This window comes from Pezoporus flaviventris, unplaced genomic scaffold (assembly GCF_033815535.1).
Source record: "Pezoporus flaviventris isolate CSIRO_AGI_PZ_B2104156 unplaced genomic scaffold, CSIRO_AGI_Pfla_v1 ptg000072l, whole genome shotgun sequence".
NCBI classification, from domain to species: domain Eukaryota; kingdom Metazoa; phylum Chordata; class Aves; order Psittaciformes; family Psittacidae; genus Pezoporus; species Pezoporus flaviventris.
This window is the reverse complement of record NW_026892620.1, coordinates 1,118,102-1,190,190: the sequence shown is the minus strand read 5'-3', so window position 1 is coordinate 1,190,190 and position 72,089 is coordinate 1,118,102. Positions and strand designations below refer to the sequence as shown.

Sequence of the window (72,089 nt, the reverse complement as noted above, 5' to 3'; positions counted from 1 at the left end):
TTAGTCACCTCCTAATTCCAACCTACCCCAAATTAAGATGTTGACTCAAGCTCCTGCCTATAAACATGCCTTACCTTGCTACCATGTCTTCTTTCTTGTAGTCCTGTTGGTGTGTGTCAGACCTCTGTGTCTGTGCTTATATCACAAATAATTTGAATCAGTGACTAATTCTTCATTCATACCTTTGAAGGCCATAGGTTAGTGTTTATTCAACTGTATGAGACATTGTCAGGCAATGTGTAACACAACTGAAGCAATAATTGTAAAAAGCTTTATGCTTTTCCGTACATAGAAACTTGCATGCAAGTAAGCTAGCAAATGTAGGTAACGTGCAAAATTAAACAAAACCAAGTCTGATTTCCTTTTGGTTGTAAATAAAAGCTACAGAGACAGCACAGCATAAGCTGGCCTACGCAATTTTCATAAAGACCAGTGGTCCTAATTAAAAGAGATTGAGAAGCCCTGTGCCAGGTGATACTTGGAAAATCAGGATGAGTAAATCAGTTCTGTTGATATAATTTATATTCTCAGTTAATGTAATTGCCTATGAAATCTCCATAGTGTGTTTTTTAAGACATGGTGTTTGCATAGGCTTTTGTTGCAAAAAGATGTCCAGCCATTACAGCTGTGAGTAGAAGCTGAAGCAGTGGGAACAATGCAAGTGGCAGAATGAGAAGACTTTTGAGGATTCCAGCTTCAGAGGAAGACGTGCTGTATTTTGATTATTATGCAAAGTTTATTAAAATAAGAGAAGAAGAATAAGAAGGCAGAAGCCTTCTGTACTGCAAATGAACAGCACCTATGGAGAGAACTGAGGAGCTTGCGTTTTCAGCATGTGCTGGTTTGATCCAGGTATTTTTGTGTTCAGTATGAATAAGCTTGCCCTGAAACATCAGTTCCCAGGTCAACAGATCATTATAAATGCTCTGAAACACTTGTGGCTCACTGGAGAAGAACTGACAGGTTGCTACGTTGCACTGCTCAGTATACATTATTAGCAGTCCTTGGACTACAACCAGTCATCCTCTGATCACAGTTTAGCCACTGCTGCTGCTCACTTTTCAGTTGGAGACTAGAGAAAATTTTAGGTTAAATGAATGTTTTGGATGTAACCACACACACAAGGGCTAAAGGCAATGTTTTATCAACAGGTGTAGAGATTTGCTCTATCAGTTGCAGAGTTAGAGGGTATGGATTGTGTTTATGGGTTTATAACTACCTGATGGTAGTCATGAAACTGAGGTGCTCAGTGCATTCAGACAGGGTGAGAATGTCCTCTTCCCTTCATATGTTTCTTGTTTTAAGAAAACAGATACTTATTTCATTGAGATTGACTTCAGAAGTTTTGATTCTTAACAAAAAGATCAAGAATTAAGAAGTTAATTAAATAGTTTCTTGTAAGAAGCTTAGCAATCAAAAGATAACATTCCAAATACAGAACACTTGTTTACATCATCAGCCACGTAATTCCCTCTCAGAAGTCTGAACTGGAGTGGATATAAATAATGACTTGCTGCGGATACCTTGATGAACAATCAATAGCAATTTTTTACAGGAAGCAAAATCTTCAGAGCACAAAAAAATCGTCACATTCAGTTCTGTTATTGTTACCATCATTATCATTACAAATCCTGTTTCAGTTGAAGAAGTGAAAGAAAAGTGAAGAGTAAACAGAAGACAAGAAAATAAAGAACACTCCAGAAATCATCCCTAAGGAATGAAAAAGGAGAAATGGAGGAAAAGTGACAGTTCTGTTATTATTTAGGATAACAGGTTCTGGGAATTCCACTTTAACTGTGAACCAGAAGTGGATAAAGACTAGGCATTGCAGTTCTCAGGATGTAAGAAAAGCTGAAGGAAAATAAAGGCAAATCTAAAGTCAGGCATATATATATGTATATGTCATGTAATTTATGTGTATGTAGACCAAAGATGTCTGTGAAAACTAGCTCCAAACACATGAAGCCAAATCAGGTAAACAACTGGTCAGATGCAAAAACCATATAACCTGTGTGTACACCTACACTTATATGTCTTCTCATACTCACGTTAACTCAAAGATTTACTTGCTTAGTCTGGACCCATGTAATCTCAAATCATACCCAAAAAGGTATGAAATAACGTATGAAGGAAAACATGCAGCTCCACTCAAAAATCAGCCCAATGTATGCTTACTAAGGTGTAACTGGAAATCTGCAATGACTGATGCAAAAAATGTAGACACTAAAGATTGTAAGAAACATCTTGCTGGTAGTGCAAATGTGAAAATGACCAGCTGATTTTGGAAGATTTAAATGGAATAGTGTGCAAAACATGCTACCTAGTATTACAAAACAGAACAGTATTAAGGTAAGGTAGTAGAAATAGGATAGAAGAAGAAAGTATTATGGATGGTTCAGATAAGACTTGGGAAGATCACTTAGCTGTGGTCTCGCTGCCTCTGTTATCATCTGTTAAGCAGTAAAATAAAACCTCTTGTGTTTTACTTGGCTATTTAGATTATCTTTAGCTTTTTGTTACCGTGGATTTGTACAAGACTAGCTGCTGTTAGCTGTGCTAGTACCCAGTGCAGCTCTATCTCCAGCCCACGTGGTGGTCTCTCAGTAATCCTGAACTTCACCTACTGCACGATTCCTTATTATGTCACTTCTTAACTTCAACTTCCTGTACAACAGATCACTTCCTGTGTTGAAGTTTTTATGTCCAGTGAGAGCCCAAAATGGCAAAAGCAGAAAACATCCAGCTAAAGGAAAATATGCTTGTTTTTTTTTGCCATTTAGGCCTCAGCCCATTTGCTGACAGAGTCTTGCTCCCTCGTCTAACAGGACAGTGCCTTCACCATCTGAGAGCAGCAAATTCTGTTCCTCATGTTCACTGGAGTCACACTGTAACACAAAACTGCAATATGCATATATTATACAAACAAGGTACATCAGCTATAATCACAGACACAAAACCATAATTTAAGTACAGAATAAGGCCTCGTAGAAGCATAGGTCTTCTGTTCAAGACCATTAACTCTAATGAAAACGCACATTTTTCATTAGGCTCTAATAGCCTGCTGCAAAGTAGGACAACTACTGTGCAGTGTTTGTAGAAACAAATTGCTAATCAGTCAATAAGGACCTTTACTGTGCACTCTGCTACAGCTAGCTTTTAAGCATTTTCAGCTACATTGAATTATTTTAACTCATTGAATTGTTACTTAGTGAAAATGAAAATATGCTTTATTTATAGTGTATTTAACATGGCAATGCAGAGTGAATTTTGCATGTTGACTCCATTTTGTTACCATTTATATAAGAGATTTATTATCACTTGGATTTGCCTCATGACTTCTTTCCTAGGGTTCGGAAAATTTTTATTTTATACTGAAAGCTGGTAATGAATTGAATCAATCATTCTTTTACAAATAGATTTTATAATTCCATTACAAATGCCCCATGCACCCTAAATCTTAATGACAGGAGCTGTTGTTACTGGAGCACAAAAGCCTGATGATCACTGTTGAGTGAATTTTTCACACAGAAGAAAATTGCAGGACTAGGATCGTACATATAGGATTGTGGGCATACATATATGCGTGGGCATATATACATAACTATGTATGAAATCACATAATTAATCTGGGTTTTTTTACTGTGGGTTTTTTACTGTTAAGAAATCAACTTTGATTGTTTACTTTCTACATCTGATCAGATTAACTCATGTGATGCTAGACACAGAAAACAGGACTCAATTGTACTTTCCCAATCTAAAATGTGCAATAGTTGCTGCATTTCTTTTAGCAAGAAATTAGAACAACTATAGCAGTCCTTGATGGGTATGAATTGATGAAGCCCCACCATTTTATGACAAGTGAGAATATGATATAAGAGTTGGGGTTCTATGAACAGAATGTGAAGAAATTCCATATTTCTATAACTAGTGATAATATTAATGTCAGCAGTGACATTTTGGAGCTAAATACAGAGAGTATTTTAAAGGAGATGAAATTTTTAGCTGGGGACAAGAAGTATTGAATTTGAGGGAAAGCCAGAGAGTTAAATATTGGTAACTTGGAAAATAATGCTGGGACCTGGAGAAATATGATGATTGTCTGCAAACATTTGAATGTATCAGGATTAAGGATTAGTATTATTTTTAATGCATTATATAATTGTATATATAATAATAAGTTAATATATATTATTTCTATATATTTTATGTTATATATTATACTTATATAATATAAAATATAGATATTTATAAATATATATAATTAATAATAAGTTTAATCTTCAGATAAGCTTACATGACAGACAAATTACTAGTAGGAAATGGGGTAAATCATTAAATATGAAAAATACCCTTTTAAGATGAATGCAAGAAATCTTTAGACGTCTTTATTTTCAAGCAACATTCCCAGCTGGATATCTCAGATATGTTTCATACTAAGGAGGAAGAATAGCCTTATGAATATTTGTGAGTCACATATTTGTTTATGAAATAATTTCACTATTATGACTGCATAGCAACCTGAATGATTAACTTGAGAAATATATGATTCTCGACATTATGTTGTCATATGTTGATGTCACGTATTGGATTAGACTATTTATTACAAGGCAATGTTCTACATAGTTATCAATAAAAGAGGGTGTAAACCTTTGTGTGAAACAAATGGAAACCAGATTGCAAAAGCTAAAGGTAAAATGCTTTTATGCATTTTTTTCCTTGTGAGTTGTAACTGTTTTGTAAAGTAATTTGGGAGCTTTGTGTTACAGCATGATAAATGGCATTATTACATTGGCTGGATGGATACTATCAAATTAGTGTATCTAATATCTTCTGCTCAATCTGGCAGAGCTATGGGATGCATGCAAACCCCATTTCAGTAAAGGTGGCTCATATGATAGGCCTTTGGAAAAGCATTTAATTTTTAAGCACTGACAAGTTAATCCTAGTATTCTGAGAAGCACACATGCTAAGAGGAATTGTGAAATAACTCCTTGTTTTGAAGTGAAGGATACAAGCAGGCTACTTAATGATTCAGGGTTTTAGAAGGGGGATAACAAGATGACATGAAAGCCTGATAGTTGGCACCTTGTTATATTAAGGAGTCTGGAAAAGAATTATTAACATATGGCTTTTATAAACTATCCGCTTTTCCTTTCATTCCTTCATACTCTTATACGTATTCAAGAGTGGACCCAGCAAAAGGAAATCAGTCCAAGGAGCAACAAATCAAAGATTACTTTGACTCTTGCTGTGCCCTATTTAATACATTTAAAAGCAGCATCTGAAGCACTGCTGGACCTGCTTAGATCTGTATTCCTTTTGCTCAGCCATGTGTGTCCATGGCAATGGCACTGCCCATTAGTTCTGTAAATGAATTTAGTGTGATGAACTGCAGATAGCACATGTCAGGGTGGTAGTAACCATAATCCATTAAACCAAGTGCACTTGTTCCAGTGTAAGTATTCCCACTGGCTTGTCGCAGTTGAATCATTCTATACTCTTAAATATGTTTGCTATACTTTAAACACTCAGTTTTACCATAGTGTTCTCTTTGTAAACATTGATTTTTCACTTTAGCTTTTCCATTCTCTAGGGGTTTTACTCTAAGCTGATGATTCTGAGGAGGTTGCACTGCATCCATGTGATGAATAATGTCCAACAGAATGAACCAGAAAGAGAATAACATCTGGAGTTCCAGCCTTTAGGAGATGAGCTTTTGTGAGTTCAGATCAACACTCATAAGAACAGCCTCACCCTCAACTGGATTTGAAAGAAACCCAAGGGACTAGATATAAGGAAGAAATTTTTGACTATGAAGGTGTTGAAACACTGGAACAGATTGCTCAGAAAGGTGGTGGATGCCACATCCCTGGAAACATTCAAGATCAGGTTGGATAGGGCTCTGAGCAACCTGACCTAATCGAACATGTGACTGCTTATTGTGTGTGGGGTTGGACTAGATGACCTTTAAAGGTGCCTTCTAACCCAAGCTATTCTATCATTTTGTATTTCTATGACCTGACTGGTATGGCTACATCTCACACCTCAGTATTGCAGAGAGACACTTGGAGATGTTGTGAAATTTATTTTTTCCAACTAGTCATATTGTCCTTGCCTTCTTGCTATCCACAGTCTTCCTTCTTGGGTAACAGCCCTTGCTTTAGCTCTGGGGATAACAGAAGGAGATTAAATTTAGAGGTAGCTGAAAGCAACCTTGCCCCAGCAAAAGATTTCATTAGCTTAGGCAGTGAACTGTGCAGCTACATCTAGATTGCTTCTGTTACTGTACCCATTTTTTTAGGCTATCTGAACTATTTCTACATAACATTGCATTGTGCAAAATAGGCTTATTTAAAGCAACAGGTGTTGGTGAAGCTTCGTTAGAGCTCTGAATGCATGAAGATGATCTCATTTTCCCAACAATACAGTACAAATGAAGAGCTATTGCCAGACCTATGTCTCGACTTCCCCTTGGGAGTGAAGCCAATGGGTTGGAAGGCAGATGAATACAAAAATTTTGCTGAAGAATATAATACTGTTTGAGACAGACTAAGACGTTCTAATGGTCTCTTAACTCGTGACTACCTGACAAACAGAAATCCAACCATTGAAATGCAAGTAAAAGAGAGAGCAACAATTCTATACCTCATTTTTCTCAGGTATCTCATCAAGGGGTGCCTTTCTCAGAGCTAATTCTATTAGTCCCTGGGAGCTGAGGCAAAACATGTTCCTGCTCTAATGACACTGCTGTTCTTTGGAAACCTGTTGTGGTCAGTGCAACATCCATCACTTTTTCTGGTTGTCTAGGATGAATTATTGGGATGCTTCTCTTCTCTGGAGATTCTGCATGATCTCACACTCACCCTAAGACACCCAGGGCAGCATTTAGATCATAACAGTACAGAAGTTATGTTGGTGTCTCTCACTTTGAAAAAGCTCTGGCTCACCCCTCTTTCCCCTTCACAGTGGAAAAAACCCAGTTTTTCTAAGCTGCTCTCTTCATGCATGCAGAGCCTCTCTGGAGCTCTGTACCACAGAGACCCAAACGTTGGATCCCTCTCTTCCCCTCAGCTGTCTTATCTTCTGCAGGACAGGTAATATGGACAACAGACTCATGTCTTTTGAAGAGCACTATATAATTCTAAAACAGACTTGGGCCTATTTAATTGCAAAAATTATACATAAGCACTCAGAGAGAAATTTGTCAGCTTCTGCTGACAGGCCCTGTACTGTGACTAAATACTGTCCATTGTTCGGTTTGACATGCCTAACAGAAACCAGAGCAGCCCCTCAGTATCACTAGGCTCAAGCCACACCTGCAAATTTGCAGGAAAATACTTGCAAGTGGGCAGAGTTCCAGATATCTAGAAGGATATTTAATCCAGAAGCGAGGTTTTATATACTTCCATGTGAAATGCACAGATAAACTGTTAAACCAACTAGTGAACACTCAGTAGAATGCATTAGATCTTTTTTTACTTTTTTTTTTGGTAGAAAACAGATTTTGTATTGGTAACTCTGGATTCCAGCTGCTGGGCAGCTGTGTCCCACTATTCTGGAGAACAACATGCCAGTGCTCTGCTGCTCACCACACTGCCTGATTAGTTGGAAAACTATGGGGTAGTCTGTTATGAAGTGAAACTCATGACTATGATGGTCAAGGAGCCATGTCTGGCAGGGGGACAAGCCAGACAAATGCAATTAATGCTCATTTATTCTTTAGTTTGCTGAGAGAGGTATTGCTAAGACCTGAAAGACTAAGACTTACTGGAGATACTTGGCACTTTCTGTAAGATAGTTCAGTAAAGAGAAACAATTTAAAGAAGACGGAAGGCCTGGCACACCACCAGCTGGCTCTCCAAATCCTTTGGGCAGCTGTCAAATGGCCACAGGTTCTTACAGAAGCCAAATTCCCCAGCCTTTAAAGGACATATTGTTTAAGGATGTGCTGTTTGGGTCAGAGCCAACAAGCAGATCCTTTTTCTCACCACAACTGAGTGGTAACTATGCACTCAAATACCTCTCAGGGTTCTGGGTCCTCAGCTGTCTGAAATGGGACTAGGAAAAGAGTATGTCATGGCAACCACCTATTGAGCAATTTGCCTCTCTGTCTGTAGAAACAGTGCATGGTGGAGTGGAAGAAGGCTGTGTGCCTGCCTTGCTCATAGATATGCAGCAGTTGATAAGGGCAAAAGCAGCAGCGCACAGATGTTTGAAAGCATTCCCAAGCCCATCAGGTGAAACACAGCCAAAGGGAGCAGAAGATTAAATAATAAGTATAATATGCTTTAATGGCTTATTCAACTAGTATTTCTACATAGGAAAACATAAAACAAAACCATAAATTCAAGATACAACCTTTTATGGTGAATACTATTTACGGGGGGGGAAAATGAATAAGAGGGATGAACACAGTGAAATAATGCTATCCAGATGCTGTCTCCCTAGGCACAGCAATGAGCTCAGTGCTGGATTTTTGTTGAAAATACACATACATACTTTCATCCCAAGGGAACCTCTAACCCAATGAAAATACAGATTATTGCTTCTCTCCCAATTTCTAGTGCTTTGAGCAGTAAAGATTGCTAATAAAGCCTTTGGCTCTTTCAGTCTGACCTTGGCATTGAGAGCCAGTAAAATTTTAGGTGCTAGCTTTTGCATTTTTATTTCAAGCAGGCAAGTCATCAACTTTACTGTCTCCCATACAGTTTACGGCTGAAGTAGTTTTTGCTGTCAGGGAAAGAAAACATCCAGACCACGCAGCATAAGATCAGAACTCCTTTACTTAATTGAGTAGCACAGAGAAGAACTGAAGTGATTCACTGCAACAGAACACTGTAAATGTATCAGGATGTAATTTCCCATCTCCCCAGATCAGAGAGGTATCTAAAGTGTTACAGATCCAGTTTATCTCTGCTGTCCCTTGTTCTAGCTCTTGCATTAGACAAGCAGACAGCACCTAACTCTTCACTTGGACATAATCACAAATTAATACAAAGTCTTACTTCTGGTTTGATCTTCCAGCACCTGGGAATGTGAAAGCTCGCTATACAGTAGCGACCTGTGGGATTCCTTATTCAAAGCCAGCTTTAGCAAACTCCATCATTTATGTTTTAGGTCTGCTGCTCAGACCTCCTCTTTCTGTGGTATTGCTCAAAGCTGCTCAGCATTCTTCTGCAACATGAAGATACCCCAAGACCCTGGCCTCTGTGCCTAAAATGACATCTCTCCAAAAGAAGAGCATGGTGGGAAAGGGTAAATCCATAGTTTTATTCCTGTTTCCATGGTGACCACTAGTAGTGGTTGAGGTACTGCTTGCTCCACCTGATGAGATTTTACTCTTCCTGGTGACTTCACTAGTAGAGAACAAACAGGAACATATTAAGCCACCCTGAGCAGACCCATTTGAGTTTTAGGGGTATCTCATTTGAGTTTTTTATTCTTTTTTTCCTTTCCTTTCCTTTCCTTTCCTTTCCTTTCCTTTCCTTTCCTTTCCTTCCCTTTCCTTTCCTTTTTTCTTTTCCTTTTCTTCCCATCAGTGTTTCTTAAGGTTTAGGGTCTTTTTTCCAGGCTAAAATATATATAGATACATATATATACATGTACAAACATATGCACATACACACACACATGCAGAGCACTTAAAGGCAGATGCGTTTCTGGCAGCAGTGAGCAGCAGACCAATGAATATTGATATGAAAGAGGCAAAGAGATCCTTTCCGTGTTGGAATCTGTCTACACCACAATTAGGGGTGTAGGGACTTTCTGAAGTGGAGGCTACATTCAGATTTCGTTTTCTTATTTTCCCTTCATGTCCTCCTTAGGAATAGTGAATTTCCACCTTACCATCAGACTGATCAGGCAACGTTTAAGCTATACACACTGATGACTTACTCTGGTAAGTAACACTGTCATTCATCTGCTTCAGTGTTTGCCCCAGGTCCATTTTAGAAACTAATTTGAGATACGCTGTCTTCAACAGTTAATTAAATCTGAGAGGCCATGCAATTTGCCCAGCAATATTTTAGGAAGGTCTGTTAGCACTGGTCGTTGAGGGAATAGGCATCTTTATAGTACATAAAGCAGAGATGAAGTCAGAAGTAATCCAAGGTCCCTGGTGTGCTACAACACAGTTTATTGGATCAGCAAACAGATATCAATAACTCATTCTGCAAAAGATAGCTGGGTAATGATCACATTTTTTTCAAAATTGAGAGGGGGATGTGTACCTTTGCCTGAGTAACAGAACTGTTTTCTCTGTACCAGAAACACAAAACAGGGGGGGAAGCAAGGCAACTGTAAGGTTCATTTCATGGACTCACTTTGAGAAACTGGGTTTTCTCTCCCACTACAGTCCTGCTGATTTCTTTATTTCAATGGTCATTGTCATATCCTTCCAAAGAAATACAGAAGATGAGAGAGGGAAAATAATGCTTTCTTTTCAGAGTTACCTGCTGCTTATGCTTCTTGCACAACTTCCTACTGAAATTAGATGAAACTCGCAGATTGATGGAGACTGTCAGTAGCAGCAGAGGTCTCTGTGCTGGGAGGATGTGCTTTTTTGACAGCTGTGATTCCCCCTTCTTCGCAACCAGGACTTCTGTCTTTAAAGGGTCACTTTGCCAAATTGTTGAGAAAGATCTTCAGATGTAACCTTGTCCAGAACTTTCAAAACTGGTAAAAGAGTGGGTTTCTCTTCTTGTGTGTGGACAATCTTCATTATAACAATGAGCTGATGCATGAGATACTTTCAAATCAAACACCTTTAGTAAAAGAAATCTAAGCTAATTTTGAACTCTCAGACACACTTTTTCCCTAACACTTGTGAGACATGGATGTCATTTGTACATGCCATACTTGGGGAAAAAGTCTTCACTAGCACTCTTCCACTATGATTTTAGAAAAATGATTTAAAAAAAAACCTTGAATAAAAATTGCCACTTTAAATCGGATACTCACTGGTAAACAAATTAAATAAATCAAAATAAATGCAAAAATGAAATGAAACCTTTCTGTTTGGTAGGAATAAAAAATACCCTACAAATATTTTTGCACATACGAACAGGGAAAGTGTTGTATTTGATTGATACAAAAGAAAACACATCACCAGTTTGCAGCATGCAGAAAGCTGAACCATTATAGCTGAACCACTTGAGAGAATCTCACATATTCAGCATAGTGGCTCAGCAAGATATGTTGCTAGTCCTACCTTGAAAGACAGCTCTATGAAGCCAAGAGTTGCTTAATCTCCTTTCTCAGAAGTCCATCACATTACAAGGTTTCAAGAAGGTCTTTCATGCTGTTCTTCAGCCAGCATCAGTGTACTTGGCATCTATATAGTGGGATTTTTGTCTCTGGGCATAGACAAGAGAGAAGGAGAACATAAGCTCCCCTGTAGCTTTCTAGACCTAATTTGTGAAAATATGAAGATGTAAGAAAGTACATTTTCAAATCAAATATCCAGGTTTGACACTTGGCTATTCCTGTGTCCCAGCCCTGATAACACAGCAGGAATATTAATGTTTCCTTAGACTATGAATTGCTGTGCCTGATTTTAGAGACCTGGACTTGGATGCTTTCTCTGGGGACGCTATCTATGTATTTGCACCTTATGTGCTGTGAAATATATTATTTAAGCAGTTTATGTAGGAAGTGCTATTATTAAGGAATATAGTCTTTCATCAGAATTTTAATATTCAACAAAATAGATAACATGTACGCATCCTTGTTAGTCCTATTCCACCACCAGGAAAGCAAAACAGATATTCATATTTAGGAAAAAGCTGACCCTGAATATTCACTTGAATGTCCAAGTATGAACACTGATAGCTCTGTATCCACAGTGCTCTTCTGTATTTCCCTTTTATCTTTATTGATATTGGTGTTAAATGGGTGGTTTGGGGATACTGATACTACAGAACTGATTCATTACAGTGACTTCGTACCTCAGGCAGCAGCAGCTTGAATTTAAGGCTGCTCTCCCTTCCTCCGAAGCAAAATGCATACGTGAAATCAGATCAATGTCCACCTCTCCCATTTACGATAATTCATTTAGTTACATTAATAAGAGCTATCTATTTGATTTGTCAAATTGCATTACAGAGACTGCAGGAGCTGACAGGAATTATCTTGTCTCCTGCCCTAGTGCCTGGCTGCCAAATCAGGGGAGTGGAGGTTAACATCAGTTTTGCCATGGCTCATTTACTCCTGCTGTGCTGGTTTATTCCATTTAGCTCTAAGTAGGATGAAGGGGGATAAACTGCATCCAATTTGCTCTGTACTTGGTATAGTCTTCAGCCCTGTAATGACTTAAGAGCTACAGGTACAAGCAGCAGAGCCACAGTGAGCTCCTTCAGGTCACGAACTCAGTCCGAATAACTACATCTAAGTTGTATGCTGGACTTTTGCCTAGTTTATGTGAAAACAGCTCTCACGGTTGTTAGTCAGTGATAGGTCTCCAGCTGGAGCACATGATTGAAATGGTCATAAAATGAGTTTGAAAGCTAAAAAAGTAGGAAACACTGGTGTGAAAAAAATAAGAATACATCTACATGCAATGTTGCTGGCAATTTAAGAAGTCACAGAGAAATCAGCTGGAGGAACAGAGACAGCAGCACTACTGTAAAACAACACTTTTGTTCTCTTGGTACTTTTTCTCTCTGACATGCATGTTTGTGCCCACAGTGGTATTCACATGCCCGTTTGGTAGATTGCCCACACCCATGTTTTGTTTTGGGTTTTTATCTCTCTTTTTTTTTTTTTATTAATCTGACTTGGTTCTCTTTGTAGACAGAGCAAACTTAGAAATTATGCCATACAAGCCACAGCAGTATTGTGAAAATTACAGTATGTTTTAGCTCTCTGCAAGACACTTGACCATACCTGTGGACTGTAGCCTAGGCATTTCTACAGTGTCACTGCATCACCTAGCATAAAACTGGGGAGCCAGGGACTATCTGCTTGCTTCTATGTGCCTGCAGTGCCTGTGAGATGCTGACTGTATGGAGATCTAGCAAGGGGATGAGACACCTGCTTTTTTGGCTGATGGCAGACCCCAAGGAAGGTAGGTATCAAGCAGCGAGGCTGAGCAATGGTGAGATGCCGAGCTGAGGCTTTACTGTGATAAAAGACCAGCAGACAGCAGGACAATGCATACCATGAAATAAAAGGAAAAGGATTCTGATCTCTGAATACTGAGCTGTGGGTCTGTTCTCTATCTATAGATAAGGGATGCTGAAGAAAAAAAAGAGCCAGGCATATACTTAGGCTACAGTTTCATAGACATATTCTGTTCAGTTCATGTTTCCTTAAGGCATAGCAGCTTGGGCAAACACAACCCCCCTTTCTTGCCCTGGCCTAAAGGCTACAGCTGGGATTTTGCATTGAAGCCCCACAACCATTACTTGTTTTCTGTAGGAGGCAGTCTTCCCTTTCCGAAGGCCAGTTAATAGATAAAAAAAGATTCCTTCCCCCACATCTCAATTTAAAAATTACTGATGTTTAATGCACCACCCTGAACATCTAATGGAGCAAGTGAATCATCAAGTCTCTGGACTGCTGAGTAGAAACGAAAAAGAAAACAAAACCAACTCACATCATACAGGCTAAACTGACCCTTGGAGGAACTACTGTCCATATTGAAAGACATTTAGCAGGATGCTCACAGAACAAGCTTTTAAACATATCTCATTTGTGAGGATAACTGGATTTGTAAAGAACTTGAAATATTCCAGATTAACAGTTTTTGTCACAAACATATACTGAGTTGATTAACAGAGAGGCACACATGCAGATTTTTAGCATTATGTGTTCAAGGGTTTATAAATACTTCCCAGAAGCCAATTAAAAAACATAAATCTGTGTTTAATATGTTTTTTTTTTCCACAGAAAGAATTAAGGTCCAAGATGATAATATTGTGCATTTATAGAGTTTGAGAGGTAACAAAAAGTCAGTGGTTTAGTGGATGTTGTATTTCTGACCAGGCATGATTAAATTTTACAAACCAAACACTACTCACTTCCTTAGCTGCTGCAGAAACATCCAAGGTTTCTAAAAGTCATATTTGCAGCTGAAGACTAAGTGGGATAAACAACTGCAAAAGAAGCAGAAAACCTACTTTGTTTGAAGAGTTTGCATTCTCAACTTTTACAGGAATGACTAGAAAACAAAATGTTGCTTTAGGTTAATATAACCCCTGCCTTGCTCAGTCTTGCCTTGGTGCATTTTGCATTGTGTGATATCAAACATATGATGAGCTTAGCTGGATGCTAAGCCTGAACAGAAACATAACCGGGTGATTCCTCTGCCATTCACGTTGTCTGTCCCCAGGCAGGTATTCCGGTTTTAGAAGAGATGAGCTCATTAAGATTTCTGCTTCTTAAAAGCCCCTCAGGGAGACATTTGTCTGTTTCCCCTTCTGTATTTAAAGTCTGTAGCTGCAAAAATGCGTTGCGATGTCCCCATTCAGCTATCAGCATAGTATCAATATCTTGGATATATAACACACATATCTCCCCATGGGTCGTTAATGTTGGTTAATGAATCATCTTTGGAAAACAAACAAATAATTACAGATCTTCTAACAATAAAACCACTTATGGTTGCATGGCAGTTTATTTGCTTTAACAAAATTGCTCTTTTAGTTGTTTATTGGTAAAATTTGTTTGCAAGCCAAGGTCTTGCTGAGTCTACTGCTTGCATGTGCAGATCACCCATGAACAGCAGTTGTAAGGAGTGTTGGAGAGTGGTTTAGAAAAATGGATCCATGAGAATAAAATAACCAAAATCAGAAACCATCCTGGAAAATGCCTTCAACACAAGCATTTGGCAATAAACTTTGCAGGAGAAAAAAAAAAAAAAAAGCTTTAGGTCTCAATAGAAGCTCTGGACACAATTCTGCTATCGTTTTAAAATAGTGCACAAAACATATAAATGCCAAGCATATTTGTCTCATGGTATTGCACTTTGATAATTAAACTACTTGATTAGTGCAGTCTCCTGTGTCAAGATGATATTTTCAGGTGGAGAATATATATTTTCCTAAGAAATGTAAACAGAAAACTAACTTGAGAAAAACCCCAACTTTATACAAGAAGCATTCCAATCTCCCTATTATTAATAGCACAGTATATGTTCAGGACTTTCAGTATTAAGGAATTTGAAAGCAGAAAAAAGGGATGTGAAAGCATCCTACCATGGACTTGGAACAGAACAGCTATTTAAAATGAGCAATAAATCCAGGCTTGTAGAGAGCAAGATGCAGATACACGAACCTGCAAGAAAGAAGGTTGTAAGTGTGTAACTTTCCCCTGGCTGTGAGTGAAGCACTTAGCTAGCATTAAAATGGCCATCTCAAAGTTTTAGGCATTTTACCTTTGCTCTCTACAGTACTGGCCCGTGGGAAGGTACCTCTAGTAATATCCATTGATGGGGAAACATAAGATGCAGTATTTACATGAACAGAAGACAAAGGCCTCAAGTATGTGTGACAAATAATAACTTTTTTATGCAACATGACAACCCACATCTAAAACTCAATTCCTGATGCCACAGGTTCTCAGTACTATGATTTGCAGTTCTGGAAGTGCCCTTCAGAGCATCTCCTTCGTCAATCTTTCTAACAGTTTGCTTTTGCAGCTCTGCCTAAGGTGAGCTGATGAATTCATTTCATCCCATTTTGCATGATAAATAGGTTTTTTGAAACAAAGCTGTACTGTTCATATTGCACTCTCTCCAATTTCAGCGACTCAGAAGCCTTTTTTCAGATCTGTGAAGAATCTCTGTAAGAGCTGTCTAAATGGCAGAGTATATAAAGTAGGATGGACCTATAAATTGCTTTATTTCTTCTGTGTAGTGATGTCAGGCATTGTCTCAACAACTTGCAGGGTCTTGCTAGTGCCTTAAGAAAATCAGATTTTAAATATCCGTCCAACTTGAGCTAACAATCCATTTGTGTTGCCTGCTGAGAAATAGACTTGCTTGTGTGTAAGTGGTGTAGCAGGCCGCTGACTGTTTCCCATTGGACTCTGGGTGCTTCATTCTGCTGCTTACCCCTGTTTTCCAGCTCAGGGGGCTGAGTACCTGTAGAACCACTTGTCTGACTATTAAAGACTGAGGCATTGAAGAAGGCATTGAGTACCTCATCCTTTTACTCATCCTTTGTCACTATGTTTCCCCCACATCCAGTAAAGGATGGAGATTCTCCTTAGCCTTCCTTTTGTTGATAATGTATTTAGAGAAACATTTTTGATTGTCTTTTATGACAGCAACCTGATTAAGCTCTAGTTGGGTTTTGTCCCTTCTAATTTTCTGCCTGCATAACCTCATGACATCCTCGTAGTCCTCCTGAGTGGCCTGCCCCTTCTTATGAAGGTCATAAACTTTCCTTCTTCCCTGAGTTCCAGCCAAAGCTCTCTGTTCAGCCAGGCCAGTCTTCCCCACCGGCTCATCTTTCTGCACATGGGGACAGTGACAGCCTGCTGCTGTGCCTTTGAGATTTCCTTCTTGGAGAATGTCCAGCCATCCTGGACTCCTTTGCCCTTCAGGACTGCTTCTCAAGGGACATTGCCAATCAGTCTCCTAAACAGGCCAATGTCTGCCTTCTGAAGTTTTGCTGACTCTCTCCTTTCTTCAGTGTCAATTTCAAGTGCCCCTGATTTGCTCAGAATTATTTTGGAATTGTTTTACAGAAACAAAATTAACTTAGACCTGCCTGAGATGTTAGGGTTTGTCAGAGCTCATTAATATTAATATGGTCAGGCAAAAGCACTACAGAAACTAAACTAACCCTCCTCAAATGCTTTTATGAACTGTGGGTGGTGGCAGTGTGTAATTTGCCAATCAGTTCATGTAATTGCCAACTGGGACCAATCTGCATCAGGATGTTTTATTTATTGGAAGCAAGACCTTCAGCATCTAATATTTTTCATTTTCCCCTGCACTGACCTTGCATTGCAGATTTTGACTGCGACAAGTTCAGAATTGATGTTGGTGATTTGCACTTCATTCTCCCTCTTGATTTCACTTTGATATCTATACAAAATGATTGACTTACTTGCAAAGCATTTCTTCTTCAGTTGGGTCTTGGAGAGTGAAGACAAATAATCACTCTCTGGTATGTTTTGAACTAAGTTTTTGTTGTAACAGCTTTTCTCTGAAGAGAATATCTGTGTATCATCCATATTATTTTGGAGGAAAAGAATTGCAGTAATGTAACAAAATATTTTAATTGTGTGTATATTTACACACAATATGCTTACTATGGAATTCCTGATAGTTGTTGGGAAGGTATTGCTGATATTTCACTTACACTTATTGCTCTTTGGATAATTTAAAAAATTCTGCAAGACATGGAACTACGGCATGAGAAGTCTATGAATTTGTGAAGTTCTTGAAGTTTATGAATTTTTGTTCTGTTATTATGAGCCAATATATTTCAAATATTCTATGTTTCAAGTCTTTTAAAAATACCTTAAAATATATGTGGGTTCACAATGTTCTAATTAAGTTCTTTATCTATGTATCTACAAGCTTATGTGTAAGTATGCCATTTACCACTGCATTGTTCTCAGAACTGTTTCAGTGTTCTAGACAGCCATCCATGTGCAAAACTCAAGCCAAGGTCTACAAAGAGAAGACGTTCAGTCTTAGCCAGTTGGGTAACTAATCTGGGAACCATGTGAAAAATGCTATTGTATTTGGGGGTTGAGTTTTGTTTTGTTTTCCTGTTTGGTTAATTACATGCATATGAAAAACCCTATTAACATTAAAGTTATGCACTACAAAAGGCAAGGAAAGGTTGTTTTCTAACACTGGATTAGTATTAACTTATGGTACTGGCAGCATATGTTTGACAGGCTGACTAGGACTTGTGTTGTTACTTCAAGGTTTCTTTAATAATTGGTTTCAAAGAGACATCTCAGTATTTGCAATTCTTTATTTTGAAAGTGCCAGCAATGGAACTCAAATATCTACCAGATCAGGTGTACACAGTAAACCCCTGAGTCTCAGATAATGAAAACACAGATAAATTATAAAAGCAATAGCACAGACCTTAAAAACAACCTGGAGAAACTAACAACTACAAAGTTCATTACCTGCTAATCCCACAGGTTTCACATTTCATTAAAGAAGGGATCATTTCAGGAATTGAGCCAGAGCACTGAATTTGTAAGCTTCTAAGATGTTTCTAATTTCCCTGTCAAACACAGGAATGCTGGAAAAAGGAAGCTCATGTGAAATGAAATGCCTCTCTAAGCAATAATATTATCATAACAAATTAACAATTGCCAATTTAGTGGCCAACATGGTGCGAAATACAGCGTTTGGAAGAAAGTGTCTTTGCACAGCAACATGACAGCTTTATGAATCCTCTACTACAGGAAATACTTCTGCACGTTGAATTGTAAACACCACATTGCATTCACAAGCTTATATAAAACCTGCCAGACATTACTCAGAACAAGCAATAGCCAAAGAACAGCCAGCTTTCAAATTAATATTGCTATTAGTATTGTAATAGGGAAATGGCGGTCAAAGCAGAAGGTTACGGATATATCTATTACTTCTATTATTATTTATATTACAGCAGTATGTAGGTATTCCATACAAATTTAGATATCCTTAGGCACATTGCAGACACACAGGAAGAGATGTTGTCTTAGAGAGCTTAGATCAAAACAAGATAGATAAGATGAAGAAAAGCAAAGAGAGATGCATTGACATACTTATGGCCAGGCAACAAGTGGGTGATTGGAGGACAAAGGAGGTCTATTCCACTTGCTTTCCACCACCTTCACTTGCTCCTGCTCTGGCTGCTTGCCCAGCTGTCCTGAACCAGAACAATATTATCAAAGCTCCATTTTGTATAAGTGCCCAAGGTAGTCTAAGACACCCAATAGACAATTTTTGACTGATCTGCCACCTGTCCTGTCCCCTGGTGCAGGAAACAATGATATCCCTTTCCTTGTTCCGCTGTTCTTGTTAGGTCTATAAGACAGGGTAATTAAGAGGCCTAAGTTGGCATTTATTATTGTATTTTTAAAAGCAGAAATATAAGCTGAACCTCAGAAGTTGTGTGCTTAGCTTGCCTGTAAGAATGCTTGCCATTGTCTTGCTGTTTTATCCCTTATACCTTTGCATATGTTCTCTTTGTTGGGTGCATGTGAATAACTCTCCAGAACAGGGTCTATGTGTCCCTACATATTTGTGCTAGCTCTTCAGCACAATGAAACTGCAGCCATTTGGCCTTTGCAATAACTGTAAAAAACAACACAAAATCATAAGGAGAAATTATATAAGGACAATGAGACAAAAACATTAGAACAATTGCCTGGGGCCAGTCTTAGCTATAGCAGAACAAATAAATACACATGATACAAACCTTTTCATTATGACCTGTCCTTAGTGACAGCTTAGGAGGCCAAATATGGACAGAAAAGGTGTGAAGACTTGAAAGAAGTTGTATGCTTTCAAGGCCTGCAGCAGCCTGCTATAATGCATCTTCTTATGCAATCCACATGATACCACCAATGTGAGCGCTCTTCCTTGTCACAGAACCTCTGTTTCAGCTGCATATATATAACCTGGTGGACCTGTATTTAGAAAAGCAACTTCTTGATGCCTTAATGACTGTAAATTACAAGTACTCTGCTACCTATCTAGAAGTTTAGTACTCATCCATACAAAATATTTATATGTAAGCCACTGCTGGCTACTGCATAGGTGAGATAGGATGCAGGCCAAACAAATGTAATGTATCCATTCCCATCTTTATTTGTAGGAAGTGCCTTGATTTAGAAATGAAAGTTAGCTCATTATTAATGGTTATCATTACCCTTGCTCAAGGTCTCCACATATACATATAGTTCAGTAAGGCACAATACTTTTTGTTTGGTCTTGGTATAGGCATTCATTACCCTACAATGTTCTGCGTGACTGAAAACCATCCCAGATCATGCATTTCAAATGGGTTGGTAAATTAAATGTTTTGCACTGATAGTATCTGTCACAATGGCTTATTGTGTGATTAACAAGAATCTATTATTAATGTGACTTTTATTTTTGAATATTCAATTACAGTTTGTATCTCTTTAACTGCATACCCAGTATTTGTTTCCAGGACTACTCTGGCATACAGTGACAGCAGACAGGACCATTAGCTTTCATTACTAAACTGAGTAATGGAAACATTCAGTATTGTCCCGGTATTGCTATTCAGTGTCATATTGCCAAATGCCTGTTTTTTCCTGACACTTTTGCTCATAACTGCAGATAGTGTAATTGCTATGAGACCTCTGCATATTTTTGTGTGCTTATTTATAAATGAAAATGCTGTGACATAAATCTGTTTATTAACAGTTTCTCTAGTCTCATTAGAAACCTTTTCAGTATTCCTTAGGTTGGAAAACAACATAAATCTGCAGGAGATTTTGAGAGGGAAATGGGTGAGAGATGCAACTGTAAATGCTTTGCGAGGTTAAGGAGAACGGAATGACATAAGAAATCCCTCAGACAAAGCCTTTCTTTCTGAACATAGGAGCTACGAGACTTCTCTCATTTTTGGTTTTGCCTTGCTAATGGTGCATGTATTTTTCTCACAGTGTATCTGAATAGAAACAGCTTATGAATGAAAATTAGTTATAAAAAGGCAGTGCAAATATCCCAAGTTTTGAGGCAAGCATTCATGCAAGATGAGTTAAACATACATTGTAGTCAGTTCATTGGGCATAGGGCTGAATTGTTTGCATAGCCCAGATTCTCTCAAGTTTTTATTTCTGCTTTGAAATAGCTTAGGCAGATTTAGTATTCAAGGAACTAATGTTCAACTCTTTTTAAAAATGAGGTCTCCTTAAAATGGTAGCATTGAAATCCTGTGAGAGGTCCTGTTCAGGAATGAGTGCTCCAATTTTCCTTTTAGGAAAATAAGCTCCTTATGAAAACATATCTTATTTATTTTCTTATTCAACTATTATGCTGCTAAAAAGACATTTCCATTATGTTATAAGCAATTTTGATCAAGTGAAATCCTTGAGGACATCAGAGGGAAAAATAATTGATTTTTGACTGATGGAAAATATAAAGTTATTTTTCAAACTGAAAACTGGGTAACTGTTGGACAATATGGACTTGCTTACTACGTGGAGAGCTGCTATAGTGAGTCCATAAATATCAGACACTGTGCAAATATCATACTAATTTATGCAGTAGAGGAATACCAATCAGCCTTTGGCAGTAACCACTACAAAATCTCTGGGTGATTAGATTTTTAACTCGTAGGGTTCAAATTTTTCTTCCTTTCCCTCCTGAGGAAAGTGTTTCTACAACTTTTGTCTCTACATGGACAGCTGATGCTGCTCGACAGTGTGTTTCACATGTGTGATACCAGGAAGGTATCATCATGGTCTCATGGCTACAATTCAGAGGCTCTATAAGACGGCTTTCCAGATATTTGCATTTTTATTGGCAGTCGTCTGACAATACTTGGAGAGAAAAAAATGTCTCCTATCTGAATTAGGACCCACAGTTATTTTTCTGTCTTGTTGCCAAGCCAGAACCTGATGTTCTCTGTAGCTTTATGCAGGTGGAATAATTCATTTTAATAGCCTACCATAAAACTTTAGGAATAGAAGCTGTCCTTTGTAGGTTGGCTGTCTTATCTAGTTACTGAAATTTATCACTAATCTGCAATTAGTATGTGGTTTTGAGAAAATAATTAAAGTGTACATTTAACAATATCCCACAGAACTGATAATTCATATAAAAACCATCATCTCATTACTTTCCTGATGGGCACAAAACAAGAATGAAGCAAAACTTGCTAGTTTGTTGCTTTGCTGGAACATAATATTTTCTCACAGTCACATAGAATAATAAAGTTTACACAGCTCTCTGGTATGCTAGCCCTGAATAATTATATTACCTCTAGTACTTAGTTCACTTCTCTGTTATATTTCTATCACCTCATCTTTGTGTGTAAGAAACAAACTGTAGAGGCTAGAAATCTTTTTTATTGCTAACTACTTGTATTCTTCTTACATGTTGAGCACCTATGCTTGCACTTTGTGTGATGACAACAGTAGCTGTTGATCACTACTGAAGTGGGAAAACTACACTGTGGGGGAAGGCAAAATAAAGTACTTTGGATTTCAGAGGTGTTGGTATATGTGAGAGAAAAAAGGGAAACCTTAAAATTTGTTAAAAGGATGGCTTGTGGAACTGCTCAGTATAGCATGCAATTGAACCCAGCAGAATTTCACTGCTTTTTCTGAGATTCTTTGGGATGATATGATATTTTAAAGGTGTTTCTCTCCTATTATTGACAGACTGTTGTTTTGTAGGCTATATGCAAGCTCATATGCAGACAACCCACTGTGGTGCTGAGGACAGACTTAATCAGTATGCTTGACCATAGACCAAAACAATGGAAGTGCCAAAGGAGGGAGAGGCAAAGGCAAGATCTAGAGGATGGTGGGCACCTTTTCATTTGTCTCACCATGGCAATGATCCTACCCATCCTCAAAGAAGGACAAGCTTTTCACAGACATGGCTCTGCAGCCAGGTTATTCACATAGCTAACATAAAGTGGGCATCTCTGTCATCAGTATATCATCAATGAAAGATAATCTGTGGTTTATGTAATCACAAGGTAACTGGAGCTGCCCCATTGCTTGGATGGCATGCCCTCAGTGACCCATCAGTTTGGGAGCATCTTTCCCTTTGAGTCCTTCTGAAAATTATTTCCAATGCTTTGATGGATGTGAACTGCTGAGTAACACAAAGCACAGCAATCTACTCTCTGCTATTGATATGTTGACAATAATTATATTCCATTAGTAAATTGGCAGGATATATTCAATTCCTTTTGCTTGCAGTGAAATTCATTAGTAGCTTGGCAAAAAAACGGCCTTGTCATTTCCAAATTTCATAAAAGAATTCTAGCGCGTGAGTCATAATCACAGAAAACTCTCACTTGGAAGAGTTAACAAGTGGCTAAGAATTTATTACTGTCATTTTACATTAAAGGATACCACTTAAACTTACTTCAAGTGTGCTTAGGCTTCTAGGATGATGCGCTTTAGGATAAGGAGCAACATGAGGTGTTGGACTACAACACACCCTACAACATGTTCTTTTATTCACAGGATCTGTTTTAGCACAATTTTTGCTTTTTGTCAACAATATTCGAACTATTTCAGAAATTCAATCATGTGATGAGGAATTTACTTTTAATTCCCATTCCAAATCTCACCTTACAGTTTTTCCTACATCAGTTAAATATAGTCAACCTCATGAAATCTTTAATCCACAGAAGTATTTTCTTTTTATCCCCTACTACCCTATTCTCCAACATAGTCTTATGCCTGACTACAACCTCATTTACATTGGTTTCCTCCTGATATTTATTAACACCAATTATGGAGATAGTATGTGTCTCTCCCAGTCACAACACATGCCTTGCAGCCTAGATTGATGTTTTCCTTTATCTGTTTTTGTAGTCTTGGTCATAGAAGGTCAGTGCCGCAGACAGTCAGGTGCAAACGCTCCTCTGAGAACTGAGTTCCTTTGAACGCTTTCTTCAGTTTAAATGTCCTGAAGTCCACGTCCTATCACTAATCCCTCAGCTGTGGGCTTGCTGTGATCATATTTATGGCTTTAACTTCCTTCATAAAGGACAACAGAAATGAGGGGCCATATCTCACCAGTGTTTAAGTATCTTTTTTTTTTTTTTTTTAGGGTGGTGAGGCACTAACACAGGTTCCCCAGAGAAGCTGTGGCTGCCCCATCCCTGGCAGTGTTCAAGGCCAGGTTGGACGGGGCCTTGAGCAACCTAGTCTAATGGAAGGTGTCCCTGCCCATGGCAGGGGGTTGGAACTAGATAAGCTTTAAGGTCGCTTCCCACACAAACCATTCTGTGATCAAACTCCCAAATCCCAAGAGAGATCTAAGTGTTACTGCCTCAAGGAAATGTCTATGCTATCTGATATTATTTGAAATCCCAGCTTGTGTTTCACTCCATGAGTGAGCACCTCAGTGAGTGCGCTAGAAAACAAGCCAGTGTGTCTTGTTTTCCCCTTAATGTCAGCGGAAAGTATTGTCCAGGTCTGTAGCCATGGTGTCCCCACTGATCCCCTGAGTGAAGACCAGCTCCCTCTCTGCTAAGGCCATCTCATCTCTGTGGGGCTATGCCTGCAACACAAAACTTTAGGTGATGCTGAGTGGTAATAAAATAAACATCTTTATTTTTAATAGATGGACAAAACAGACCCAAAACTAGACAGTTGTTTTTTTGGTTGGTTTTTCTTTTTCTGAATTGTATGGGCACTACTGAATACAATACAAATGAAGTTAAACCATATATATCTCTATTATGTTTCCTATCTGTTTTGTTAGGTATAATCTTAATATAACATTTCTGACACAGACAAAAATATACTTTTGTATTTTTTTTTTTTAACAACAGCACAAATACTGCCCTGATTAATAGCAGACTTACAATAACTTACTGCACATGGAACTTGATCAAATACGCTTGAAGGGCAGAAGGAAAAATGAATAACAGGTTTTTTTTTCCTATGATACTTACATTTGAAATTCTAAATTGTTGTACTATATGAAAATAAAAGACTAAATATGACTTTTACTTCATTTGATCCACTTAATGTTTACATTCATTTCAGGTTCACAAAAGTATGTTTTATTTATAATACATATAGCATCCCTTTTGGACAAATATAATGAAATCTTAACTTTTTTTGACATCTCAGCTATGTTCTTAAGCTTGATTTTATGAACACATCTCATGCAAAGGAGTTAAAAAACCCTGTCAAATAAGTGCTATTCACAAATGTTAAAATACAAAAGTAAAATGTATGATCATGACATGAATATTTTATCTAGAAATTGTAGGCTCAGAAACAATAACCTCAGTGTCTGAAGTGTTTACTTCACTGACTATAGATCCAATTTATGGCACAGTACTACTGTCTACAAATTGCACAAGTGGAGAAGGAGCATCTGATGATTCCCATGACAATAAAGTCTATTTGAAGAATTACATCCTGTTGGCATTTTTACTTCTGTGTCCTTTTTTTGCCTTTCTTTTTCCCCAGCTATCAATCATAGATATGGCCTTTAGTTACATGAACAGCTTTGTATAAATTTAATGGAAGTATAGGTGAACTAAGGCAATTCTAAATAGACTTTGCACTGGGCTGTTCAGTTTGGCTTTTGGAGTCAACTTCTCCACTACATAACCACAGCAGGCATTGCTGGATCTCATGCAAAGACACACACAAAGGTGGTATGTGGAAAGCAGAGTTTATGGTCATACAATGAACAGTATTCAGTGTCACTCCTCTCCTTTGCATGATAAAGCTTCTTTCATGGTGTGCTAAGTGCAAAAGTACTATAACCTTTCCACCTTCTCAGTCAAGAATGTAAAACTTTGTTGCAACCATTTTAAGTCAAAGAATGCATAGATCTATCTAAATAGGAATAGTTTCTAAAATCACAGGAATTTCACAAAAATATATGTTAGGATAAACAGTATAAAATATTCTGATAATGTTGAAAGCATCTGTCTTGGAATTTTTGGATTAAACCATTTTCTACTTTTGAGAATTTGAAAAGCCTTTACATTTTTATGGTAACAAGGGAATAAAATATAAAGGGAAAGTTTTTTATTTTTCAGTCAGATTTTCTTAAATGATTCCAGATGAATCTCCTTCTCCTTTCCTTCTCCTCCCACTAATGGACATTTTGCAATAAATAACACCAAAATGCTGCTGTATTCAAGGTATATGGCCACTATGCAGCATCTCATAGTGAAAATCTGGGAATTCCTTGACAAAACTGAGGTAAGGGAAAATTTTTTAGGAAGACCTTCAGGTGGCTGTAAAATGGGATCCTCTAACAATTAGGAACTGCAGCATAAGGCATGGGCTTTGTAAGGAAGCAAAACCATGGCTTGATATTTTCTCATAAGAAGGGATTCAGGCTAGTGGATTTCGGTCAGAAATGGATAATAATTCAGCAGTGGTTCTGTTTTCCCCTCTTTTTCTTCCAGATAATCTCTTTCCTCTTCTCTTTTCCATAGTTCATAGGTTAAAGAGTAGTGCTGGGCTCGTATCCAGTTTGTGAGATCCTCAGCACCCTGAATTTCATCAGTGGCTTGTTCAGTCACCCAGCAGGAATTTTTCCTTTCTTAGCTCTATTGTCTCTTGTGGGTTTTAGTGCAGATCCTGATTTTGATTCCCTCCATTCAGAAGACACTCAGTATTTGTTAGCACAGTAGTATGATTCCATTCACAATCATATTCAGAACTGAGATGCAGTGTTATTTTAAAATGTAATGTATGGAGAAAAAAAAAAGTAAAAACCTCTAAAATTAATTTCCTCTATGTATAAAATATATATATGCTGTTGAAACTCCACAAAAGGAGCAAAAACATATCTAAGGATTCAACCTTGTGAATGTTTATGTTTACATTGAATGCACAAGTTGATGGCTTCTTCCTTTAGCAGCAAAACCTATTCTTACATCTCCTATCCTCCAGTGTAATTCCTCATGCTGTGAACATTAAAGAAAAATATTCACTAGTGATCAGCAACAGGAAGATACGTGGATTTCAGCTGAACATTTTGTGTCATGAGTAGATATTAGAAAGAATTATTGGGGCATAACTCTTAATTGTTCAGAAATCTAGCTATTGGATCACCTGCTGTGAAAGGCACATACCGATGGGTACAGACACAATCATCTTGGCCTTGGGCAAATGGAAACAACATTGTATGTTTCCTGCTGGCCAGGGCAAAGTTGGAAGAGGTTTCACCTCCCTGCTTTGCTGTTTCTGGCCAGTGATGCCATTCATGAGTAAAGTCTCATCTGTGCCTGGCCTCTGCTGGTGCTCTGCAGAGTCACTATGAGGGCCCAGGAAGATGACTGTAAATGAAGGAGTTCAGCATTTAGTGGAAGACATCACTGTGCCTTTCACTATGCTTGTGGGTTTGTCGTTCAGTTCCCCTCCAAGATACTACTGCTTTTGGAGATGGACACTTACAGACATGGAAATCTGTCCAGCAAGCCTGTTTTTCACATGGGAAATCAAATTTTTTGAGAAAATGTGATTTTCCATGGAAGATCTACACTTTCTAGAGCAATCTCAGCAGGACCAACCCAAAAGGTTTTTTAATGTCTTTAAGAATACTTACTTTTGTTAAATTAAACTTAGGAATTTTCCCCATGTAAACCCCAATTACCCTCATTTTCAAGCCTTCTTGACTCTACTTGCTTTCCAATATTTGTTCCATTGCTGCAGTTTCTTGGTGTCAGACTGCTTTGCTCAGTGTTCATTTTTGATAAGTCAACATAAGGCTTCTTTTCTCAACACTGAAAAGTTCTATTTAGCTTATATGAGTTCAGTTATTTTTTCACAACTGAGTTTCAGTTCTCATTATTGCTTTAAAAATTTTGTTATCTTCCATTGGTGACAGCCACTAAGCACAGGAAGAAAAGAACACCTACAGTAACATACTTTGCTTAATGTTGGCTTGCATTAAGTATAAGATAAGATTTGTATTATATGGATTTCTTCATAAGGAAAAAAATGACCAGACGAAAACCCCAGGGAGGTTATTGATCTGTCTTTGCTCAAGCAGCTAGTACTTTAGTAATAAATCACTTATAACTCTGACAATATATTTTCACTTAATGCCAAAAAATATTGTGACTGATAGTATTTCAGAGTGACTGTATTATAATCTCTTCACACTATGTCCTAGCTATATAACTTGCCCTTTTTCTGCTACATATATTTTCAATTGTAAATTTTTTTTATTTTTTTTATTTTTTTTAATTACACAGTATATAATTCTGGGTGGAAAGAATGGGTCTGAGTATATCTTTTGGTAAAAACTCTATGCTCTAATCCAACATGTTAGATGATAGCAGAAAAAGGTTCCTCCCATGGGATGGTCCTGCTCCTAGAAACAACTTAAAGAATTGTGCAGTGGCATTTTAGTACCAGTTCTTGCTTTTCTTCTGATAAAGTGTCTCTTACTATTATTTGTAGAATATCCTGATTTGTGTTATTTTGCCTGGGTCTACCAGCTTTGTTAATTGTCTTCAGCATTGGACAGCTCTGGACTCGAATCAACGTAATTGAAGGCTTCCTTGTTTGTGAAAGTTGAGCTCAAAGTTAGACTGTGTCGTGGATTCACAGGTGCAAGTTCGTTTAATACAATATTGTCACTTTTTACAAGAGTCGCTTTGTCCATGTGTTCTCTACTGTACCTGGCAACAACAGCATCAAGGAAGTCCAGCTTCGGCGGCAAAGTCCCACTCTCAAATAAGTATTTGGCTAAATAGGACACTATAATGTTAGTAAAGAAGGAGGTAAGCATAGCAAGCGTTTTGAATGGGAATCGCTGAATATAGATATTATTTTCATCTGGATAGCAACCAGGGTAGTAGATCAAGGGCTGAAGGTAGAGGTATGGTTCTCCTCCAGTTATTCTGAGAACAAGGCCAAATAAGTATCCTGCAATGGCACCATAGGTATTGGTTCCTTTAATAAACAACACACACAGGAGCTGAGGGAATATGATGATATAGACAAGGTCAGAGCTGAGGTACCACAGGCCATACACGGAGGAAGCTAGCAGTGCCATTGCTGTTGCTGAGGCTCCAAAAAGAAAAACAGTGATTCTCATGACCCACACAAGTTCCCTGTCTGAAGCCTGCAAAAAAAGGGCAGTGTTAGTTGTTTTTTCAGGGCAATGTATGTATACCTACATTTATACACACAGTCAATGTAGATAATGCATTGTGAAAGGAAATTTTGCATGACATTCAAAAACATTTGCAAATGAATCTCTGTCTCTATCACTATCACCCTACCTCCATCTCAAGTGCAAAATAAAAAAAAAACACAAGGGTTATGGTTGTTATTATCAAAGTCATTAATCTTTGAGTATTAATCTTTGAGCATAAGGACACATTTAATAATGTGTCAAAGAAAAAACCCAACAGCATATTGCTAAAAATAACTTAGCAAATATAAGCACAATATGGCTCATCTATAAAATCTGCATCAGAATTTCTTCTCTATTTCCTAAGAAAAACTCAAACTCACTAGCCCATTCTGTTGTCAGATGATTTCCTGATAACACAATAATTCAGAAAGTTGTCTCATATTGTTATAGATTTAAGAAAAACTTATGGTTGCAGCAATAATTAGAAGTTGTTTGGATAAACTGCAGTGCCATGAGAATTCTTGAGAGCTGCCTTCCCTCAGCTAGCTTTTTCATCCCTGTCATCACTTACAGCCATAGGTATTTTTATGACTTTTAGTATATTCAATACACTATTAGGAATGAAATGTTATACTTTTTCTAGTCATAGGCAGGAATGTGAAAGGAGTGTTTTATTATGAAATTAGTTAAGGTCTCACTTAAAATTTTCTCTAACAGTAAAAATGAAAATATTATCTCACATTTTGCCGAAAGGAAAGCTGGTAAATATTCCGAGCAAACATGGAACTTGCTGATAAAATTGAAGAGTCAGCTGATGACATCACGGCAGCAGACACCGCACCGAGGCCAAAGAATGAGATATAGACTGGGCAAAGGTACTGGAGCACGATCGGTAAAATCATATCTGCTTCTTTTTTAGTCATGGGGTCAGGGACACCATACTCAGTCTCATTCCAAGCTGCAATATGGACACCGGTATGTTTATTTGTCACATCAGTAGTCATCAGCTACAGCATCTCTTGACTTCATGTGTAATGAGATATTCATGTTGCCACATTTTCATTCACATTCAACAATTAAACTGTTACTAGGGCCAGACTGACGACATTTCAGAGAGGCAGTGTCCCACTGGTTTCTGCTAGGCAGATTTCATTCTGCTCAGCATTTTTCCTTATCTCTAAGCTAAGTCTGACCACAGCCTGTGGTTATCCAGTGGGAAGTTTAATGTTTGCATTACTCATAAATGTTGTTTTCTTCAATAAAGCAAGTCTGGGAACCGTGTTTGTATGTGATGTGTTAAGCTATTCTCTTGGATTACAGACTCAGAACTCAAAGCCATGTGTGGAACATTTCTAAGACTTTAGCTGTGTGGTCGCTCTGCTAGGGATCACCCTCACTATGACAAAGACCTTGACAAGCATGTTTTGGTCACAATAAGAAAATCCTGCTAAATCATACAATCATTTAGAATCATTTAGGTTGGAAAAGACCTTTAAGATCATAGAGTCCAAATGTTAACCTAACATTGCCAAGACCCACTAAACCACATCCCTAAACACCACATCTACAAAAGTATAAGTACCAGAATCTAACTCAAATAATAAATATAAATATTACATCTCCAAGTACATAGTGTGCAAAATGAGTTAATCTCAGCCACTAGAGTAGGAGCAATTCTCCCTAGGAGGAATATTCTATAATGTTATTTTTCACTCCTGTTGAAGAAGTCTTGAGTTGATTAATGATGTCACCTGGCTAGATTACATCTAACACAAGCTTTGTAGGATTTTCACACATTTATTGTACTATTCTTTTTATATTTACTCTACTGTTCATTTTTAAACATTTACCTGTAGATGCTCCAATTGCACCGATGAGTATTGCAGGAAGAGCCATCACAATACAGCCAAAAGCAGCCAGAAATGATAAAACTTGAGCATATGTGGCAGAAGATGAGGAGAGAACTCGCTGGAAATAAGCTTGCCATGGGATTCCTCCTAAGGTCTGCAAATAGAATGGGCAGCATCCCATCATAGGGGGTTAAATCTGGATTTTTTTATATTGCCACATAAAATGTAGCAGTATTACTTGAATGCTGAGTGACATGTTGCCACTCTTTCATTTATTTACTGAATATCAGTCAGTAATAGCTGTAACTTTCATTCTCACAAGTAATGTCAAACCTTTGTAAATCCACTTCAATCCCATTATTTTAGAAAAGTTATTCCTTTGTACAGTTAGCAACAACACTTCGCACTTATACAGTCTCTGCAATCCCCAAGTATTTTAAGATGTATAAGTACTTGACACAGCCTTATGAAAGGTTATAAAATAAACTGTCATATTCATATGTGAATAATTTGGCATCCAGTACCCTATCAGTGTGAAAATGAGATTAGTCTCCAATAGGATTTGAAAGCAGTATTTTATCTTCCTTTATGAGTATGTGTGGCCTTCTAAACACATTCTGTATACATTAAACTCAAGAATCTGAAAAATAATGCCCTACTGTCTTAAGCAAATATACCGATAGAAATTAAAGATGAAGTAGTAAAAGAAAGTTTCCTTTCATGGTGGCAACCCTTCTCCTTTTATTGGGAACATAATAGTGAAGATCCTGATTACTTAAAATTATGTCTACAAAATACGACACAAAAGAGTATTATCAAAGCTTGGAAAACCAAGTGCTAACAATTCTGTATTGAGAGTAGGATTTGAATACTGTCTGCTAAGTAAATAAGCGCCTATTACTTAACAGCATGGAAAGGAAAGAAACCAAATTGCTCGCTAAATGTGCACGGCACAGTTCTTCACACTAAATGAGGCAGGAGGCATTTGGACCAAATGGTGTGTATGCAGGTGTTTCATATATTTTTCATGCACACAGAGGGACCAAATGAATGTTTCACAGACAACCCTGATTTTGCTTGCTATTTATGACTGTTTTCCTTTGCAGTTATAATAATGTTCCTTTAACAAAGCTTTCCAAGCATGTGTAAATTTCCTGAGCTATAATGAAACAAACATGATGAAAAGAGAACGTGTCACAATTTGGCAACATCAGAGCTTTCCTTTAGTCATCAGCAGAGATTAAACCTTCAGGTTTACCAGACAAAATACAGCTGCTTGAGCTAACGTCATACTTTGGCTCTCTGAAAATCTCTCTCTAAAAAATTTGAGCTGGGGAAAAAAAAAAAATATTTGAATAGCCAATTACCAGAAAACTCTGAAGATTTTTGGTTGAGAGTATTTTAAAAAAAACCCACCATAACCCAACCCAGAGAAAGGATTATCAAAGAACAACATGATAATAAAAATAGTGGAGAGTTGATCAAGAACAGTGAGAATAGAAAATGTTAGTGTGTGTTGCTAGATCTTCTAATGGAAAGTACTTAATAACCACTGATCCCATGTGTAATACATAGGTATTAAATAACGAAAGCCCTCAGTTCAGTCTGGCATGTGTGCACGTTTGAATTCATCCATATGTCCATCTCTGCAAATCTTTTCTACATCACCTATACCTAAGGCATGTTTAATCATTTGTATAACGTATTTATTGACTTCTGCAATATATAAATTCCTCTGCCAACAATGACATCAGTGAAGTGTTAGCTGCGCACTTTTAATTAATTTTAGTATAAGTCAACTCTGTCAGCCTGATGATATTTAAATTGCATTCTTGGCAATGCTGACTTTGACAGCTGTGCTACAATATTTTACTGGTATTTCATTGAAATCATTCAAATTTGCAGAAATATTGAGCAGGAGTCAAGAGGGTAAAAGTTTTCAGTTTGCTGGAAACTCTTAACTAGACTCTATTATTTTTCAGCTGTCAGAGTAACACAGTGTAAGTGCTTAAATGCTTCATTCCTTCATACAAGCCCTTACTTACCAGTAAAAGGAAATTGTCCAGCCATGTGTAAATGTCAAGTGAGTTGATAGATCCAAGCCAAGGTGCTTGATGCACATGGTGCACAGCTGTGAGCCCAATGTCTGTCACTGCAGGATGGGACATTGCAAAGGGTACGCTGATCCACTGTAACCAAAGAGAAACACTTTGTTCAGGTCTAAAGGAAGCATTATAAAACTGTAAAATTTTAATATTAGCATTGGTCTGGTGCTGTTGGTGAATCCCATCTCTCTTACTCCAGAACACTCAGTGTTACAGGACTTTTCTGACTTGAGGGTAATTTCAGTCTGGGCTCTTGATTTTTTGTCTCTTTGCTTTTGATGTAAGCCAGAACATCAGTGAAGAAACCCTTCACAGAGACAGTTTCTGCCAGGTTTGTTTCCTTCCCCAACTGACTGTGCATTTACTTGCCAACTCATTTTTCAGTGGTGTAACTTTGTATGAGGAGAACCTCAGCAGCTCCTACTGAGATGAAAACCAGGCTTCGTGCTATATGGCACAGACCATCACAAGCACAGCATCCTTAAAGATCCAATGATATCCAAAACCATACAGATAACCACAATGCAACTCACCACATTTAAGTGTATGGGATAACAGAAGCAAGGAGGGGAGAAATCAGATATCTTTCTCTACTTTATTGCAATAATTGCAATAATGTGTGAAGAATATTATGCAGCACTGCATGTAATTGAGGTTGTTTCTTTAATTTATCATATACCATTGTATTCTGTTCTCAGTTATATGTTAAACTTTGCCAATTTAAGCCCTTGGGCAGAAAGATTTCCTTCTCACTCTCTGCTTGGGCTTTTCTGGGAAAGATGACCAAAATTTTTCAACTGTCTCCAGGATATTTTGAGGGGAAAAATGAGCATATTGTCAAAATTAATAGATAATACTGTTGAGAAAATCATAGGGAACAAGGGTGTCAGATGTATTTTTTTATTCTTGTTTTTGAGTCTCAAATCTCAAACATGTCCAAGTGATAAGCTTCTGAAGAGCTCTAGTTTGCCTATACTCACCTGAGATGTTCAGTAGGGTAAATTTGTAAAGGTCCACCTGTGGCCATCCTGCCACAGCCCAGGATTTAGTAGGTATTGTATTGCAAATGCATTATGAGCTTTTGTAAATGATGTGTAAGTGTGTTTTGTAAGTGTTTTGCAGAGCTGTTCCCAGGCTGAAAGTCAAAACCACAGCATAGTACCAGCTGCTGAGAAGGAGAAAAATGGCTGCTATTGCTGAACCCAGGGCAGTAAGCCATTCCAGTTCCTGACAGTAACCAAGCTTTTTGTGGTCTCAAGGACTACCTCTACATTAGTAAATAAAACAAGTCAAGACACTTTCTCTGGCTCTGCAGTTCACTGGCATGTCGTGGTTTACATCCATACATCTAGACTCCTTTCACTGCCAAACCGCACAGTGCTTAACTGTTCCTTGGAATTACGTGGGAAAATACTAGTTGGAGTGTGCCAAAACAGGGCCAGGGCTATGTTAACAATTAAGCACTAGTAATGATCCTGTGTTTTCACCCTGGCACTGTTTAACTTGCTTAACATAGACATAGACCAAATTTCTTCACTGAGCCTTTTCTAACTGAAATAGAAAATTTGATGTTTTGAATGGTGGACAAATAAAACCAAGGCTTGTGGAAGTGAAGCAGAAACTGGGACTTTATGTTGGGACTTGAAGCTTAGGGGTAGAAGTAGCAGGAAGCTAGATGGACTTGGACCTCATGGGGTTGGAAACCAGAAAAAATGGTGGCAGAAAATTAAGAATGGGTAATTAATAATACAGCTAAGATGAAGAGTCAGTAAATAGTGGGGATATAGTGCAGGATCAGGGAAAGACTTACTGGACAAGATGAAGAGCTAGGAATTGCAGGTGTGAGAACTGGAGAGTGAGGAGGGAAGGAAAGAGACTGCATGCAATTATAAGGAGAAAACCAGGGAAGTTTGTAGAATGGTTGGGGTAGAAGATATGGAAGTCTAAGGAGGAAGCTGTAGCTGAAATAAGGAGCCAGGGTAGGGAACAGAAGTGACTAAAACAAGCATCTCCTCTTTAGTAAGGAGCAGGAGAGGAACAGACATGAGAGGAATAAGCAGTACAGTGCTGCTACAGTGAGACTATAAACTGCTCCAGAGCCTGGAGGAGGAGCTGTGATGACCTGGGCCTGTGACATTTTGTGCTTTGGTAGTGTCCTGTCTCACTTAAAACTGCCTGACTTAGAGCACTACCATTTAGATGCTATCTGGGGCTTCCATCTCCACTGATGAATATGGTTTCTTCTATATGACGTTATTGCTATTTGTTCAAATGAAAAAATACATAAAGAGCCAAACCTAAATTAAAATGACACAATTAAAGCTATGGATGTATTTAGAAAACTGCTGTGCAACCTTCATTTGCCTTCCCCTCCCTGTGAGGTTCATGCTTCCCTTAATACAGGATCACATATTGCTATTCCCATGGGATCAAAGTCTTCAGCAGCACATGAGTTCTTTTCATTGGAAAAGCATTTTTGTATTTTGATTTATCCTCAAATTTGGGAATTTCTGTAATGCATGCCAACTGTAAAAACTGAATGTTTCACAAACATCAACATGCATGTTAGGGAAGGAGACTACTTTCCCCACTGTGCAGATGAAGGACAAATGTATAAGAGAAGAAGATTTGGAATAACTTCTCACTTGAGGCAGCCAGCTGGAACTTAGATTTACTTTTTCAGGGTATTTAGCATGATTCCCATGCAGTCAGTTAAATGGGGAATGCTTAGCACTTCTGCAAATAATGCCAAAGGCCTCACAGTAGGATGCCACAGAGTGAGGATTCACACAGGGTAGGTTAGTGACCACCTGTGTGAGTACTGGTGAAAGCAGTTTCCCTAGAGCTGCACAAGAAATCCGGTGAAAGAAGAGAAAGAACTCAGGGTCCCCAAGGTGCCATTCAGTTTCTTCATCTTGATCCACCCCATTTATTTCAGCCTGTCTCAGTTCTCTGCACACCTGTGACCATCTATTATTGCCACTAGCAAACATAGTCAGCAGCTGCTTTGATTGCACCCCTGTGATCTGAGCCCTGTTGCATTGATATTTTTAGAGTAGGGCTTGGAGAACAGAAGTAAATAAAATCAATGGCTACCAACTAGTGTATCAGTGATAGCTGATGAGAGGGTATTTATACCACCAAATTCAAACAGCAAGCAATATGGTGAGACTTCCTATACTGTGGTCTCCAAGCACGGTGGAGGGAAATGAGGGAAAAATCAAGAAGGTGATTTAAAGCAGGTGGCTAAATAAGTTGTGCCAGTAGGTGACAGCTAGAGGAAAGAGAAGCCGGAGAGCATCAGTTATGCAGGTCCAATGCCAGTGTTTCTGGACTGCATTACTGACTGCTTCATACCTCTGATGCCTCCTTCCACTGCCTGTGCCACAGTCCTATGGACAGATAAGGAAGAAGACAGCTCCAGTCCTATTCTTGAGTTAGATATGTACTCAGCAGGAAAATTGCAGGAGTGTTTGCTCTATCAGACTAGTTGATAGAATCAGGCATCTTGGTCAGCATTATTGTTAAAACATGGGCTATACTGTGGTGTAAATGAAGACTCTAAAGTCAGAGCTCTGTGAGTGGAGATATTCCTTCTCCATGCCTTCAGTGAAGACACAATTCCAAAAGCTGTCAATATGTCTCGGCAATCATCATAATCCTGAAGAAAGAAGGAAAAACAAAAGATAAACTTACCAGTCCCAGGAAGATGCAGAAGAGCTGAACTACATCAGTATAGGCCACAGAATAAAGCCCTCCCACAAGTGTGTACATAGTTGCAATCAGAGCAGAAATAATGACTGAAATATTGATGTTAACGTCAATGATCACACTTATAGTGGCACCTGTGGGGAAAAACAAAGCATTATGTGTTAGTGTATGTCTCGGTATGTCTGATGAGAAGGCTCAGTTTTGTTAAGTTGCATATACAGATGCTGGTCTGACACTGCAACAACATGAAGATATTCCCCTCTTTATCTTCTGCACAGCCCTTAAGTACCTTTAAAGGGAGGGAGAAAAGTGTTGGTCTAAGTTTAGCATCTGTCATTTTGCAGGTTCTCATGAAATAGAAGACAGAAGGGTCCCAACAGCCTTCCTTTACATTGTTCAAGCTCTGTAAGGACTACACTTGTTCTACCAGGGAAAAAGCAGCCATGTACAGACAGCTAAACTCTCTGAGTGAGTTGCAGACACATGGGTACAAGTGTATCGCTGCAGTAAAAGCTGTGCCTGTGGAAGGTCTGCTGCAATATATCGCACCCTTTTGTACCTCACTGATACTCTGAGCTGGCCCCTTTTGACAAAGGAAGAAATGGTAGAGGAGGCATCAGCTATAGCGGCTCTTCACTGGAGTCTCTCCAGTACGTCCACATCACATGCATTGAGCACTGGATACAGCACACCAAAAGTGTCTCAGCAGTCCTGAGGGCACATAGCTGGATCATGGTCAAATTTATTGCTTTCTAAGACTCCTGAGTCCTTTTCTGCAAACCTGCTTTTCAGCTGATCAGCCTCAGTTTTTGCTTGGACATCATGTTTTATCTCCCCAGGTGCAGGGCTTGGCATTTCCCTTTGCTGAACTTCATGAGGTTCCTGAGGGCCCATTTCTGCAGCTTGTTGAGGTCCTTCTGAATGGTAGTACAACCATCTGGTCTATCAGCAGCTCCTCACAGTTTTTTTCTGCACACTAGCTGAAGGTGCACTTGGTTTCATCAGCCAGGTCATTAATGAAGGCATTACACAACACAGGACTCAGCAATGACCTCTGGGGTGCACAGCTGGTGACCGGCCACCCGGTGGCACCCATGCTGCTGGTCACAGCCCTCTGAGCCCAGAAGGTCAGCAGTTTCAGTCTTTCTCACTGTCCACTTATCTAGTTTGTACTTCATCTGTTTGTCTATGAGGATACTACAGAAGATGTGCAAAAAACCCCTTTTGAAATCCACAACATGCCCTGCTCTCCCTTCATGAACCAAGCTAGTCAGCTCATCATGGAAGATTTCAGGTTGGTCAGAATGAATCCATGCTCATTCCTCCCAGTCCCCTTCTTGACCATCTTTTGCTTGGAAAGTAGTTTCCAGGAGTATTTTCTCCATCACCTTCCCAGATACTGAGATAAGGCTGACCAGCCTTTAGTTCCTGGTATCCTCATTATTGAAGATGGGATATTGTTTTCTTCCAGTGTTCAGGAGCATCTGAAGGAGGACAGTCTTCAGATTACTGAGAGTGTCCTTGCCATGCTATCAGCCAGATCCCGCAGCATCCACAGGATGCATCCCATGAGGTCCCATGAAACCGTGTCTTTCCAGTCGATTTAAATGTCTCCTAACCTAATCCTCCTCCAGGAAACCTTTCTTGCCCTGGGTTATATTAGGTGATTCCTGAAAGCTGGTCTTACCAGCAATGAATGAAGAAGAGAAGGCACTGAGTATCTCAGCCTTTTTCACATCCTTTACACCAGTTCCCTGTCCCATTAAACAGCAGTTTATGTACTTGTAGAAGTCTTTCTTGTAGCTCTTCATGGCCAGATTCAAATCCAGATGGACTCTGGCCTTTCCAAACCCACCTCTGGGTGATTTGACAGTGTTTCTGCATTCCTTCGAGGTCACCCGCCCCTGTTTCCACCTCTTGAATGCTTTCTTTTTATGTCTGAGTCTAGTCAGGAGCTCCTTTTTCAGCCATGTATATCCCATGCATTGTTTTGCTGATTGTCAGGATGACTGTTCTTGAGTTTGGAAAAGGTGATCCCTGAATATCAATCAGCTTTCCTGTATTCCTCTTCTTTCCAGGGCTGTCGCCCATGGGATCAGTCCAAGCAGACTCTTGGAGAGGCTATGACCTACTCTCCTGAAGTCCACTATTGCGTTCCTCATTTTTGCCTCGTTCCTTCTTTTCATAACCCTGTACTTCACCATCTAATGAACATTGTAACCAAGTTTGTCTTTGACCTTTACATCCCTAACTAGTTCTTCCATGTTTGTAACAGGTTCAACAGAGCACCTCCCTTGATTAGCTCCCTGATCATTTGTGTCATGTATTTTTTGTCAATGCACTCAAGAAACCATGCTTGTGCCCTCTGGCACTGCCCTTCCAGCAGCTAGCAGGATGGTTATACATTTCCCTTAGGTGAATTAGCTATCTCAACGGATTGCAGTGTTTAAAAAACATGTTCAAAAAATCCTCTCCTTATAATTAGGATGATTTCAAAGAAACATTTTGCAACAACTTTCAGCCCTTGCAGGTATTGTAGATGGATATTCTTGGCCACATAGGTGGAAGAGTTCTGGTAGCAGAACACAACACGATGTGTCATATATAACAGCTGCTGAGAGCTGCCAGGTTTGTTTTTTTGGGGATTAAATATTCATCAGTGAGGATAGGTGTGCAAATTAGGAGGTATAATATAACTAGATTATTCATGGAGTAGTTAAAAGTCAAAACCTTCAATGACCTTTATAATCATTGACAGTCTTTAACCGTAAGATGTTAATATAAACCTCCTAGAAAGGTATTCACACAATTTGCTTTGAAATATCACAGTTTAGCTTGTCCTCAATCAAAAAGAAAGTATATTCCAAATACTCAGAGTGTTCTTCAAGTTATTCAACTCCTATCACCTCAGCATGTAGCTTGTTCTTAGTCCTTTAAGGGTTTTGTGACAAAACTGTGGTAAACAAGCTCCCCATTGCTTTGCAGTTCATCAGAGCACAGTTGGAGAGTACCTTCAAAGTTTATTTTCTGTTTAAAATAGCTTGTGCTAGAAAACATTACCACATGCATACACACTATAAGAATGATTAGCTGGTAAAAGTCAATTATTGGTGCTTCAACTCAAGGGCTTTCTCAGGTCTTGAAGGGATTGCTAAATTCAGTCCTGAAATATAATTAAACACCCTGGAAAGTGATTTTGTTTTTTTTGTCAGGACTGGATGAGTAGTTGGGTGATTTTCTATTGAGTCATAGTTCAAAGAAACCTCTAAATTCTTTCTTGACTCCCAAGTATTTCCTTCATTTTGTCAAGTAGAAAGCCACTTAGAATTGAATCATACCTCAATTTATTGATCACAGTCTGTTTTACTTCTGTTATTTGTGCTGTGGAAAGTTCCGTATATGCGCATATCATATATGCAAAGGATGTTTTGTTTAGATGCACTGGCGGTAATGTTTCATATCCTTAAGGGAAATCTTGACTGGCTTCTGTGGTCTCAGTGATGTAAAAGAGAAGCTGGGTCAGCCTTGACACAAAAGGGACACTTCAGACATTCACGTTCATGTCATCTTCACAATTAAAAGAAATTTGTTGCTAGAGCTTTTAATGCTTTCTGATAAGGAACAACTTAAAGATACTTGAAAATGAATAATACCTTGTTTGTCTTTCCGTTTCCAAAATAATTAATGGGGTACTATTACCAGGTTCAGTTACTAGTTAGCATAGGGCTGAGAGCTGTCGCACTCTGAATCATTTGGCTAGGAAAGCTAACATTTGAAGCCAGGATTTTAATGCATTTCTGATTTTCTTAATCTTTTCCACCTGTGAGAAATTGATATGTGTACTGTTTGTTCCTTACCTAAGGCAGAGAAGATGGCAGCAGCCCAAAACATTTCTCCCATTAAAGCTGGAATAAACAGTAGCCCTCCCATCCTTTTTCCATAAAGCTGCTGAAAGGGGTCTAGCATTGTCACGTAGCCTTTGGATCGCATAGGTTTTGCAAAAAAAAGGCCACCTACAAAGAAAAGTAGCATATGACACCAGCTGTAGTGGAGAAATGCATTAATGGTAAGGGATAAAACATCAATTGTCAGTTAAGGGTACAAAAATATCTGCATTACCATTTTATTTTCTTTTTTCTTTAAGAAATAAATACAGTTAAAATACCTTCTAAGAACTCTTACTCTCTTACTTTACATCTGTCTACAGAGTTATGTAAACACACCTACACCATTAATATCTATGGTCTGATAATGAAAAATAAGTTTGTCTTAGTTTGTCTAGTTCAGTTTACTTAATCTGTCACTATGGATGCTGTCAGATATTTGTCTAATTTTGGATCTACCTAAGGGAATGGCTTTTCTACCTAGAACAGAATTCAGCATGAATTTCACATGGTCCTACTCGAAAAATGAAACTGTCTGGGGTTCCCAGATCAGAAATATGAGTCCACACATGTGTTTAGTGCACACACAGCAAATCTGATTCTTTCAGGACAGTTCAGATTTATTATGTGTGCTTAAATCAACCTTACTACACCTGCAGGGTAGGTCAGATACCTTCTAGCCTCTGCAGGTGTTGGGCTCCCTCAACATTTGTCATCCACTTGTTTAACTTAGACGTATTCAGGAATTTTGGTATATCATAATTCTGCTCTGCCTGGCTAGTATATGGGTTGGATATGTGCATAAATGTGCAAAGGCCTCACCTTTCTAATGTACAGTCCTCAGTCCTCAATTTTTTCTTTTTGGTTAAAAAAAAAGACATAGCCCAGGGAAGCTGAAAGAGCCCTTGTACGAAAACCTGTGTAGCTGAGATCTGCACATGACAATACCTACTTCTGTAGACTTCTACCACAATAAAACTGCTAAAATGCAATGTATAAGATACAGTAAAAAACACTGGAAGAACAGGCAGTTCTAAATAAAATCCACTGTACAGTATCTGGTGACACTTACGTAGGTTCTTCATCACAAGATATGTAACGTATTTACTGTATTGTACAGAATATTTTCCATGTTTCTATGTATTGCCTTATACCACTCATATTTCTTAATTTCATTAAGTTCCCTCAATGGAAGGTGTCTGTTTACCAATCACATTCTATTTATACTGCTTATATTAAATCTGTCCCTAGGCAGATGCAAAAACCCTTGGGCATTTTTTTACTGTTCTTGGATTGGTCATGGATCCTGTTCCTATTCCACTTGTTATGTCATCATTACAAAAGACAACTAAAAGAACAAAAAATGTTAGTGGTATTATGATCTATTAGGATGTCCAAGCATCTATCAAAGGAAATATGAGATATTCTAACCTTTAAAACTAAATTGCTTTAAAAACTAAGGAAAGTGGTAAGCAGCACAACATTAAACTAACAGGGAGATTATATCAATCTTAAATCCTTAAGTCTGAAAAAGTAATATCTCTTCTAGCCTTGAATTTATAATTTTGATTTTTTTTTTTTTCAAAGAAGGATAAACAACTCCTCCCCTCAAACCTGCAGGTACAGATCACTCCTACAGAAATGCTTTCCTCTCTGTACTCTACAGAGCAATATATGATGCAGACTTCTCTGCAGAGGCCACTACAGCTTTCCAGGAAAAAAAGGCTGTACATCTAAAACCGGCTGGAAATGAGGGAAGGGGCTAACTCAACCCCTGCTGGGCTATTATTAATTTTTGTCAATTTTACAAAGGCTAAGAGTCAGGAAGATACTTGTGACTATGACCCTAACAACCACTTCATGAAATTGATGGATCCTGACCCTCCTGACCTTATAATGACATCAGCTGATCTCCAGGCAGACATCTACTATTATTGTTTTCCTTACAGGAAACAGAGCTGCTCTCAGGGATGGGAACTGCTACTGGAATTGGAGCTGGCCTCTCTGTGGCACATGCCAGAGAGGAACATCTATGATGAAGGAGGTTTCTGCCTTCAACAACTAGGACATGCCATAGGAAAGCATTTTCAAGGGGAAAAAAGAGTCAGGAGGGAATCTGCATTGTACGGGAAGAAACAGAAGGGGCAAGAAGACCTGATAAGTAACCAAGGGAAACGAAGGGACAGACTAGGTGGGAGGGCCATGAGAAAAGACTCAGTCTGAGAGGTCAAGTATTATTAAAAAGGCTAATACATCAGTCATATTAATGAAAGATGAAAAACATAGGATCTTTTTTGTAACGGCATTCTTTTTAAACAGTTTAATCAGCAGTTGCCTTGGGGACATGATCTGTTCAAATACAGAGAGATGTAGTTGACAATTTTATAGTGTATTCATCATGGCTACAAGGCAATGTTTTCATTCCAAGCTGCTCCACATTTGAGACACAGTAAGAATTTTTTAATTGTTATTATTTCTGAGACTATGTTTCAGGAATTAGAGGCCACAGCATTAAAAAATTATAATGCTGCCTGTATTTTACACTCTCACCCTGCATATAGCAGGATTGTGTCCTCCATAAATCACTGTGGTTGTAATAATCAAGAAGGTCTTGTCAAGGCATTCAGGTGACTTAAGATATCAAATTATTTATAGTGATTTTCTCTTTTTCTTTTTAATAGCCAAACCTATCAGCAGAAGAGATCCAGTTTATCTTAGTCTACATTTATTAGATCCTAGTTGGTTCAATTTAAATGATGGACTTGTCATCAGAACTGTTTAAAATGAGAGATGATTAGCTTTAGTTCTTTGCTTACCTAAAATCAGACTAAGGGAATATCCAATAGGTGCCTGAGCCCAAGCTAGACCATAGCCTGGGACATACACAGCTTCTGCTGTCCCGTTGATATAACCTCCTCCAACCCATGTGGCTGAAAAAGAAGAGGTGGAAAACTCTTTAATGTGCACAAAGCAAGAAATAATCCCATGTTGTAGAATGAAATTCTCATCGCTTGTAATATTGCTAATTTTATTATATGTACTCTACAAGCACCAAACATGGCATTCTTATATAAAAGATAGTCCTAATTCAAAAAACTTAAGCATACAATTTAAGCATACAGAAAAAGAAGTCAGACATACTGAGAGAATCATCCACTTTTTACCCACCCTTGTGTCCATGTTTGCAATTGCCCTGGCCCAGGTGCAAGACCTTACACTTGAATTTCATGAGGTTCACCCAGGCTCACCTCTCTAGCCTGTTAAGGTTCCTCTGAATAGCATCCCTTCCCTCTAGAGTATCAGCCTCACTCCTCATCTCAGTTTCATCTGAAAACATTCTGGGGGTGCACTCAATCCCATGGTCCATGCCCTTGACAAAGATGGTAAATAATACTGGTCCCAATAAGGTCCCGGGACGGACACTACTCATCACTGATCTCTACCTGGACATTGAGCCATTGACCACTGAGCCTATGCCCACCTGGGATGTGTGTTCCCTGTTGTGTCTCAAGGAGCATAAACTTATGGAATAGGTTGTAAAGACCTGTATGCAATAACAAAGATAAATACTTAAGGAATTGTATTTGTCTCTTTCCCTGGAAAAAGCATGAGCATGACTACTGCATGAACAATACCCACTTCCAGATGGAGAATGTCCCATAGTCTAGGACAGATGTCCAGCGTTGCTGCAGCTGTGGTGAAGAAAGCTTCAAGGTCTGGCATCAGTTTGCCTGGGGTTGCTACTGAGGTGGTGGATGTTCTCCAAGGGGCTCTTGGACATTATGCCTACCTCCTTTATTTTCTTCTGGAGGGGAAAAAGTCACTTCCCTTCTGTGTGATGTTGCCTAGGGGACATTGCTCTCCCCTGGCTGAGAACAGGAGCAATGCCCTATGGACATTTGTTGCTGGGTAACATAGAATGGATTATTTAGCACTTATTTTCAATTTTATTTCTTGATTTCTTGATTATGGGTTGAAAAATAGCTGCCAATCAATATTTCAGTACACATGGCTGCTCTGGACACATCTCCCAAGGACCCCAGAGCTCTTGGAGGTGCTGTATGGCTTTTTCTGAGGGGATGAATGAGTAGTCAGCATGTACATTGGCATCAGTAAATACATTACAAAAGAAATAATGGGATATGATAGGATGGGATTTCAGCCTTAGAAATTAATTTGCTGATCCTCAGTTTGCTAAGCCACAATTTAAAGTTCATTTAATACCTTTTTGAGTAAATTTTTTTTTTTCTTTTAGTTTGGTCTAAATCAGACAAAAGGAATATAAAATTTAATAATCTATAGAAACATTCATGTGGTAATCTGCTTTAATCTTCTCTTTGCCTGCCATCTGAAGGACCAAAACATACAGGAAATACCAACATCCGTTTATAACATGTGCCCTAAAAAATGATCAGACACACACCGAAGATAGGGAGTGCAATTCTGCCCCTAGTTCATATGAAGAATACACGAATTAATTTCAGAGTTCCTTATATACAGGTATATATTAGAAAATCAGATTTTTTTTGGCACTTGTTTGTGAATGATCCCTTTTTATGACCCGTAAAATCATCAAATCAACTTATCAAGATCTGTAAAATGAAAAAACCTGACCTCAGGATTACAGAAAAGAGAATTTTGTAATATTTGTTTTTCCTTGTGGAAGGATACACAGCTCCATCCAACTAAAATGAGAAAAATTACATCAATAGATTGTTACTTTTTTGGTCATGTTTGTAAGCATTTGATTATGTCACCTCAAATATTTTCTTTGGGGTTTAAACTCAGTCACTGAAATAAGAATACACTCATGCTTGTTTCAGATACCACTTCTAAAGAATTTCACCCACAAATTATGGAATGCTAATGTTTAATGAAACATTTTAACTATAATTATATAAGAATGATACAGAGATTAAAGGCGCGTCTACTATGGTACTATGTTAGCTCATTTTAATATGAGCTGCTGTGATCCATCCCCAATTAAATCTTCTCATTCTATCTGTTTTGATAATTGCAGACACATGCAGCTTTCAACAGGCGTTATGTTAGGCATTTCAGTCACTAGTTGATACAACAGCTTCTTTAGGATAATTATATATATCCAAATATGTCCATAGCCATTACTCATAGGCAGCGCATTTGTTTTAAGGATTTTCAATGACATTTAGAAAATCAACTACAATTAGTCTCTCATCGTGAGTCCACCCCTGTGAAGCCATGACACTTATGCTCTGAATTTTAATTTAAATGTATAGGCTGAGTTCTGTCATCCTCCCCACCAAGTAGCCTTAGAAATTAACCCCATTTTTGTAGCCAGTACCCATGGAACATGGTAGCATTTGTCTTGGTCAAGAACGACAGAATTAGGCATTATCTCATAACCAAAAATACTTCATGTCTATAAGAACAATATTTTCTGGAGATCTTGAAGAATCTTTTGTTTTCTTTTATGGAAAAGGCTTTGCTTTTTACTTCGTGTTTGGACAAATAAAACTGAAAAATATAAAGATGATGTCGGACTCGCTATGCATCTCTGAAGGCATGGCTATGAGATGCAAAATTGGCATCTGTCATTTATAAGAAGCAAATATGCCCTTGAATAATGCCACCATTTAGTAAGAATTACTGCAGATTTTGATCAACTTCCTTTCATAATTGTTTTGTTACAGCTTTACAAACTGAGTGCCCCAACCCCCCTCTCTGAGACAAAACTTGGACTAACCCCTGAATCAGTAGCCTGGTGCCCACATATGACTTAGCGTGCCAGGCATGGTTCCCTGAAACCGAATTTACTTGCCATACCAAGCTTTATTTACCCAATTTAAGAAAAGAGTAGGTGAGAAAGTGTGCAAACCCTGATAGTATAAAATCCATGAGTGTTTTAGCTGCTCAAATATCAGCCTGGTATTCCACCACAGGGATGATCTACTACACCGTCTCTACAGCTTGCATGAAATGGAATGAGCATATGTGGGTGTGGATTGTGGTGGCTACAGAAATTGCTTCCAATATAGAAAGCCCCAGTACAAGTCTCATCTCTGCTTCAGCTGTTGCAAAAAATACTCCTGTGAAATAGGATTAAGGACATCAGAATTTGTGTCTTCTTCCACAAACAAAGTCGTTAGTCATAACCATTAGAGCGGGGCATGCCTTGTTCTGGTTCCACTCCCTGATCTAATGATTACAGTTCTGTGGCAAGCAATTTCTCTGCAAAATATTCCAGTTACAATGCTCTTGAAACATTTCATTCAGCAGAAAGCAATCAAAACAGATCTTCCTATCATATTTAATGTTTCAATAGCCAGTGGATATGTGATACAGTAAATTAAAGCAAAGTGTGAAAAGTAGAATGTCTGTCTGTATTCAAACTTCACTTTTATAAACATTCTGTACTCCACATTCAAATATTGTCTATGAATGAGCAACATGCTCCTGAAGGGGACAGAAAATTCTCTTGATTAAAGAACGCAGAATTCTGGACCAAATTTTTTATGTGTCTCTTTCTGATTAGATAATTGTGAAACGAGAACAGGGCAAAACATCAAAACATAAATATAACCTGATAAATCCAATGTGGCAATGAAAGGGCTTTGCCTGAATAGGACTTAAAATAAATTAATTTTTAAAAAGTGGGGAAAATAGCCTAAATAAAAATGGTGGGCCAATTCATTCTTCTTACAATGCATTTTTCCCCCCATATCATATGTTAGCTGTTATACTTGAGATTTTGCATCATATTATGAGTATCTTGTTTACCCAGGTTCTGGGTAAACCAGACACCTGGTTCTACTGGGTCTGGGAGCCAAACGGCACTGCTTACAAGATTAGTGAGGAACTCTTCCTTTACCCAGGCTTTTCTTACTGATACTACTACTGACAATAATGTATGATTTTGTCAGCCTGCTGCAGAACAAGTTAAGAGAATCCACAATGTAAGTCTGATGAAATCAATGGAATTACAAGTTTGGATTTAATCCAGTTTTCTTTTAGAAATTTATTCTTAAGTGATGCTGGACATTCCCCCCATCTTTTTGCGTGTAAACTTTGTTTTACTCAGATTAAACAAAAATGGCTCACCATTTTGGACAGCTTTAACAACAACAGTTCTTTTAAAACTGAATTTCTTATTATCTGCATAAATTCTATACTTTTGCCCCAAACATATATATCTACAGATGAATATAAAAGCAATCAGTAAGAATTTTAATATATTCTTCCTTTCTGATTCTAAAATACCTGTTGTTATTACATAGATGCTACATCGGGCTGTTCACTAAACAATGTTACTTGCAGTTGAAAATAAAGTACATGTATCTTCCCCATTTTGCATTGTTCAACATGCAGATTACACTTCTTCATTCAGATGGTAAACTGACAAGTTATATGCTGGTTAGGGAAAAAAATAGTAAACGTGGTTTTTACATACCAGTCATTGTAAATCCGCCAACTAGCAAGCCAATGTCTCTTCCACCGACTATAATAGCTTCGCTGCGATCTCCTTCGCTGCCAGTGTTCTTGGTTTTCCAAGCAGCCCATATCCCAACCGCCAGTATAGCCAGGTAGAATACAATTATGGCCACCAGCCCCTCTGCATGGAAAGCCATGTTGAAGTCCTGTCTGTTTCTTTGATTGCTATTTCATTCAGACCTCTGGAGAGAATGCAATAAGAAGTCTGCTTTTAACAAACCTGGTAAGATGCTTTTTTTGAATCAGTGTACAAAGAAAAGTCAAAAGGTTACTAAAGAAACTATTCTGGTGATTTTATGAAATGAGTATTTCAGATGCAATTCATACTGAGTTCACATGCCATTGAAAATGCCTGTGGAGCAACAAGCAATAACTGTAACCTGCGATTACAAAGGGAAATGATGTGGCTGAAAGCTACATGATTCTTGGAAATCAGTTTTTGAGCACTGAATTCTTTCAGCATCATCATCAAGTCCCCAGTGTCTGCAAATTCTTCAGGAAAGAAATAGTTTCGTACATGCAATAGGATAGAAGATCCTGGCCATGTGGGCTGTTAGAAAAGTCTCTAGTTAGCAGGCAAGCCACAAAATTGTTTTAAGTTATTTAAGAACTATAGATAAGCAATAACTACAGCAGCAAAGCATATCTTTGAGTCTTTCTGTCTGAGTGCTTAATCTTTCCCCCTTCTATAGTCTCCCATATTTAAAAACCTGCTCTTTCTTTTTTTGCAACATTTGACTGTCCATCATTGAAAGTACCAATCAATTGTCGTTCACAATTTGAGAAGTAAATGGAAAGCTCAAAAGCTGTCGAACGGCAGAAATCCTGAGGTATACGATTTACAGCGGGGGAGAACTCCCGGGAGACACAAGCAACCCCCTACCACGCCTTTCCCGGAGCCCCACCAGCTCTCGCCCCGCCGCTCCGCGATCGCTGTCGCACAGCCGCGCCGGGACAGCCCATCCGCGCTCCCGACGGCTCCACGGGAGCCCTGCGCGGACGGAGCCAGCCGGACCTACCGGGGGGCTCCGCACGCCGCGCTCCGCGGAGCCGCCGCGCGTCCCTCCGCGCCCGCGCACCCCCGCCCCTCCGCTGCCCGCCGCCCCGAGCCGTCGGGGAACGCCGCCCGCCGCACCTGCGCTCCGCCGCCGCGCTGCCCCGCAGCCTGCGGGGCACGGCCGCCCATCTCGCGGGGCGGTGTCGGGGCTGAGCCGCGGGGGCTTTGCCCCCGCCCGGGGTTATGGTGAGGGGAGGAGGGTGGGGAGGCGCAAAGGCAGGATCGTCTCTTCCCTCTTCCCGTCACGGTGCACCGGGAGGTGATGCTGCGACGGGGGGATCGCGGATTAAAAAGAGGAAAATCCCTTTATAAAGGAGGAGGGTTGAGTGGGGTGAGAGGACCGTGTCCGTCAGAGCTGGGGGGAGGAAGGGGGATAGACGTCAGAGTGCTGGGGGACGTTGGGGGGAAGTAAGGATGACTCAAGGGAGAGTGATTGTCGTGTCATGGCAGGAAAACAGGGTTAGGAAGTGAAATTGGGGTGGAAAAACAAAAGGAAATGAGGGGGAAGAAAGGAAGGAACAGGATCATGCCAAACCCATGGGAAAGAGGAAGGAAAGACCTGCTCAAAAGAGACGTGCTGGAAACAAGAGCTGGACGAAGTGGGGACAGCAGAGATAGGGAGGGGGAAGGCAAACCCTGGGCTTTCATTGCCCTCCCTGGCACCATTTCTCCACCACCCTTGGGCCTGATACTGAGCATGCTGCAAGTCGAGGCATGCCTGTGAGGGGCTGGTGAGCATCATCTCACCCCACAGCTCCCTTCCAAGTCTAGCTGAAGGTGCAGCCGCGTTTTCCAGTAGCTGGTTAGCTGGTGCTTGGGTAGTATCCCTTTTTTTGCCATACCCCTTATAATCCTCTCCTGCATGCAGAGCTACAGTAATACCAGCTTTTCCATGATGGCTCTTGCTCTCTGTCTCCAGATGGTGCTGGACAATGAACTTCTAAGTGCTGAGAGTAAGGGTGCGCATGCAAAGAAGACCCACATGTGCTCTTGCACCAGTTGTACAAAGGGCTGAGCTGTAGCAATCACTGTCAGCTTTTCAGAGGCAGGTAACATGGGCCATTGACTCATGCAGGGTAGAAAAGTAGAAATAAAAAGCCCACAGAAGTATGGAATTGAGATTGGTGAAAGAACTAATTTAAAGCAGAAAGCAGAAAATCATTCTAGACTCAAGAGGAAAATTGTGATGTGGGAAGATGTAAAACCAGAGGAGGAAGGTGGCAAATCAGCAAAGCTCAGCCTACTGCAAGGAACAACCCAAGGGCTGGCACTTTCCTGCCTATTTTGCCAACTGCCTGGCCAGTAGAGTGGCTTTGGCTGCCTGCTCACTGAATGCTCAGCGTATCGCACCAAGTGGCATGTTAGCCATTTATTATGCACATTAGATGCAATGAATTATGACTGCATGCTCATAAATTGTGTGCATAATGCTGCTTTCAAGTCTCTGGGCTTGCTTGAAGAAGCCCAAATACTTAAAGGTTAGGAATGTTACTATTTTTGTCAGCCAATCTCATGGGCTGTTGAGTGATGCTAGGGATGCAGTGAGTGCTTTGGGAGTGTGCAGTGAAAACGTATTCCCAGTAAAAGGCAACACAGATACATTTTATACACAGGCAAACATCAAGGCACCCTCTAAACAGAAATCACAACTAAACATAACAGAAATAATAAATAGAAGTCAGAGACCTTGGAAACAATGTTGAGGGTGTCCCAGTTGGGAATAAACAAACAAGTTTCAGCAATTAAGACACCATGGAAAACATTTGGGTGCTAAAATGGATGTTAAATTACATTTACAGGAAGTTTAAGTTACATTTTAGTCTGTTTTTCTCCAGCTTAATACAGAAAAAGAAGTAATGGCAACACAAAGTATGGAAAATTCTGGGAAAAAGTGTTAGCCAAAGTCTAACTTTTATTAGCCAAAAGCAAATAGAAATATGCTAACCAATGACAAATAAAAAAAAATAATATTTTCTTATATTAAATATTAACTTCTGTCTTCACAGAGGATTATAACAAATTCACATTGTCCTGTTGGGCCTAATTAACTCCTGTTGATGGCACTAGAGTGGGGGAACTATGTATTTATTTTTTGTTTATTTCTAGAAATTAATGTTAAATTAATTATATCTTAATGAAATTCATTAAAATGAATCCTGAAAATTTATTAATTTTGATCTTTTGTAGCCTCTTTTGACATATTTTATCTCTTTGATACTCAGGAATGGTTTTCAACCTTCCACCCAGTGAATGAACTGTTCTGGCTAAGTTTTATCTTGCACATGTATCCAGTCCTGTAGTTACTTATCCACAAATAAGTTACATCATACATACTCTTATAAGGTGTTCATTAAGCTACAGGTTCTTTGAGCTGATATGGTTTTGGGTTTTGAAGCTGCTTTCACCCAGGCGTAGCTGGGAAAGATGGAGACAATTTTAGTGAGGTGGGAGCAATAGCTCCTTTAATAATTCTTTGCTCACCCACAATTAGTATTTCAGGTAGTTTCCTGGTGCTTTCTCTTGGGAAATGATCCTGCTATACTGGATCCCTGTGTGCATTCTGCCAGCTGCACCCCAACAGCATCTATCAGCCACAGCCATGCACAACGCTCATTTCTCAGGACATCTGAGGGTGTGCACAAGTGTGTACAAGTAAATTTCATGGTTCTTGGGAAAAGATGCATCATTGTGCCAGAGATACTAGCTGCAACTGCAAGAGAGATTCCATACTAGATCTGACCACATTTCCAAAGAGAATTCTTCCTTCTATCAAGATGCTTAGAATTGAGGTCATCTTTTCCAGGAAAGAGGAAGTCTATTGGCAGTTTGAGGCTTTTAAAACAATTATGCTTTGAACATATTTTTCTTTTTTTTTGTAAAGAACATAGCTCAAAAACATGCTGTTCAAAAAAGAAGTCTTAGAACCTAAGAAAACTTACTTTTCATGTTTAAGGAAGTTAGTATAGAAGCCTGCATCTACTCACCTTGAAAATGTTCAAGTTTTCCTGCCCTTGATGGTGGTTCGTTGCTGCCCATCACCACGGGCTGGCTGCCTCTGCCCCTTGTAAAAGTCTTCCTCTGAACAATGACAGTAGCAGAGTTTATTGATGAACTGTCATGGTTTAAACCCAACCAGACAGCTCGTTCATTCACTCCCAGTGAGTGGTGCCGGGCTGGGAGCAGTCGAGGCCCGCATCCCTACCCTGGGGGCTCTCCCCTTCCCTGCTGCCAAAGGGATGGGGAGGAGAATCAAAAGAATGCAACTCCCACGGGTTGAGACAAGAACAGTCCAACAAACAATGTAAAACACAAATCACCACTGCTACCACCAATGACAGCAATGATAAGAGAAAATAACAAGGGAGGAGAACACGATACCACCCGCCGAAAAAGTCCAATCCAGAAGACCCCGTGTCCTTCCAGGTAACTCCCAGTTACCCCCCCAGGCACAACGTGCTGTGGTATGGAATGCCTCTTTGGCTAGCTTGGGTCAGGTGTCCTGTCTCTGCTTCCTCCTGGCTTCCCCTCCTCCCTGGCAGAGCATGAGCCTCACAAAGTCCTTGGTCAGGGTAAACATTACTGAGCAACAACTGAAAACATCGGTGTTATCAGCACTGTTCCCAGGCTGAAAGTCAAAACACAACTCTGCATCAGCTACCAAGAGGGAGAAAAATTGACTGCTACTGCTAAACCCAGGACATAAGCCCATAGAGGAGCAGTCCAAAATTGACATGTAGGATGGGTCAACAGAATATCCTTTACTACTCTTTCATTTTAGGTTAAGTTAGATGAATCAGTACGAAGCATTAAAGAGTAATGTTATGAGTTTACTATGAGGGTGCTGAGACACTGGAACAGGTTGCTCAGAGAACTTGGGGTACCCTGGTAAATAATGTTTTGCAGGTAACCCTGCATCCTTACTCCTGCCTGCTGCAAGCTTCCAAGGGGTCATCCTGCACTGGCTATTCAGTTCTCAACAACCTTACTTTACAGGCTTAATGAAACACTGATGAAGAGCCAGGTTTTACTTTAATTAATCACACTGCAAACCTGGAACAATTCAAATTAAGTTACTGAATGCACTTGATATTTACTTCACTGACAGAAACTGGCCTCAAGTCACCTTTCTTTTCCTTTTTTTTTAATGGCTATTTTTAAAATGAAATTAATGTTTGTGACAGTCTCATACTCTGAATAATTTTGTGGAGAGTTTGTGCAGGGAAGGTCTCTACTTAAATTGTTTCAGAAAAACACAGTTTTTCATCCAAAATTAGATGACAAGATGGCTTAACGTGAGCTTTTATTTTTTGAACCAGTCCTTGCTATGAGCTATATCTGGTACTCTTTCCTCCTTAATTTCTTCACACAGATATTGAGGAATGTTTTATGGAAACAATAGAAATTAGCTTTCACTCACAGAATCTGTATTTTTTGGAAGAAAAGATGGTACAATATGTCCAAATATTTGTTGAGTCTACAGAGAGTTTTTTTTAAACTCCCTCTTGGTAACAGAAAAGATTTTTCTTTTTTAAGTCTATGCCCATCACTGAGACTTCACTTAGAAAAAGGGTTGAGCTGATCAAACATTTGTTTAGGGCCAGTAAAGCTAAACTGACACCCAGTTTCTTTTTCTTAATGCTTGCTGCTCGTTGGTAGTTCAGACTGAACAGTAGGAAATGTGATGGAGAGAAGTCTCAACCCCAATGAACGTCTATGTTAATGACTGTAGTTCATAGTGTTCAAGAAGCCACAAGTTTAAGTCATGATATGCAACATCTAATGAATAAATATAAACCTGGTTAAATATACCTTTGAGGTAAAATTCTATTTTCTGATAGAGTTTTATGTTTAAAATTTGCATGGTGTAATTATGCATTTAATAAGATTGGATTACAGAGTTAAAAAAACGCTAGCTTCCATTAAAGAAAACAAACCAAAACAAGCAAACAAAGAAAAAAAACCCAAAACAAAACAGGAATTCGATAAGCAATCCCTTAATAAGAAAACTTTTAGTACAGCTTAGTTTAAGGCGTGTATTAAAGGCTTTTCTGAGACATGCTACAGGGAGGTTTATGGTAGAATTATTCCAAATAAAGGCCTCTCAATCAGTTTGTGTTTTTTGGGACAGTATCCATCTTAGATTCTTTCTGCAGTTTCTTTGTTAACCATGGAGTCCCCAAAGAAATTTTCCATCCATTTGTTCAACAGCTCAGAAAAACCACCTGAATGAGAACTGTTTTGGAAGATACATTTGTTAACAGTCCCCAGTTACCTTGCAGGAAGATACAGGAACAGCTGCAGTTCTGAGCCTTCAGGGTTCCAGACAGTGTAGATCACTGATGTGACTCTTTTGATAGTAAAGTGGATAAAATGTCAAAGAAGCAGCTCTTCTATTTTTTTTTTTTTTCTTACTGTGGCAATTACTATGTGACATACTGTTAAGTACTGTGTGCCATAGTTTGTCAGTCTATATTGTAATCCCCCCCAGAACTAAACAGTAAAGAATGATAACACTGTAAAGTTTAGCATTTAAAAACATAAGCAGAGTTAAGAGTGTGTGAGAAATGTAGTTCTTTTGTCAACATATGTAGTTCTTTTGTCAGCGTACTTTTTCTGATAGTCTTTAGCTGCATGATCACTTACTACTTTTTCGTGGAGAATCCTGTCTCTTTCAATAAGAGTAAATCTTCACTATTTCTATTAATCTTCCTCATTAATAATGTGGCCTTACACAATATCCTTTATTCAGACTTCACAATGAAAGGTGAATTTTCTCCACAATGAAAGGTGAATTTTCTGGTTATTTTCTCCAGGTGTTTCAGCAGTGCAGACTATTGGTGCTTCACAAATACAATTTTATCTTCAAAGCACACTAAGGGAATAGCTAACACTTTTGTACAGATTTATAAATTTAAAATATAGCTCCAGTCAATTTCTGTTGCTGCTTTATTCAATGTTTACACAAATCTCAGAGGAAACTAATATTGTTTTTGCTGAAACGCTGAAGAAAATAAAATCAATATTCAATCTAAGTCAGACATCTGGCATGAAAAATTTCAGCTGGTAGCCTGATGGCTGGCAGAGTTGTACGCAATTAAAAGTAAGAGTTTTATTGTGAGAAATTTCAGGCAACCTGAACTGAACCAGCTTTTCAGCACGTGTTGCAAGAAAGCTGTCATAAAAAAATTGAAATTAAGGGATTGAAAGAGAAAATAGAATGTGTTCAGTTTTTTCATTCTCTGACACGAACTGTATTGCATTACTTCTGTTTTACTTTAGTGTAAATAAGAGTGAATCTGAAGATACATGCTGCTTTATGGTGAACTGTTATATTTGAACTATATTGAACGTATGATTAAAATGAAGCAAGTAAGGAGGTTGTCTATTATACTTATTATTTAACAGTGATATTTCCAGTTGTTCCCAGAAGCCAGTCACATCAAAGCTCTGTTACCATAAGTGATGCACAAACATACTGTAAATTGAAGACCCTGACACAGACACTACATATTTTCCTTTAGGCTTTTCTGTATTGTTGATCAGCATCAGTGAACAACATGAAGAGAAAGCAAAATAAAATCACTATAATAAAATAAAGCTATAATGCAAACTAGGGATTCTTAATATAAGACCTAATGCAAAATAACTAATTGGCAAGCTATTTGGAAGTAATTCTTCTGATTTTTGAAAGAGATGGTGAGTTAGGATCAAGGAAGAGGAATAGACAAGCCAAGGATCCACCTTTCTTTGGCGTTCCTTGAGCTAAATGAAATGAAGCTGATTGAAATGCTTATTGGATTTCTGGGGAAATCTGCCCCTGAGCAATAAATCTGTCTGAATGGAGACCCACCATTTATCAAGTTTACAGCAAAAAGCCTTTGAACTGGTGGACTGTTGGCATAGGAACATCCTCAGCTAAGCTAGCATTTCTGCCATTTATCATATGTGTTGTTTGACAACAGAGTGTGTCAGTGACATACCCAAGAAGGCAACGACCGTACCTACGCGGGCATTATGATCTTGAACTCAAGACAGTAGAGGAAACAGAAATCCAAATATAACCCAAAACTGAAAAGGGGATCATGGTGACTGGAGTGTGCATTAGTACATAAACTCTGAATAATCCTGAAAGATACAGCAAGGCCATGAGAGGCCCAAAGAAGCTTAAGCAAGCAAGATAAGAAGAAGCTGGAATTCACTGAGTTAATGAGAACTGTGGACTGTTGGCAAGCTTTCGAGGTTGAGTTCTCACACCTGTGCTTAACCAATTATATGTTAGTCACTAAGGGTCTTCAAGACATGTATCCAATCATAATATGCCAAATCACTGTAAGTGAATATAAGAAATGGTATATAAGGAGTTAAGGCTTTGTAATAAATTTGGCAATCACTTGATCACATTGATCGTCTCTGCGTTGTCCATGACTCCCGCGTCAACACTGTGCCAGAGCTTTACCCCAGGAAATAAACCTACAAAGTCACGAGTGAACTGATGCAGAAGTGGGCCTCAGATCAGTTTGCAAACCCTGGAGACAATTAACTGCCGTATCACAGCAAAAAGAGCCTGGAGCAGAGAGAGCAAAGAAGGGAGAGCAGTTTTGGAGCTATTATTGATTATATGAATATTCTTAACCCACACTGAAGATGGCTGACAGACATAAGTTTGACTTTGAACTGAAAGGGCTACAAGAAAAAGCAAAGACTAGCAGATGAGTTTAAGCCACTCTCAGTGTAAACTTGTTGCTTACACTCTGCTACTTTGCCCTGCAGTGCCAGTCACAAGAGCTTTATGTTAATCTGTCTAAATTCAAATTGCCTGCAATTTATTAGCCAATTTCCTGTTGCTGTCTTGGAAAAAAAAGTAGGAATTGAGAAAGTATTCCAAGAACGTTAAGTTTTCAAAATTTTAAGGAAGGGGTAGTTTAGGAAGGAATTTTTCTATGCTTCAATAGGACTTCAGTCTTTAGAAGAAATCTCTCAGAAGTTCTAGTAAAGCCTCTGATGACCAGTTCTTTCTCATCATGAACTTCACAGGAGCAATATAACTTTTATAGATCCATGGATATCACCTTCTACTAACATATCAGAAAGCAAACTGAATTAAATTAAAAAAAACTATAATAAAAATTTGAGCACTAAATGAAACTCCATAGAAATTGTATTTAATTAGCTATGATCTGAAGATACTGTATAAATTTTATTTTAGGTGCTACTATTATTAATAGGTATGATGCTCATGTTCTTACTGTAAGCATGTTCAAATAAGCCCTGTTATAATTTTTGGTGAATAATTTTGACCACGTAGGAAGTTGCAAAAATTTGAAGAAAATTACATTGAGATTTAACCATGGCAATTTCCTTGGAAACATTTACTGAGGGCTATGTGAAAAACTGTCCTTCCAGGCAGCACTTCCAGTAACGGATCCTAAACACTATGAAATAATTTTCTCTGTTGCACTAGGAAGACTGATATATCAAAAGCTGGTGTTTGGACTCAATTTCTCTTCATTTATGTCCATATATTTTGACAAAAGGGCTAATGATTTCTTGAGGAAAAACCTGCAAATATTGACTAGATTCTGTGAGGATTTTAGGATTAGATAAATTTATTTATTTATTTATTTATTTTATTTATTTATTTATTTTTAATTGCTGTAGCTTTTGAGTAATATAGCTGAAATATCCATACAGTATAAGTCAGATGACCCTAACTGGGTAATGATTTCATCTGTTGCTATGTTCATGGTCTGTAATAATGAAAAAATTGAAACTAGTGTCAGGTGATTCTAAAATATTGAGAAAGAAAAAAGCACTTATCTGTTTTAAATTAGTTTTTAATGGAACCTGTGCTAGAACATTTTACAGATCACCTGTACAATAGTTACAGAAATCTAATTAAAGTCTATACCTGTTTAGTTTGTAAAAGTCATGTAAAATCTGATTTAAGCTAGCACTCTTTGTTTCACAATCAAAATGAGGTAAAGTAAGTGAGGGATATGCAGATGGTCAGTCATTGACAGGCAGTAACCCATTAAACCATGGTATCTCCATGCTTGCTTACAATTCTAAAACTTTTAGAGTATATATGAGACCTGTTTTCTGCAGCAATTTGAAATTTATTCAGTCTTTAAAGTTACTCAGTAACTCTTCAAACATCCATATTGGTTCACTTGCTTCAACACTCCATTCCTTCAGGAAGATTTACGTATGTACTTACTTACTGATGTCTTAAAAAAGAGCACAGAAGACAAAGTACATGGGTGAACAGAGGAGAACCAAAATGGTAATCCTTACTTATGCTAAAGAAAAAAAAGCAGTGTCAGCTTCTTAGTGGCCAACGAGCTGTATCCAGCCATCAGGGGACAATTCAGAGCTATTTTCTGGATTCTGTGATCTAATTTATAGATTAACTATGAAAATTGTAATTTGATCTTTTCAAATTAAGTCATCTGTCTAAATGAAAGTGCAAAATGTATCATTTCACTACTGTTAAGCCAGAGAACTTAAAATAGTATTTGCAGCCAAAATGAAAACAAACAGTAAAATGATTCTGATTTTACCCTCTTTAAAGTCATTATTCTTATCAACCTCAGATGATAGGAAATGACTTTATAAGCACATCTACCACACATTGTGGTTTGTAACTACTGTGGGAAAATAATATCATGGTAGATATATTCTTGGACGAATGTGAAGGAATTTTTTGGGGGGGCAGAGGTTAGTAATAATCTTAGAGTATATAGGAGTTTATAAAGACGCAGTTAAGCTTCAAGCTGTATAGTAGCTAAATCTCATTAAAACTTCCTGAATTTACGTAAAACTGTGAAATTGGAAAACTTGCACATTTAGTGACAAGGTTCACAAAGCCAATACTTCTGGACTGAAATACTGTCCAGTTTCACCAGGACAGTCCTTTTTAGTCACAAGTCACTACTTTATGACTGCTGAGTGACCTCAAACTTCAAAGGAGAAGTATGTTGTTTTGTGTTGCTTTTTATTTGTTTAGTAATGCACATCCATAGACGTTGTCTAACACAGAGCCAGGACACTTGGTCAAAACTGACTGGATTATTTCTTCTTGGTTTAGAACAATTTTGTTGAAACTGATTGTATTAAAAAAGCACCCCTAACTTCAGGAAAAAAGTCTTCCTTTTGCAATCATACAGTAATTTCAGAGGATTTGGAGCAGAATGGGAAGACAACTGGATTAACACAATAACATAGGCATTTTTTAAGGTACAGTGTCAAAATATTTATCTCAGTTCAAAGGCTTCAAAGGCCAGGGCATTGTGCGGGCCCTTCTACACAGATGCATTTAACACAAAACATAGTTCTTTCTTTTGTTTTTATCACTTTGTCATTTGTTTCAGTTATTGCTGCTTACATACAAATATCTTGCTTACCATATCTGTAATGAAATCTACTTTGAACAGATAATATTTCTCTGTTTTGATGTCTATTGCCACTGTCTGATTACTGGGCTCTGCCTTCATTAATTCAGGTCCTCCTATGGTTAACTGATTGCTAATCAGGTTAATCCTGTAGATTTCAGTGGTTCCGCTAACAGGTTTACAAACTTCTTTAAATCAGAACTTCAGTGCCTATAGGTATCTTGAAACTGGTAAGTCAAAACTAAAATATACTTTCAGTGAAAAGTTCTTGACTGTGAACAAAAACAGCTTAGCTCATCTTTCATGTAAGAATGCTTTCCTCAAAACCCACACTTTTTCACATTTGTATTTCTCTGGCCTAAGTGTTTGTAGTTAAGTGCAGTCGAGAAGCATTTGGCACACAAAGTCATTTTGACAAAATTCTGAGTAATGTCTCTTGTAGCTTCTATGTATCAGTAAGTTCATAATGCCAATTCAAGGGGACTGCCTCCGTGCCTGGCAAAATTACTGACTTCAGTGGAACTGGGATAAGGACATAAAAAAAATGAATAAGAGATATGGAGTCCCAAAATGCCACAGATTTATTATGGGAGTATTGGTCTGCAAAGCAGAGTGTAAATGACAGGAAATATTCCAAGCCGTGAGACAGAGATGCTTGATAAAGAGCATTTGATCATATAAGAAGGATTTTGAAAGATTTGGTGACTGGAATGGCCAGCGTTGGCCTATAAGTTATGTCTACATCTACTTATCTTGTTCAGCTCTTGGTACTGTTTGCACTCTGGGTTCTTTGTGTGCCAAGCCCCCCCCCCCCCCCCCCCCCCCCAGTTGCTGTTAGTTGCTAATCTTGATTTACTCAAGGAAAGGAGTGGGTGACCTATTAAGATCTGTGGTTCCTGCAGACTTGGGTCACAGCAGATTAGGAAAGAAGGAAGCTTGCATACTGTGCTAAACTAGTATGAAGAAGGAAGCTTACATACTGTGGATCTGTAAGAAGCTTGAGCATCTGGTTTAAAATATGTAATTTTTACTAAAGCAGTGGTGCAACTGACACTGTCAAAACAACTTTCTTTGGCAGTTTTGATTAATTCATTTTTTAATTAAGATAATTACTTCCATTGCTTTATTTATGAAAAATATAAATAACTGAGCTCACATTTGTGAGCTCATCCTTAAGGTATTAGTCCTTTGACACATTTGAGAAGCAAACGCAAATAGCATGAAGCTGGTATTTTTCTCTAATTTGCTGTTCACTGAACTAGAAGCTGGGAACAACTGATATTAAAAATTGAAGTGAACCTGGTGACAATTCCACAGGTGCATTTCACTTAGGGAATTTGCTAAAACTGTGCTTTGGAGCATGACTTTGGAAAGGGCTCATAAATTAGCTGAGGTGAAAAATTAAAAAATAAGAAAAAAAAAGAAGCTAGGCTCCATTACCCAGTGCTCTAGCAGATTTATTGGGAAGTCACCATTTCAGCTAGTGTTTTTATAACCTAAACAAATTGCAAGTAAACATCATATTTGTACGTGACTTTTCATGAAAGCAATGTTTCAAAGTGATTCATTATTGATTACATACTCTGTGGTATACAGGCTATCCATCCTGCAGCTGTTTGAGGTAATGAGAACAAGAAAAAGACCTTGTGTGTTTTAGCAGAAGATAGCAAGCCTGAAATAACTTTCAAACAATATAAAATAAGGCTTTTACGTACAAAACTCATGAAATTTAACTCAACAAATGAGATGAAACTTAGTAGCCCTTCCCACTTGCTTCCTGACTCTGATTTTGTGCTTCAATATATGTTCTTTATGGTTACATACTGGGTTAAAATGTATTTGCATGTAAGTATTTAAAGTACAATCTCTGCCTCCCTCTTTAAGAGTAATCAAAAATATCAGCATATGGAAGAAAACCTAAAGGCACATACTTGTCATTGTTTATAAGTTTTCCTGATTTTGTTAACCTCTTTTTGTAATTTTCAGATGGGTTTTGCGCAGTAATTACAAGACATATATATTGGCATGAGGGATTATGCTAATTTTTACACTACCATATTAATTATTAAACACCATGGTAATTATTAATTCTTATATTTATAATATAATAATTAATATAGGTGAATTGAATTAATGTATACATTTTAAACCTCATAGTTCCACTGACTTTCAGTAGAACTATTATTTTTACTTATTTTTCCCTGCCTGTTGCAATTTATAGAAGCAGGAACCTGGCAGGGGTTCGAGGTGATCAGCACCATGGACAGAAACCATGGCGGCAGGCGGCGTTCAGCAGCCCCGAGGCACCTACCCATCCAAAGGTCAAAAGCCTCCCAAAGGACTGATTGCCTGAAGCAAATCTCAGCCTGCAGCAAAGGCTATCACTGACATCCTAGATCAGCCTGTCACCCAGATAGCCCATGTGTTGGGAGCAAGGGAGGAAAGACTACTGGCGTACAAAGGTCTCACGAGATCTATGACCTCAGGAATATACACTGCAATGAAAAATGAAGTAAATCATGCATTACCAGCTAAATAAACCACCTTGAACCTTGACGCTGGTAACTCCTTGAAATAAGGACTGTGTTTTACTTTGTTTTTTAGACATTGTCTTGCCTACTGCAGATACCCTTGAAATATGATGAGGAGCCATGTTTGGAAATAATGGTCCAAGCATGTCATACTAGCTATGCCCCCCTACAGGTTAGGTAACAACCATTACATTATTATGAACTAGATAGCTACTAGGTGACTGAACTGCAATGTTTCCTCAGCAACATCAGAGAACATTAGTCAAATTAACAGACTATTTCGCTCTCTTCCTCCCTTTCCATGGAGAAGAACAACACTGGACAGTCTCATATGGAGGTGGGCTAGCCTCCCACACAACAGAAATGTCAAAGTATATATGGTAGGTGACTCTGTATTTATTGAAACAAAACAAAACCCAACATCCAAACCCAAATCCTGTCAATGGCATTAATTTCTCATTATTCAAATCCAATACTGATGTGGGAAATAATTACATTTTCCATTAGGTGAAAGCCTGTATCAAAACTTGGTACTGTGATAGCAGTAGATAGTGACAGTGGTTCCTCTGTGACAATTGTAACAACAACAACAACAAAAAGCCTTCTTACCTGACATCAGAAATCAACATCGTAGACATCTTCATGTGATGTAGTCACTCCAGAATCCCTTTAAGGTCAGTGAGGTGTGTGTTCACCTGAAGTGAAACACACAGGTCACCTGGATCTTTGAAGACACGTCCTCAGGACAAGACAACCTGCACTCAGATTCTTTCCCATGGTTAAAAAGGTAACTGCTTCAGGAGTAGAGTCATCAACTACAGCTGCCTGGTTCTATCCAGACCCCTCGAACACTCACAATAACCAGTATGCAAGCAACTGGGCAAGCATCCAAAAGTGCCAATGTCTTTGGAAGGATTAAGTATCTAGGGGTGGGGAGGCTGCTGGGATGCCCCTCACAACCCCACACTTGTCTGGAGGATGTGCCATCAGATGATAGATAGTATCTGACTTGTTCAAATACTTCCACTCACACTGAAATACAACCTAATGGCAACTGAACTTCCTCTTCGTGCATTTTATACTCAGATATAAGCCTCTGACAGAGTATCATACATGAGGCCAAAACTAATTTAGTTTCACATTCTCCTCAGTATTCTGGATGCTAATTTTACTTCTCCAGTTTATTTGATTTTTCAACATCACTCCCACTAAAAATTTCAACCAAAACAAGTGAAGAGACACTGAAAGCTGAAAAATACGTTTCAATTCAAATATTTTTCTTTGAAAAAAATAAGATGAGAAGATAGAGATGAAATTTACATTATAGGATAGATGTGATTAGAGGAAAGGTATTTTATATTCCCTCTTTCGTATTGAAGTTCTGCTTGGAATGCAACCCTTTTTCCTATTAGTCCACTGCAAATCAAATGCAGAAAAAAATAATGCAGCATTGTCCTCTTGAGTCTGCAGACAGCCCTGCTTCTGGAAATAGGAAGGCTGCCTTAAAATCATCCAATGAAGTGAATGAATGAGAAAGACTAGAGGTGAAGGCTGAAAATATGCTACCTGATTTTAGGTGTCTGATAGAGCTACTTGAGCCAAAAGTTGTTTTCCCTAAGCTACGCATGCAATCAAGGAAGAGTTGGTTTCCTCTAGAGATGGGCTAGAGCATCTACTGAGATCTCTCTGTCTCCTGTACTTTCCTGGGAAATTTTACATGATTAAGTTCTTTCTTGAGGCACTTCCATTCACTGACAGAAGCTGTATGGTATGTACTACTTTTCAACCCCCTCTTCATCCAAACTAGTGCTTATCCCATAGTTTAAAACTGTTGTTTAAACTCCTTATACACCAGGAAAGGAGGCCACGCTATTGCCACAACTTTCAAATATTCTTCTTGCAAGAGGGCATTTTCTCTTGTGCAGTCATCAGCTTTTATGATGCCATCAGATTTTGGTTGAACACCTGCTACCAAAACCTGGCTATGTAAACCCAATGCAAACAAATTTATTTGTGCATAAAGGATTTAATAGGATTGAATTGTGTTGCCATGAGCAGGTTTTGCCATGTTTCCCATACTTAGGAATATTCTTACGGTGCCAGAGTGCTAGAAATTTTACTAATGTTTATGGTATGCTTAAAGCTGGAAATCTGATAACCCAAAGTACAAGAAACACCAAGTTTCACCAATGGAAAAAAAGCACACTGTTCCACTTCTTCTATTCATAAGCCTTGCATTTAATACTGGAAAAGTATTATTTCTTTATCATAAGGAAGTTGCTGTGGCATTTCCAGTCTGTTGCCCAGAGCACAGAATTTAGAGGCACGTGGGTACATCAAGGATCATGGAGCAGGTTTAATATCCTCCTGGTCCTTCCCTTCCCTTCCCTTCCCTTCCCTTCCCTTCCCTTCCCTTCCCTTCCCTTCCCTTCCCTTCCCTTCCCTTCCCTTCCCTTCCCTTCCCTTCCCTTCCCTTCCCTTCCCTTCCCTTCCCTTCCCTTCCCTTCCCTTCCCTTCCCTTCCTCCTTATGTGGTTCTCGTCCTAACAATATTATTTCCTCTCATTGCAGAGTAGGGCATATGTGTGCTGTAATAACAGCAGATCAAGAAAAAGCAATGGTCACATTTTGGTTCCCTGCTTCCACATTGCTTCAGGGAAAATTGCTTGTGACAATCTTATGTCTAGACTGCATCCCATCCCATTCTTCAATAGCCGGCCTATTCTGAGGGGCCATTCCCCTTCCTGCTCTGTTTCTCACTCTGTTTGTAGTTCACTTGCAAAAAGGGAAGAGTTGCAGAGCACAGAAATATTCTTATTTTATGTATCAGGGCTTGCAAAACTGGAAGCTGATTTATGAAGTAAAATGGTTTCATACTACCCTATATACCAGTGAGCCATGTAAGTGACAGATGTATTAAAAAAGCACCAGCTGTTAATTTATGTTTTTCCGAAGTATTACACAGAGCATAAAGTACTGTTCAGTTATCATTTACAATTTAGTGTCATAGATAATTTACAGCCTAGCAACTTACCACTCAGAACTGAATACTTATCGTGTGTTTAAGCCTGTGGAACTCATGTTTCATGTGTCAGACTGTGAACATGCAAGCTGCCTTGGATCAGGGCAGATGGACAGGTGTATACAACGTGGAATACAATGAAGGGAAGAAATCCCTTCTCAGATAGACATGCTTCCACTTTAGCTATGGCTTTGCTTCTCTGACTTATCAGGCTAGACAAAAAGCTGAAATAACAAGCCTGGATAGCTGGTGTTAGGTATGTGCCAATCTCTCACACATTCTCCTGGTCAGTAGGAGGAATAATAAGCAATCACTGGCCCCAGTCCCCAGCCTAAGGTATGTGGAGGTGGTACCAAACTGTAAGTGTTCCCTGAGTAGGCATGTGGTCTGGGCTACAATCTAGCAGAGACTCAGTAGCAGAGTTCAAGAAAGCCCTCACTGCAGTCTATTGCACACAATTTTGGTTATTCAAGAATAAGGTGGCAATGCTATTGTAAATAATACTTATTTTGAAAAAGGTCAAAGTGAGAGTAGAATTATTTCATAGCTTTTTGTCATTTTCAGTGCATTTTAATGGTAACTGTAATAAAAATACAGTTTAATCTTTATATTTTTTTCCAAAGAGAAATATAATCTCAACGTTTCCAGATAGAAATAAAGCTAAATTGTGGTAATGAATCAACGAAGTATGATCCATTAGGAACAATGAAATGCATGTAACCATGAACACAATGATTTTTGGAAAGACTGAGAAAAATCACTGACAGCAAGGAAATACTTCATATGGACCTGACACTGACTTTCCAGTTTTCTGTCTCTCCCCCACTACCTTTTCCCCTTTTCATCTCTTTTGAAAGAGCTACATAGGGGGGTAGCTCATTGTTAAATGATCTGAGAAAACAGGCAGAAAAGAGAAAAGGGCAAGATAATTTCCCTTGTATAGATGAGCAGACAGAAGAACAATAACAAGGCAATCAGTTGAGCAAACAGGGGCTGTGGCAGTAACACAAATTGTTATGTACACACAATTCTCAAAATCTGAGATGCAAATAAATTTGTAGGGGAGATATTAATAAAGAGATAATTCTTATCAAATAAGTTTGCTTACAGAAGGACTTTTATCCATGCCTATAAAACCCTAAAATATTAAAAAAAACACAAACCAGCAATCCTATTACTTTATGCAAGATTTGGAATCTGAGCAGAGACTTTTTTCCTCATTCAATTACAGTTTTAGATTAGATCTTTCACTGCTCTGAATTACCATGCTTCCACGGCATTCATAGGACTTTGTTGATGTTCATTACCTGAAGTTTGGGTTCTTTGTACTTAGTTTAGTGATTGTGAAGATATCAAAATATTTGAAGCCCTATGTCTGTTCAAGATACGAACACAGCCTGGGAAATGTAAACCTTCCTGCAGCACACAAAGACATCAGGAGCAAGCAGACAGCAGCAGAAGCGAGCATATAAAGACTATGGGGTATTCTTATTTGTAAAGGTATGTTTACAAGAAGGGACTCCAAGAGGCCATTTAGTATGTTTTTCATTCCTATTTAGCCTTTAGCTTCTGAACTTTCAAGAATTTCTCATAACATGAAAATCTTGAACTGTGTTTAAGTACTTCTTAGACCTGTTTTGTTCAGAAGACGTTCAATGCTTGTATCTGGTCAAATTTAGCAGCAACTGATCACCTAATTCCTTTAGTGTCACATGAAAACCATACTGATTGGGAAATCTTAAAAAGTGCTCCTTGATACTGAATGCCTGGCATCCATAGGTTTAAAAATCAATTTATTCTTTCAAAGTCTGTGTCAATTCAGGAAACCACTTGAGTAGAAACTGAAAACCTGCTGAAGCTAGAAAATGTTAACACTGCATTTAAAATTAAGAACATAGAATCATAAGAAAAAAATGTGGCCAAAACTAAACAAGAAACAACCAAAACATGCCTTTCTGCAAGGTAGGATTAATTATACCTAGATCACCTCTGAAAACTATCTGGGCTCTGAAAATGTCTGCCTAAAGACCTTCCAATGATTTGGCAATGTCTACAGGCAATCTATTCCAGGGCTTGGCTCTACTATCAGAATCTGTTCTCTAATGTCTAACCATAATCTTAATTTTTGTTACTTAAGCACAGTGTTGCTCACCAGTGAAGGAGGTTCTTCCCTCCTAAGATAACTATTATGTATGGCAATGTGGTCGTTCTTTGCTTTCTTCGCTTTGTTGAGTTCTTTTCTTCCTCAAAATCTTGTGCCTAAAGCAAAATGCAGTATTCGAGGAAGCTTAATATCATCCGACTGAGTCTATCAATCAGGTGGATTGCTTCAATATTTCAGGGGTTGTAATGTTGCTTTAGTATTTGCCAGAATGGTGCTTTTCCTTTTGCAGCTGTATTGCATGTCTATATGACTTGCAGCTGGTTTATAATTTTAATTCTTTTTTTCTCCTTTTTTTTTTTTTTTGGTGTATCCCAGTATATACATCTAAAAATTAAAGACTGGTATATCTATTTTCTCTACTGAATATAGCATCAATTTTGCCATTGTTTTCAGTGGAGCCTAGATTTTATTGCAAGACAGGTGAATAGAGAAGTTAATCATAAGAAAACATTACCTTGAAAGTTGATAAACTTTAAGATCTGTTCTAATTTGAATTCTTTGTTCAGCCATAATATATATTTACTGTGCTTTCCACTAAATGCATAAGAATGCTGGTTTTAGTAGCACATATATACATATACCAATTTATATTTAGTAGCTAGATATTGCTATTCTAAATATACTTTTTAAGCCTAAATTCTCAAAAGAAGTTAAGTAGAAGTAGCCTTGTTTTACTAGAAAATAAAAATAGTGGAAGTAGGATTTAGTGGGCTGAGTGAAAAAGAAGGAATGTGTGTCCTTTAGATTCAATTCTGTGATAAAAACAGTGTTGTGAATCATGGTAGAAGCAGTCCACATGTTGATAACACACATGACAAAACACAAAGAAAGCATCTGGCAAAGATAAGCTTGTTAAAAATGGTCAGTAAAGGTGTGTTGGTAATAGCAATTGCCAACTGTATTAAAACCAGTTCTTTAGCACATAATTTCATAAGCATTTCTTAGTCAGGAAAACTAAACTGATGATGGTTGCAGGAAGGCTTAAGTGACTGTGTGTAACAAAAAAATTGACAAGTTACAATTGTTCAATCATATAGAAATGTGAAAGCATCCCACTTTTAAAATGGACTGTCAAGAAAGCATTTGCTCTAAAGTGGTCAAGATATACTTGGTGATTCCCAAATTCTTTGAGATATCTTATTCTTCACAATGAAATATGCTTCTTTCATTTCAGTGAGGCTGAGAATCAATAGGAACATGCATCATGATATATATCCAAGAATTGATTGTGGCAATCTGTTTAATTCCACTTTAAGAAGGCATTATAAGGAGATGCATTTCACAACAAGTGGAATGACTTCTTGGCACCTATTAACACTTCTCTGTAAACAAGCTTTACAAATGGAAATGGCCTTATAGGCATTTAAGGAGGATGCTCATATAACCTTTGTAATAAGTGAAAGAAAGGAAAAGTCCAACACCGCAGTGTTAGAACTTAATATTGTTGCTTAATATTTGACTCAGCTTCCAACCCATTAGTAGGGCTGATATTCAGCTGTTAGCATACAAGATGCCTGCTTACATAGTATGGCATTGCTTGTCATTGTCATGTTTAATCAGCTTATATGACCCACCTCTTCTAGGTAATGCCATGTTTAGGAAGGAGCTAATGAGCACTGTTATAATGTAGATTTTAGAGCAGTTGTGAGAAGAAAGAATCACAGATGCATTGAAAGCTTGTTTTACTTTTAAAAAAAGTCACCTTAGATTTTTGAGCTTTCTAACATTTTCTCTCTTTTCTAAAGGCATTTTATTCTGAACACACTCCCATCAGCAACATGATCAGTCAAGAGCATCTGGGGAAATATATTTGTTGTATTAAAAAAAACATATAAATATTCCCACATTTGCTTTGTGGGATAATGCATAGCAGCTGTATTGTAAAACCTCATGCTTTGCAGAACACAGTCCATCAGAGGAGATGTGTTTTGGTTCATCTAAGAGAGAGATGACTATAAATCACCAGGTGGTGATAGGAATTGTCTGGGAAAGCTCTGCTCAGCAGCAGAGGGTTAGAGGCGCAGAGGAGAGCTCAGTGGGAGGGCACTTTCCTCCCTGCTTGTCACTCCATCATGGCTCTAGCACTGTCACTCCTTCCCTGTGCCCCTTTAACCATATGCTCCTGATTTTGATTTCCTGCTCCCTACTTTCCAGGCAGAGATGTTTTTGCTTCATTTCACCTGCCTTTGCCACAAGCTGAAGAGCTCCCCATCCCTTTCCTACTCTGAGTAGGCTATGGGGTTACTTTATTTACTAACACCCCCTTAGAGAACTGCCTGCCTGTTAATGGGTGTGATCTCCTCAGCAGAGTACCCCGAAAATCCTTGCTGCTTTTCTGTCAGGCCCATGCAATGCTCAGCATAGGTGAGAATGAGTGCCTTGGGATCATGAAATGATTTTCTAACGGAGGTTAGGACCTCGGAGGTAGTGAGAAGAACAAGGGGTTAGTGTGCGACACTGGATCTGATTGTGTATCTGCTTCATATTAATGGAGGTGGGAAGCTGCCAAGAGAGCTGTGATTAGCTCTCAGCCGGGAAAATGTAGGTACCTTCCAAACTCCACTGGGATAATTCAGCTGCTTTGACAATTAAAAAAAAACTGGAGAATTGAGTGTGTTTTGTAGCCACATCATGATTTCTTTAGTTCTATTTGACATAGAAAGGCAAAGCATGTTTAGAATATAATTTGGTTTTCCCCAGGTAGAAATCATGCCTATCTAATCAGTCAATGGCATCTAGCTTTGCAAAATGTTTCACTTGTTCATGTTTCTTACAAAAGTTTATTTCTGAACAAATACCCTGTGGTCCAGACTATTTTGTCCTCTATTCATGACAAAGAGCAAAATTTTGATCCCAAAATCGTGATGCTATGGTGCTTTTTAAGAGAGACCATTGGGTGTTAGATGCTTTTAGAAATGCCAGTGTCCTGCAATAACAGTTCTGAGTAATAAGAATCATTTGATATTTGCTTTGAGGTACTGAAATTTAGTTAAAACAGAGTGGGGTGATTGTACTGTCGTGATTACTTTAATGTCCATCCATTTTATTTAAAAATATTTCTGGGTTTCAGTCATACTTTGTGGGAATTATACTGAAATTTTACATTTCCATACAATCTCTTAGATAATTCAGTTGGATCTGCCACAAATACTTGCCGATAAGGCCCTGCATGGTGCAGCAATGAGGTATTAGAGGCACTGGAAGCAAGGAGATGCAACTGGAGATGCTATCACAGATCCTTTCATCCTGCAGCTAGCTTGTATTTTGAACCTCAAAGGGGATTTCTGTGAGTCTGACAGGCTGGGGTGTGAGAAGGGGGCTTTTGTATGCTATGTGATGGCTATGTGATATGCTATGTTGCAGAATGATGTCTGCAAAGGTCAGCTGTGCAGTGCTGAGCACAGGTCAAGGTGGGACCCTGACTGAGGAACACAATCACTGCTACACCCAGTTGCATCTCAAACTCCTCCAGGAGTAGAAAAAGAAAGAAGCAGTTTAAAAGTACTGTCATTCCAGACCTTTTGGGTGATGAGGGCCACTTGAGACTAGTAAAGATTACAGCCAAGCATGCGGTATCTGCCGGAGTGTGAAAAGCCCAGAATTAGCCAAGGCAATTACTCACCCAGCAGCTCAGGGAAGAGGAGCTGCTCCTGCAGTGTCACACAGCGATGATCTCCAACAGAGCCAGTGGGGAAACAAAACTCTTGTTACCTCTTCTCAGCACGTGGGCTGAGGTTTTCCTTCCCCTGAGTGGGTGTAAGGGGGCATGGATTGGAAACTATTGGAGAACATAGGTGCCTTATGGAACTGAAGCCCAGCTATTCCCAACAGTCCTACATGTTGCTGGGTCTGGGTCCAGCAACCAGAGGGTCTGAACCTGCTTAGGTCTCCACTTCTGGGAGTTAGCTGGAATGGCCGTAACAGGAATGGACACTGTTTTTGAGGCACGTTCCTCTCTAGTACACAGGACAAAATCCTTGGTGGTGAGTCATTAATATGTGTGCAAACATGGCACTGAGAGTAGATCAGCTTCCTCCCAGGTCTGAACAGAAGCTGTCAATATTGCTAGTGTTTCTGCAGTTGCTGCAAATTGGTTGCTGGGTACAAAAGCTTCATACAAACTGCAAACCCAGCTTTTCATTGCCTCCATGAATAATGGTTTTGGATGTCACTAAATATATTCCACAGGTGGAAAGGCAAAAAAGACAGAAGAATATTTACTTTGTCCTGTGACTCCAAACCTTATAACAGAAAACAATTATTTACAGAAATAAACTAGTAAAGAGAAAGGAATAATCTGAGAACATTATTTTGCTCCGACTCACAATTCAAACCTAATGTAGGCAGAAGTTATTAACATATTGGAAAACTGTGTAGCTGCTGTGTATAATCTGATGCTCTCAGCCTCAGTTTTCACTGACCTCAGAACAAAACTATATCCACAACCAGCTATTGGGGATGAGCACGTTTCCAGTTCTGGCTAGACTCTCATACATCCTAATCATCATGGACTTTATACACACCACAGATCTTTACAGGAATGGAAACCACATTCAGGAGGGAGTAGATTTACTATTAGCTATTCCACTGCTATTGGTTATTGGCATATCCTGCCTCATTGGTAAACATGGGGTGGCTTTATCTCAGCTTCACTTAGGTATAAGCTGCCTCTCAATTATCTTGTGGGAAACACAAGCAGTTACCACAGTGGAGCTGATGTATTACAAATCAATATCTTTATGCAGTGGTGTCTTATTCCTGTGCTCATAACCAAAATGATGTGCCTGATGTCTGTCATTTGTGGCTTTCATTTTCCCTGGCAAATGACTTCAGCAGAAACCCCGTTACTTTAGTGACATATTTTAAGGATATATTTAGCTTTCATGATCATGGGCTCTGCTTTTCGTTTGTTTACATGGCGCATTTCCCTCTGGAGTTGAGATGATTTATATGTTGGCATAGAAGGGGAGGACTGGACCTGTTCTTTCTGTAGCAGAGCCAGCATTAGAGCAGCTCTGGTGCTGCTACTTGTGCTAGGCTTGTCATGTGAATAAATACAGATGTCCCATTTCTGATGCTGCCAGTTAGAGACCTTTTACAAGACTTGTGGTCATTTGAACTAGATGACAGCTCCCCAGAATTTAATAATTTC

General features: G+C 38.6%; 1 protein-coding gene across 2 annotated transcripts; it reads right to left on the bottom strand.

The window, feature by feature from the left end:
* Window positions 1-27,566: 27,566 nt before the first annotated feature.
* Window positions 27,567-49,439, bottom strand: SLC5A7 (solute carrier family 5 member 7). Of its 2 annotated transcripts, none has more exons than XM_061472641.1 (9): window positions 48,909-49,439; window positions 47,733-47,955; window positions 43,120-43,233; window positions 40,277-40,432; window positions 36,405-36,553; window positions 32,649-32,792; window positions 30,604-30,757; window positions 29,494-29,711; window positions 27,567-28,738 (listed from the first exon to the last, which is right to left on the bottom strand). In XM_061472641.1, the coding sequence occupies exons 2-9, from the start codon at window positions 47,908-47,910 to the stop codon at window positions 28,115-28,117; spliced, it is 1,737 nt and encodes a 578-aa protein (XP_061328625.1). In that variant the 5' UTR covers window positions 47,911-47,955; window positions 48,909-49,439; the 3' UTR covers window positions 27,567-28,114. The 2 variants fall into 2 exon arrangements, with proteins under 2 accessions (XP_061328625.1, XP_061328626.1); XM_061472642.1 differs by lacking the exon at window positions 48,909-49,439 and adding an exon at window positions 48,793-48,898.
* Window positions 49,440-72,089: the final 22,650 nt, after the last annotated feature.

Bases quoted from the DNA above. Each gene is read 5' to 3' on its own strand.
- SLC5A7 (XM_061472641.1), bottom strand. From the start codon at position 47,910: ATGGCTTTCCATGCAGAGGGGCTGGTGGCCATAATTGTATTCTACCTG. The intron at 32,793-36,404 runs GTAAGTTTATCT...CTTTGGTTACAG, and splicing joins TCTGCATCTTCCTGGGACTG to TGGATCAGCGTACCCTTTGC. The intron at 28,739-29,493 runs GTGAGATAATAT...CTTTTTTTGCAG, and splicing joins AGCTTTCCTTTCGGCAAAAT to GCTTCAGACAGGGAACTTGT.